Raw genomic sequence first — 72,089 nt, 5'->3', positions numbered from 1 at the left:
ATATGGAGGACTGAAATAAAACAGGAACTTTTCATACTTTTAGATCAGCAGCATAGCTTAAGGAAGAAAAAAAAAGCACTCAGAAAATAACACCCTCCATACAGTGAAGTATGGAGGAAGCTTTGATGCCCACAGAACAGCTTGGCGGGACCTCAGTGATGCTTTGGGGCTGCTTTGTTTTAATTGCTAATAGAAAGCTGCAGTGTGTGGATATCGGCTATACCTGAAGGAAGTGAGTGAAGCAGCCCATTAGCAGTCAATTACCTACATAGCTCATGTGACCCAATATCAAGCAAGATCCTGCGAGCTGAAACAGTGGCACAGGCCATTTCTAAATTTACATGAGGTAAAATAGTAATTGAGAAGGGGTTGTCTAAGTAGTGGACAACCCCCTTAAATCAAGTAGCAGGAAAGCCTAAGAGAAAACATCATGCCTTCTGCGAGGAACTGAAACTTAGGCATCATTAGACCTTCGAACAGGACAATGATCCCAAGCAGATCTCAAAGACACCAAGGATTATTTCAGAAAAAGTCCTGGAAGATTCTGGAGTGGCCATCACAGTTGACCGACATGAATCCCATTGAAAATCTTTCATGGGATTTGAATAACGTAGTTGCAGAAAAACCAAGAATATTCGTGAGCTGGGGGCCATTGCCTACTTTGAACAGACTAAGAATCCTCAAAAACGCTTCGACAAGTTGGTGTCTGCCAATGCATGTCTGTAGCAGGCCATTACAGCCAAAGAGGTTTTACCAATAGCAAAAGATGCTGATCATAAAGGGTGACTAATTCTGAAAGTCATTAATACACCTTAATTTGACAAAATGTTTGCGCAACTCAGAAGTTGCACAAAAATTTTGCAACTTCTGGCATATTAGCACCAGTCCTGGCCAGCTTTGTTAAAATGGGTGGAGCATGGACGGAGTATATCTAAGATAAATCTGTTTATTTTTTCCTCCTAAACTCATTCATTCTCAAAATTCAGTGAACACATGAGTTTCCCCATTAATGAGATCGAAGATGGCAGTTCTTTATAGAACTTCATAAGCGCCAACTGTCATTTCAGGAGTACTTCTGTATCTGCCCCTCGCTCCTCCCGCCACCAATTCCCTTCTCCATAGAATTTTAAAAGCATCAACTGTCATCTGTCTGTAATGGAAAAACCTGTCTTCACCGAACCTTTCTCTGCTACAAAATTGCTTATTTTCAGGTCTACTATGGATCAAACAAAAATCATGGTTAGTCTTTAGTATCAGATCACATCAAGTAGCTGCTGCAGCTACATAGTGTGACTTCATTATGGGAATTTTTTTTTTTTTTTTAAGAAATCAGCCATGTTTTCTAATCCTGGAAACCCATTTAGGGCAGAGACACACTGTTGTATTTCTCGTGCGATAATCGTATCGCACTGCACTGGACTGGTCGGCACCTCTCCTGACCCGAGCATGACAGCATGATGGATTACTATGCAGCTGTCAAGGTCAGGTCAGAAGAGCCGACAGCCAGTACAAGTTTTACAACACGATTCTCGCACGAGAAATAAGGCAGTGTGTCTCTGCCCTTAAGAAGGTAATCTATCGCCAGGATCAGCCTCCTAGGTCTTCTATATGGGCATGTAGGTCATGATATCTGATCTGCATCTAAGGTCTTATTCCAGAGGAATTCACATTTTTCTTAATTTGCAAGTTATCTGTGAAGCTCATTGGGTTGACATAAATCTCCCTGAGAATCTGCCTCCAGAGCTCATTGAAAATGAAAGGGGGTGTTACCTGTGTGTGACATTTAATGACTGACAATCTGCTCTCCTGATCTACATGTCTCACGCTGGTAATGTGACCTTTCATTTATAATAATCTCTGGAGGCAGGTCCTGAGGGAGATCTATGTCCGGCCCATAGATCTTAACAGCTAATTTACATAAGAAAAATGTGGATTTCTATTGAATTAGGAAGTTGAATAAAATGATACCTTGATATCTGCGATCCGATATCTATGTCCTACATTACATCTTTCCCCACACGTGATGGCTGATTTAATGAGCCATCAAGTGCCTTTAACAGCTGCCGTTGGAGTGGTGCTCCACCCATGGCTGTTCACCAGTTAAATCCTGCTAACGATCACTGACCGAGGGATTTAACATGCGCCAGTTGGAAGCACGTCACAAAAGCCATCGGCACCCGTCACGTGATCGCGGGGAACCAATGGATTGTCTGAAGAAGACCCTCATGCCAGTCATTTCGGCGGCTTATGGCCAACGTTTATAGAAAATCGTGATTACTGCTATGTATAGCAGCACAGGCGATCGAACAATCACAGCTTTAAGTCTCTTAAGGGGACTGACGTCAGTTATTGAAGTTAGTAAAAATTGTGAAAAAAAGTTTAAAATATTTAAAAAAATAAAAAATAAAAATCACACCCATTGGTCAGATTGAAAATAAAAACAATAAAAAAAACTAATTTGATATCGTTGCATTCTGGAATGTCCAATCTCAAAAAATATAAAATTAATCCAATCACTTGACAGCATAACAAGAAAAAAAAAAAAATCAAAACACTCCAGAATGGTGTTTTTACTTTTTTTTGTCCACCACAACATTGCAATAAAATGCAATAAGAAGCGATCAAAACATCATATGTACCCAAAAGTCAGCTCGGCACAATTTTTTTTTTATATATATATTATATTATATTAATTGATAGATATATATGAGCCATAACCCACCCCAATATAATAAAAAATGAAAAAGCTACGGGTCTCGACAAAGCGCATTTATTTTTTTATTTATAAATTTTCACCACTTACATAAAAAAAAAAAACCCTACACGTTTGGTATTAGAGTACTTGTACTGACCTTGGAATTGTATTGTCAGGTCAGTTTTACCCTATAGTGAACATGGTAATTAAAAAACCCAAAAAGGAATTGTTGAATTGCACTTTTTTTTGCAATTTCACCACACTTGGATTTTTTTTCCCTTTTTCCAGTATACTATATGGTGAAATCAATGGTGTCATTCAAAAGTACAACTTGTCCTGCAAAAAACAAGCCCTCATACAGCTATGGGGACGGAAAAAAAATGGCTCTTGGAATAAAGGGTGGAAAAAACAAAGGCAAGAAAAAAACAATTGCAAAAAAGGTCAAGAAGAAGTGAAGGAGATTTTATACCAGCAGGAAACATGCACATATATGGCTAACCGGCCATGGAGTCTTCCACAGTTGCGGACCTCTGAAGAGGATTGACCACTAGTTATTTTCTGACAACATTTCCGAGCATTGACAATAATAGGGTCTGTTTGATAATACTGTAATTAGATGTGGTGAGATTAACCGGCCGTCTATCACCAGCGATGCCATGTGATTAGTGGTATATTTTCTTACATGCACACAAGCTTCATATTATTTGTTAGACAAGCCTAATATATAGTGTTCGAGTTCCTAAATAATATATTCAACATTACCATGAGTTGAAAAGAAAATTATACCCCATGTCTAACATGAACATACATTTTTCCCCTTCACCGTCTCTGACTGAGCTATTGTAAGACAATGCTTTCAGCAAATATGGAAAGCTAAAGTATAGAAAGAGACCTATCGGAAAAGCCTTAATGGGGCCTCCTTCAATTGCTGGTTCTCCTGCCACCATACTGCTTATTGTTGTAAGTCTCCGGCTGTGAATCCAAGTTTCCCTTTAGGAAAAAGTTGAGAACAAAAACTTCTACATGTTCAGACTTTTTGAACAGTCCCAACTTTTTTTGGTCCTCCAGAGGGGCACTTTTTGTAACTGTTCCCCACTCTGGCCAAGACAGGAGTATCCTAAACAGCGGATTCCCTCCTAACTCACAATTTACTAGCAGGGTTTACAAAAATGGGTTTTGAAAACTAAAACGTGCACTTTAAGTACCGTATATATATTGCGACAAAGTAACTGGTAAAATACTGGATGGGAGATATGTATCACTGAGGTTGTTAGCTTCAGTGATATGAACCTAGGGAAATTGCTCTAGCACACCAAGTGCTGAGAGGGGTTAATCAGCCATTTTGAGCACTAGATTTTAAAGTGAACAGCTGAAGAGCAGGTGGGAGGCCGTTTAGCATGACTCCTCCCCAGAGTGGGGTTTAGAAGGCAAATAGTCAGCCTTCTGAGACATTCGGCGGTAGGTGTGCCTGGAGTTGTGAACACCAGAGCTGTGTGTGTGGAGGTGGCAGAACTCCAGGATTTGAAAGCCTTTGCTAAAAGGGCCAAGAAGTTGGACTCTAAGCCAGGAGGGCTAACCACTACTATTGTATGGACTTGCTACTTTTTGTTTTACCTTGTGCCGGGCAAAGGCTGTATTTATGTTTTCTGTAGACATGGTTTATGAGGACTGCAATAAACTAGCCAGACTTTAAATAGAAACCAGTTCCTGTGTCTACCTCGATGTGCAGCCAAGTGAGCCAATGTACCACAGTATATTACTTGACAGTTACGAATGGTGGCCTCCTTTGGCGGTTTCAAAGTAATTACTGTGTGCCATTGGCTGTTTATCCAACCCATGATATCCAGGAAACACCAGAATTAAAAATGATGATGGAAGAAGAGCCATAAAGCTTGGAAATACCATGTAGTCCTGCCTCTATGGGTAGATTCTCCAAGACATGAACATTATCAATCGACAGCAGTAAGACCTTTATAATGACCTTTACTTGCCATGATATCGGATGCTTCACCTGAAATGCCACCCGAGGCAAGGAATGGTCTACTCGAGTCTAAGGACACTGATATATGTGTTTATGCTTCATATACTTAGCATAACTTGAGAACCTGCCTCTGGCACTAAATAGTATCCATTCCTCAATTCTGTTCTTTTAGCTCATACGGATATGAAAAATGTCTCTATGAAAAAGGATAACACCAGAACCTATAGGTATATGCAAACTGGATGACTTTTTTTTACTAAAAAAATCTCTTTAAAATGTGCAATCAAAATCTCATTTATAAGAGATCAGTCCCCTCAACTTGAAAGTCCCAACAAGTCAAGACTAGAGCTTTATTGCACCTTTATATAGAATTGGCTTTAAAAAATTACCATACAAATATAGATTCTAGGATGTTAAGTCATCTAGGAACTCAAATATCACGTTTTAAATGATCCCATGAATCCAATACTAATGTAATTACCTATTGCAGTGGTGATGAACCTATAGTACACATGCCAGAGGGGGCACTCAGAGCCTTCTCTGGGCAAACGTGCGCCAAACCTGCAATCCAGTATCCAGGGGTATATTGATTGCGGTCACAGAGATTGCAATCTCAAAAGAAACCGTGTGGGAGGGGCACCCATCGACACCAATTTCACCTGGATGTGAGTCCTCAGATGCACCTTCAGGTGAATTGTATTATGCTACAGCAGAGATCCATCAGGTCCTTTATCTGCAATACACACCACGGGTCAATCAGAGACCAGTAACTGATGTCGCCTTGCCAATGATATGTGGTGCATGGCAGTGACATGTGCTGCCCATATCGGCACACCGAAGTCAGCTACCGGCTCCTGTACCGGCTACAGAAGAGGATGTTGTGCAGCGTGGGAGCAGAACACGGTGAGTAGTTTATTTTTAAAGTACGCTGGAGAAGAACAGCAGGTCCAGGATGGGGGACATGATACCAGAATGGGGACAAAAACCTCAGTATTCAGGTTCAATTGCAATGTGGACACTTGGCGATAAATAAGTGGGGTTTGGGTTGTAATTTGAGAACTGTCTCTAAAAGGTTCATTATCGCTGACCTATTGTATGGATGGGTCATCAATATCATATGACCAAAAAACTCCACTAAAGGGTTTTTGTTCTGACGATAAAAATAAAAACTATTTGATCATAAAATGAGTCTATAATCCTGGAAAGCAAGTGATTACCCACATCGAACAGGCTCCTAAAAACGTCAGGGAACAGATGCAGGTTTAGGCAAATTTTCACACGTTTGACATTCACGGTTCAAGTATGGATCTCGAGACTTGGACAGGCTACTGTCTCAACCCAACCCAACCTCAACAGCCTCATGTATTCTTGAGAAGTTGTCGAATTCAAGTCAGTTTAAGTATCACAGTCCATACTTGGACCATGAATGTTGGACATGTGAGATGCACACCTAAAGGTTCCTTTACATGGGCAGCCAATTTCCAGAAAGGCACTGACTCACAAATGGCAGGAATCATCCATCAAGCGTGCAAATCACTTGGTTATTGACGGATACCATTTTTTTTTTATGTGACCTATAAAATTCATCATTCTTAAGAGTCACACAGCCGTATAACTTGGTTGAGGATCGCAATGCAATACTCGGTCTGATGGTCGACAGCATGTGTTTCTATGCAGCTGACATGCCCAGTTCGAGAGAAATGACGACCAGACCGAGCATTGCATTTCGATCCTCGTTACAGCTGTCTGACTCTTCCCTTAGCAACACATCTACTAGTGTTAACTGTTAATGCCCTGCAGACACCGGGCAAACTGTATGGGGGAACTGTATCAATCCTTAACCTAATACAGTTTACTTCATCCCATGTAAATGGGTCTTTAAAAACACAATTTCCTTTTCATTGGTTTAGGGCACACATTGGAGAAATTTTTAATGCCTAGGAACTGAACGAAAACCCAACATTTCCAACTATATGTCACACATTATCCTAGGGCCATCACGTTAAAAATTATGAACCATTTGTCAGGCACCATAAAGGTCTTGACATTTATCGGCATTATAGGGCTATTCGGAGAAGTTGAACATGTGCCCCAGAACATTGTGGACAAATTTTCTTGTCCTTGGGCGTATCTGTTGAAGCATATCCAATGTGTATAGGATCTGTCTCAATAAAACCTCCGTTATCTTTTTATAAACTGTAGAATAGTAGCAGCCATTCACTTGTGGACTGGCCAAACTAGAAAGGAGCTATTACAATATAAGACGTCTGTCCAGCAACCAAGCAAAAAAAGCGTTATGGAGGTTTGGCAAGGAAGGGACCTCAATTTTTTCTTCTTTTTTCATCTTTACGGGAAAACCACATTTTCGCTTCAGCATCTTGATTTTCATAACATAATATTATAGACTATTATGGATGAATCACCAACAATAATATTCATTATCCAAGCCTATATTTAAGCGATTGTACTTTAGAAAAGAATAAAGCCATTTAATAGTTGCTCGGATCAGTAGTCACGCATTTAGGAAATTTCACGGAAGGACAAATAACAGAAATACAGAACATTGTGAAAATGGGCGAGTTTCGCTACCATTTTTGAGAAATGCTCAACCAAATTTTTCCATAGCAATAATAATGTGCAAATATTTTTGTACATGAATCACCAGAGAGTTTCCTAAGAATTGCTTAGAAAGAGGCGATTTCGGCCCTATGCACCCAGCTGTTTTACGGCTCCATACATGGGAGCTGCCATTGTAGCGTGTAGGACTTTTTCTGTGCCTCTCATAACCCTTTTCATCAAGATAAATTCCAGTGGGTTCCATACAAAAAGTAACCAGAACATTTTTTATCAGGCAACAATGGGCACCATATGTGATGTAGGCACAGTGCCCAAAGGAAAACCACATGGGAGGCAATAGGACTCCATACCAGAGTGCTGCCCATCCTCTAAGTTGTTGTGCAGGCTCCATGCACATAGCTCTACCATAATCTCCAAGACTTACACAAAGATAAAAGCAACATCTAAAAATCACACTCATTGAATTCCATCTGGTCAATAGCTGAATTTATCAAATTGATCACTGTAAAGCCCTTAGTAGACCATCCTTGCCAACTCTCCAAGAATCTCCTGGAGGCCCCATCCATGGAAAAGTTAGCAAATCTGGGATGCTTCACCATTAGTGATGAGCGAGTGTACTCGTTGCTCGGGTTTTCCCAAGCACGCTCGGGTGTCCTCCGAGTATTTATGACTGCTCGGAGATTTAGTTTTCATCGTGGCAGCTGAATGATTTACAGCTATTAGCCAGCTTGATTACATGTGGGGATTCCCTAGCAACCAGGCAACCCTCACTCATACTCAGCCTGGCTAGTAGCTGTAAATCATTCAGCTGCTGTGATGAAAACTAAATCTCAGAGCAGTTACAAATACTCGGAGGTCACCCGAGCAACGAGTACACTCGCTCATCACTATGCACCATCAGAGAAAAGCTCCATGGATGGGGTGGAAAACAAAGTGGAAGAGGCATAGAGGGAGCATGGTCTGTAAAAAAGGGAAGCGTGATTTCAGGGCAAAATTTTCCTCAGAACTAATACATGCCAGATAGGCCACAGTTAAAAGTTGGCAAACATGAAGGAATTTGGGCAAAACATTTTAACCCTTTTTTTAAAATAACCATATATTTCTTTATTCTTCAGTCAATGGAGCTAAGTGAGGACTTCCTTTTTGTGTTGTGAGCTGGTGTCCATTTTAGAGTAGATACGACATTCTGATTATTGCATTATTTGTTAGTATTTTTAAAAACGTTTCAGTCTCTATAGGGAAATTGAACCTGCAATCATCCGATTGCTTATACCGTATACCGCAATGACACAATATGTAGTCAAAATCACCGTCTCTTTGATACCCAGACAACCACCTGACATGATCCATGCCATATATCTGTCACAGAGCATTAAGGGATTAAATAGGTCAACAGATACTTGCGGGAGCAGAGGGTCACCGGTGGTGATATCCGCCAGTCTGTACATCCGTGGTATACTTACATGTATATTTGTGGAACTATAATGTGGCCAAGTGATGGTTCCAGAAATACCAGCCGGGAGGAGGAGGTTTGCGGAACTCCGGTCAACTCTACTGAAAGGGAGGTCACGATAATGTAAGACAAGTTTAAAGGAACAAGATATTTTTTTTTTTTAAATCATCTTACCGGTTTCCGTCTTAAGAGATAAAAGGGAGGATGTTTGGGAATATATTTTTCGTAATCTTGAATTCCAATTTTGTGACCCAGTAATGCACGACAGATTTGCCTGCACAAAGCGTTATGTCGGCAAAGCAGTCTCTACGATACTGTCCTCCGCGTTTTGCCATATGGTTGAATATTCGGCTGCTTCCATAGATCAAGCAAAAGGGGATAATCTCTAGAAAACTGCGACCAATGGAACCATTTCTCTTGCTCTGATTCCATATTCCTCCCAATTAAGTAGAAATATGTCACTCCACAACTCTGAACAGTGCCGTAAAGTTCGGAATTGGTAACAAGGCTGTAATAGAAGAGCATTTTAACATCCAGATTATGGCTGTATATGCCTAATTGTAAGTTTACCAACCAAACTAACTATCAGATCCTGAAAACAATCGAAGATGGGGCCAGAATACCAACGCTAAAATACAGCCTATTTATGGCGGGCTAAATTAGGGCACGAGTATATTCATTTCTCCATATCTAGAAGTCTTAACCAGGTTTGTCTATGGGACTGTAACAACCGTTTTTGGCTGTAGATCATGGAATCACTACGTTTGGGAACAAATTTCTCTTTGTTCTTTTTACACTATGTTACATTCCTCTTTTTATTAATATTGCTTGTACACCATGCACAACCCAGGTTAAAACAGAAAATTGTGTTAAAGGGAATCTGGCAACAGGTTTTTGCTATGGAATCGGAGAACTGCATAACAGCGCAAGAGAACCCTATTCCACTGATGTATCACTTACATGAGCTGCTTGGTGCAGTTTTGATAAAATCCCCATTTTATCTGTTGTAAATGTAGCAGTGGTCGGAATGCTGAACTTTGTATAACCTCGCCCACCCCAATGATTGGCAGCTTCCTGTGTACAGTGTAAGAAAGCTGCCAATCAGTGATGTGGGCGGGGTTGTGCTGATTAGCTTGACTGCCAGGCACGTGAGACCTAGTCCTTCAGGGATAATCTCTTGCTGATAAAATGCTGATTGTATAGAAATAACACAGCCTAGTAAATGACATCGCGGTAATCAGGCTCTCTCGCCCTATTTTACGCAGCTCTCAAATGAAATCGAAAAAAAACCTGCTAACAGATTCCCTTTTAGGAAGGAAAAAAAAAAAAAGCTTTTTTCCACGGCAACAAAATCCAAATCACTAAATATTTTCCAAACCTTACAGTTTGATTTAAGACCATTGTCATTTATAATAGTTTATATTTTAAAATACTTTTTGAAAGATTCCCTTTAATGGACTTATTTACTTGACCTTCAATATATCGTAAGCACTTTGGAGAGCTTAGATATCATCTTAATCCACTGCCAAATACCATAACGGAGCTTCAGTCATGATTTATCGACCCATGTGTACTATTGCACTTCTCAGTTTTACATTTTTCCTACAAGTTACGATCAGTTTCCTTCCAGAAATTACCAAGCTGAAGTTCAAAAATGTGCATATTAATATTCTTTTCTATATATCTTTAGGTAAGGTTTACCAAATCTATTGATAAAAAGGATGCACATTTTCGTGCGATTCCAAAAAGTGCTGCCTGCGTGGAATTTGACGATAAACCTGTCCTGACCTAAATTATCCTGGCTCCATTCTCATGGGAAAATGCCCTCTTTCATGCTTGGTAACCATAAGCGATTTTCAAGCCCGAGACAGGTGACCCTGGATATTACACAGATGTTTTATCTGAAGATTAAATTTTCTAAACCATTTAAAAATTATTAAGGTATTCAAGCATGACCGCCCAAAAGCACGCTCGTCTGGGAAAGACGACCGAGTAAGGAGATATGTTTTACACACAAGAATCACGTCTGGAAGTCAGGGGCATCCATTCTCCGTCCAGGAACATGCTGCATTGTGTTGTCAAGCAATCCACAAAGGGAAGCTAATCATTTGCGCTACAAAATTAAATGTACACCAGATGTGAAGTGTATTCACCGATGACCTTGTCACCAGTCCGGGATATTTATGAAATATTTCCTCCCTTTGATCACGCAGCCGTCTACACCAAAGCCACTCTTTTGCATGAAGGATATTTCCGCGCACCTACCACAAAGGAGATGCGGATCCTTATCTAGAAGCTCAAAGTATCATTCATCGAGTGACTTTATGCTTCATTTGATCTCAGGGGCTAGAGAGGTCTACAACACGGTGTATGACCAAGTATTGAAGTCAATTCATAGAATGAAAAGAGTTCACGGCTATAGAAAAAAAAAAAAAAAAATAAACTAATTACAGTACTCAACATTACGGAAAAATACAATAGTAGTAGGGGGTTCAGCATCTTAGAAAATACAAACATTTTTTGGTGAGACTTCAAAGCGAACCTGCCACCAGGTTTGACCGATATGAGAAGACCACCACCTTTCAGGCCTGATATACAGCATGCTATAATGCTGCATATCTGACCCCAACCTGACCTGCAAGACAAGAAAAAGACCTTTTATTATACTCACCTGCAAGGCGGTCCCGTCCAAGGGCTGTCGCTGGCCTTGGTCCGGCGCCTCCCTTCTTCTTGCTTCGTGTGGTGGACGTCATCCACACAGTCTCACCGGCATCGTGCTCCTGCACATGCATACTTCTCTGCCCTGACGAGGGCAGGCACTGGGAAAGGTCTAAGAGCCCCGACGCATGCGCACTCTTTCCGTGCCAGGACAGAAAAGTTCACCTGCGCAGGAGCGCGATGCCGGGGAGACTGTGTGGATGATGTAGGGGTGCGTCAACCACACGAAGCAAGAAGGAGGACGGCATCACAAGAAGAAGAAAGATACCAGAGCAAGAACAGCGACACCCCTTGGACCAGACCGCCCCGTAGGCGAGTATAATAAAAGAGTATTTGTCTTTCAGGTCGGGTTGGGGGCATACATACAGCATTATAGAATGCCGTATATCAGCCCTGAAAGGTGGTGGTCATATCTCATATCGGTCAAACCTGGTGACTCAAGTCAATACCTTTAATGCTGGCACACCAAAAATAAATGGTATAGTATATACTGTGTATTGAAGAGAATGAATGATAAATGGCATTATACCACAGCTACAGTACCTGTATATGGTCAGTGAACTATTATCCTATGTGGAGACTAGAGTATTTTCACCCTAAAAAAAAACGCAAGAAATTTGCACATGACCATCAGTAAAGTTCAATCAAAGCCAAATACCAGGAAGTATAAAAAACAGCAACAACAAAAAAGCAGCTTTAAAAGCATGACACACTGTGCATGGTGCAACTGCAGACTTGAGCCCCAATCATGGACAACCCCTTTAAGTAATTTTAGAGGCTTGTTAATGTTTATTAAAATAAGATCCTCTACTAGCATCCCAGCATTAAACACATGACATTTAATGTAATTTTAGAGATTTATTGAAGTGCAGTAATTACTCCGGTATCCACATAGGACATAATTGTCACATACAGGTACTGCAGATGTATTCGTACTATAATCCCATTTATCATGTAATGCTGGCACACCTTATAAAGTATATAAGGTGTGCCAGCATTAAAAAAAAAGTCTAAAAAGAGAGGTTTCTATTTATTAATATTTGACCCGAAAGTCTGCCTGTTCAAGAGAAAATATTTGTGATGGTTGTGATTCCAGAAGATGCCCCATAGTTATGCTTCCTTGTCTCATCTCGGTCCAAAAGCCGGGGGAAAAAAAAAAAAAAGCATATTTCTGGTCATAAGATCTCTAATGGGACTTTGAAAGGGAGTGGAAATAACTTAATCTTCTCCCTGGACTTGACTTATTCTTGGCACACGTAGACACACCAAATCCCTAAGCTATGGCTTGTTTGTCTGCGTCTGAAACACTTCTAGATTTCCCGCTCAAGCCAAAGCCATCAACTCACCCTTCACAGACCTTTCCGTTGAAGACATATTAAATCCATATGAGGATTGCTGTAGCAGCCATAGCTGGTACCTCCTTACCCATTAAATTCGTAATTCCAAAAGGAAATGGGAAAGGGGGTAAGGGTGGGGGGGATTGGAAACGTCGCCCTTATGTGACCTTACAGGCTAGAAAGTCGTCAGCTTAAGCGCCAACACCGATCCTGCCTCACCTAGATCCATGTAACAAGCAATGTTCAGCCAAATAAAAGTCGGAAAGTTGAAGATTTGACAAATATTCACAACAAAATTACAGGTATTGACTTAGAAAAATTGTCTGGAAGTAGGGAATGACAATCACTGCTCTGACGTTTCTCTCTAGTACCGGACTTCTGTAGCCAATCACTTGCCTATACAATGATATCTGCATGTCTGTCTCATTACCACTGGGGTCAATGTTTGACTACAATGGTCAGATAACCAATTTACAATAACCATCATTTGGGGAACAGTGGGAAACACAGGAACATTGGAGAACTCAAGGATTCAAGGAGCAGAACGGTGGCTCAGTGGTTAGTGTTGCTTTGCAGGTATGGAGTCCTGGGTTCAGATCCCACCAAGGAAAACATCTGCAAGGAGTTTGTATGTTCTCACCGTGTTTGCGCGAGTTTCCTCCGGTTCCTCCGGTTTCTTGCTACACAAACTGATTGGGGCTTACAACCTAAATTCCCTATAGAGACAGTGATGTTCATGTCTATAAAATGCTACAGAATATGAATGCGCCATATAAAAGCAATGCATAATAAATATAACAATTCCTTAAAAAAAACCACTATAATAATGTATATAAAACCCCATCTGACCCTTAAATGCATTTTTTCATTTGGGGGGGTAGAAATAGAATGGCTCTAGAAATGTGAAAACAGTTCTAACTCTTGATCTACAAATACATAAAGTTTACAAATTTTGGAACAGTGTCAAAAGAGGCACAAATTTTTCCATTGACGCCTCATAATCTAATGCAAGTAGTGACTTCAGGTTAACTAACGTTTCACTAATATTTATGGACTTTTGTAGGGCAAAAATTCTTAATGTGGAAAACCTGATTAGTTTTAACAATCAACACGATCCTTGTTATGACCATTTTCGGATACATTCTTATGTGCTGTAGACGTTGAAAAGATGACAAATGCGTAATAATTTGCATTTGCCCAAATTGTCACTTGTTTCACAACACTTTTCGGTGAGAACAGATTCAGATTGATAGTGGGGGAGGAGGGGGTCAAAGAGCTAGGAAATAAATGGAATTAAGCCTGTAGTGTGGGAAATCTAAGAGCAGTCTGGGTTCTCTAAAGACAATCTTAGCAACTTAAAAAGGGAACATTAAGTTTTTCCCATGTACAGGGTGGGCCATTTATATGGATACACCTGGGAGAGCCATTTATAAAGTTGCATTCAAAAATGGCCACTATGGTCACCACCCATCTTGAAAAGTTTTCCCCCTCCCATATACTAATGTGCCACAAACAGGAAGCTGATATCACCAACCATTCCAATTTTATTTAGGTGTATCAATATACATGGCCCACCCAAGTCTATTCATATAAATGGCCCATAGAGCCAGAATGATGTAGGCAGAACGATACAGACTCCAGCAATGTGTTATTTGCTAGTCTAAATGCTTATTTTGATACAATCACTTATCTACTGAAAATCTACCAAAGCTTGGAATGCTGAACCCTATGTAACCCCCCACCCACAACACTGATTGGCAGCTTTCTGTGTACACTGTACATTGATTGACAGAAAGCGTCCAATCAGTGGTGGAGGCGGGGTTACAGAGTGGTTGACTAGGAAGCACAAGATACCTAGTCATGTAGTGATAATTTCCTGCTAATCCACGGATTTTATTGAAACAGCAGGACACAGCCCAGTAAGTAACAAATTCCGGAAATCAAGGAATTAGTCGCTACTAGTGTTGAGCGATACCTTCCGATATGCAAAGGTATTGGTATCGGATTGGATCGGCCAATACCCAAAAAATATCGGATATCGCCGATACCGATACCAATGCATATCAATGGGACACAAAATATCGGAATGGTTCCCAGGGTCTGAAGGAGAGGAAACTCTCCTTCAGGCCCTGGGATCCATATTCATGTATAAAATAAAGGATAAAAATAAAAAATATTGATATACTCACCCCTCGGACAGCCCCTGGCTCTCACCGGTCCAAGCGTCTGCCTCCATTCCTAAGAATGCTGAGTAAAGGACCTTCGATGACATCGCGGCTTGTGATTGGTCGCGTGACCGCTCACGCGACCAATCACAAGCCGCGACGTCATCGCAGGTCCTAAACTCACTGCATTCTTAGGAACGGAGGCTGCCGGTTACACCGCTAAGGTCCAGGCTCCGCCGGAGGGGTGAGTATATCCATATTTTTTATTTGTATTCTTTATTTTTTACATGAATATGGATCCCAGGGCCTGAAGGAGAGTCTCCTCTACTTCAGACCCTGGGAACCATACACTGGGAACTTCCGATTTCACAAAAATATCGGAACTCGGTATTGGAATTCCAATACCGCAAATATCGGCCGATACCCGATACTTGCGGTATCGGAATGCTCAACACTAGTCGCTACATTTTGCTTCTCTCAGATTATATAGCAAAAACCTGCTGACAGATTCCCTTTAAATTTTGGTAAGGTCAGACTCCCACTAGTAGAAAACTTGACCTGACAAATTATACACAATGCCATATTAAGAATCTAGTTGATAGCGTTCATGTTTTCGCATGATCCATGGAATACAGTTCTAAGCAGTATTGAGTCTTTCATATTAATACAACAAGTAACTGGATCCAAGAAGATTATACGTTGTACACTGGATTCGTCCACAAGATGACTGCACCCATTACATGTAATTCGAACTCATAATAAAAGGAGGTTTTCCCACTGTAGCCAATCCTATATGCCAGAAGGCTTGCCCAGTAATACGCCGATCATAGGTTAGGCCGTTGTCAGTACTCCCCAGTGGTTAGCTCTATTCTGTTGGGCTATCCTGCATGTATTCAATTCCCCTGTAGCACCCCTACAGGGAAAATAAAGCATTACACCGTTCTTTGATACTGTTCATTTGGGGTCCTCCAGAATCTGAACATTTACAGCAGCTCTGGGTCACATGCAAGGGTCCTGGACACAGTACATTCCAACATTTACTAAGAATTTCCTAAAAAAGCCACCTTCAATGAAAAAAAATAAATGTATTTTCCAAACCAGGAAATCACTATTTTTGTGGAAGTTCCTGGACCAACCTCCAAGTCCTGGGTGACTTATGTAGCAGGCATTATTTGAATTTATGGTCTAAAAGACATGCAATTAAATAGATCATAAAAAGAACAGATTTTAATAAATAAACCATGACATACGATTTCATGTAACCTAATATATAAGAATCGGTTAAAAAAAAAAAAAAAAAATCACTTATAGGATATTTTATTTTATTTTTGCTGTTTAAAATCTGTGCAATGTCATAGAACGCACATTATGCAGAAATAGGAAAATCGCATAAGAGGTGTCCAATATGCTACAACCATACATTCCATCTACATCATTTTAATGGATATACAAAGCCTTTGTTTCATTAGATACTTTAGGCAAAAAAAAAAAAAAACGAAAACGAAAAATAAAAAAAAAAATAAAAAGCAATATTATTGGCATCCCACCAAAACATAAATATATAAATTACACTTTTATACAGGGTTTCATTTTTTTTTCTTTTTTTCGGTTTTACGCAGACAGACATTCATGTGCATTACATTATGAATTGTACACATATTTGCAAAGGAACAAACACACAACTTAATACATGAATTTCCAGTTTTGGAGGTGAATGCATCTTCAGATGGATTAAAAATTATCACAAGGTGCGGACTGAAAAAAAAAAAATTTTTTTTTTTGCGAAGAAATCTTAAATAGGTTGCAAATTAATGGGAATGTATTTCAAAATTTATATAAAGTTCATTTTCCCCAATAGCAATAAGTTTTATTAGGTTATAAAATGTTACTAAAATCTATATAGAGCAGATTGGCGCTCAAGGATGTGGCAACCAGTTTTCAATTCAGGCCACAATAGTTTGCCCTTAGCCTAGGAGCATGGGTAGAAATTACCTTTATAAGTAGTGTAGGGTCAACTTTAGGGTTTCTCACAGAGAAACAATTTTTAGGTATAGAATTATTGTTCTCCGCTAATCAGTCATAAAAATGTACCTGAAAATCATTTTGTATGCCAGTCTTCACGGAAAGTGTGCTGGAAGAAGATTGGCATACAAAAAGGCCAAAACTAGTTCTAGAAACATAAGTTTTCTATCTGATTTTGGGACGAATCAGTGTTGGCGTTTCAGAAGCAGGGGCGTAACGATCGAGTTCAAAGGGCGTGTCCGCAATCAGGCCCGTGCCAGAGGGGGCTCATCTATGCCAGCGTCCATTTCCGCTGGATGTGTGTCCAAGCACCTACACTCAGCTGAAATGTACTGTGGCGCAGAGACCCGCTGGCTCCCTACACTGCAATACACGTCGCCAGCCGATCAGAGACCCAAATTCTGGGGTCAACTTCCGCTATGGAATTTGACACCGCAAGTTGTGGAAGAGGAGGAAAGTGAGAAAAGTTCAATTTTTTTTCTAAAATGAGTTGGAAAAAGAGCAGAAGGACAGGGGACTTTATTATAGGCAGGGTCCAGAATGGAGAACATAAGGAGTTCAGCATGAGGTACAAAGAACAGGCCCAGAGTGGGGGGGCACTACAGAAGGGACATCAGTATATGGAGGGCAAATACATATGTCTATATAGGCAACAGAACACTCAAGGGTCCCTGCATTTAACCAACATTCTGGTGAGGGCCCAGGTCCAAATTTTAACCCAGTAGCCCAATGGACTCTAGTTACACAACCGCTTAGAAAGATTCCTTCAAAAATACTGTTCTTTGCAAAATATGAAAATAGATTAAAAGCCTATAAATTGGCTTCAAAATACAGTATATCCTAGAAGTGCCAGTTAGAGAGAAGCAGATGTACACCGAGACCCCACAGATTTTAAGAGTGATGTATTTATTATAGCCTCCTACAACTCAGAGGTCAGATATGGAGTACAGGTTTATGACTGATTAGTATATTAGGCACAAGGATGTAGAAATAATGACTATTTTCAAGGCTTTGGGGGAAACAAAAAATGATTGGCTCTCCTAAACATGAGCCGATTTAATTAGGGGGAGGGGATAAACTCCATTTAATACAACAGAACCAAGCAACCAATACTAAATGAGTTAATACTTTATAGGAACATTTTTTCATAACTTTCGAAATACTCACACCTCAGCTACAATAGGACTTTATGGTTGCAGTTTAAAAAATGCCCTACACCTTTTTAATGGTTGGTCGAATGCAAAGTAATGGGTACGGGTAATGCCAAGACACAAATGGGAAAATGACTCCTATATAGTAGTGGCATACTTAACTCATTGAAGAATGGGATTAAAAGAATAAAAAAAATAAATGTATTTGACAGATTCATGCTATCCAAACAATGGACCTCAGGGTGGCATCAGGAAACAATGGACCTCAGGGTGGTATCAACATACTTTGAAAAGTTGGCTGGAGACTGTCGGAAAGAACTTGTCCAAGGCCTGTTCCAGGAGGCTTCTCCTCCCCTGCTCCTTAGAGAGACAGGTCTTTTCCTATGCGTTTGTGTATGTAGGGAGATCCAAAGTCACGTGGAAAGGCTCTTCAAGAGGTCAATATTGTCGTGTAGGATTGCCGCTTCCAATAGTTGGCACTAGAGCTTTAGTTCTCTTCCTCTCTGAAGAAGTAATTTGCATGTAGAGGGAGAGACCTGTCAGTCCAGGGAGTAGAGCAGGAAGAAACCACCGAGGGGGTGACTGCCTCTAGAACTAGACATCTGAAACGCATACACCCAGATTCATCATCAAGACTGGCATTGTTCACACTGGCCTTGTCGAGAGAGCATGCTGGAGTCAGACACACTTTATTCATTAAGAAGCGCATCTGAAAAGCGTCAGGCGCCTCACTACAAGTCTTACTCCAGTTATGGACCGAAAGAAGACTTCTGGCCTAAGGCAAGTTACAGCTCATGGATGGATTAGAAAGAGGTGTCATGCATCCACAGTGCCCCAGCTCCGAAGCTGGCTTGAAGGCTCCAAGAGGTGACAAAAACTTAGCAACTTATCAAAGTGTTTTACATTAGAACTGTGGTGAAAACACTTTGATTTTGGCCACGTCCCCACCTTCAGTATTTGGTCAGTATTTTACCTCAGTATTTGTAAGCCAAAACCAGGAGTGGAACAATCAGAGGAAAAGTATAATAGAAACACATCACCACTTCTGTATTTATCCCCCACTCCTGGTTTTGGCTACAAATACTGAGGTAAAAAGCTGATCAAATACCAAAAGGTGGGGGACGTTTTGGACCTGGCTTAAACGTCCCCCACCTTTTGGTATTTGATCAGTTTTTTACCTCAGTATCTGTAAGCCAAAACCAGGAGTGGGGGATAAATACAGAAGTGGTGACGTGTTTCTATTATACTTTTCCTCTGATTGTTCCTCTCCTGGTTTTGGCTTACAAATACTGAAGTAAAATACTGACCAAATACCAAAAGGTGGGGGATGTTTAGGACCTGGCTTCTTTTTTTTTTTTTTTTTTTTTTTTTTTTAAGTGTTTTCTCTAAAACACCACAATATTTAAAGGGAATCTGTCAGCAGGTTTTTGCTATGTAATCTGAGGGCAGCATGAGGTAGGGGATGAGACATGGATTTCAGCGATATGTCACTTAATGGCCTGTGTACTGCTTCAATACAGTTAGGGCTTTATGAGCAGGAGATCATTGCCCGGACTGGTGCCCTCGTGCCTCCTGGTCCAGCTACGCCACCAGGATCGATCCAACTGCAGCACCCAGAAAACTAAGCAATATATCTTTGGAATCAAGATCTCTGCCTCTACAATATGCTGCTCTCAGATGAGGTAACAAAGACCCGGTGACAGATTCCCTTTAAGAGTAAATAACACAGCAGTTTGGGGTTCTCTGAAACGGTCAGGCTAAAAAAAAAAAAAAAAATAATAAAAAAATGTAAGGCTCAAAGCACAATGCGTCCGAATTCTACACTTAAACGTAGTCACCAGAAAAAGCCTTTGGGATGTATGTTAAAACTTACCCACAAAAATCCTAATTAAAAAAAAAAAAACGCAAAAAAAAAATTTGTAAAAATTAAAAAAAATAATTTCAATGATACATGAACATTAAATATATAAAAAGTTGAGTTTAAGACCAAAATGGATAATAACTTGGCAGCCTTCCTTAGAATTTTTCGCTCAGCCACTCGACAGATTGACATATTGGGGAATGGACACTCACTAGATATACATTTACTTTAACAGCAGCAGTAGATTATAGGATATCGTAAACCAAGTGCTAGAAACACTTCTATGCAACAGATATAGCTAATTATTTGTATGATATGGTGCTACAAAAATATGACCACACAATGCATTTTTTGGTTCAAGAAAACATAGTAGGCTTTTCGTACTCATATAAAAATGTTAATTTTAGATAAAAATACAAACTTCAACTTTACAAAAAAAGAACACATTTCTGTTGAATACACATAAGCATACATAGATTTTTTTTTTTTTTTACCAAAAATAAAGAATTTAGGATTTGTTCAAATACACGTAGCAAATATTTTTTTTTCTCTTGCTACCGTGACACTGTACAATGCAGTTACAAGAATAAAATGTCCATTTCACACTTTGGCAAAAAAAAATGTGAAAATGTTGTGTATGATAAAATAAAATTGCAAAAAAATTAAAAAAAAAATATATAGAAAAAAAAAAAAAATATTAGCATTAATAGGCAACCGGCACAAATCTAAAGTTGCACAGATATCCCATGATTTATTAATATACAATATTTTATTTAAAAATTAAATTATGCAGACACAATTGAAAGGAAATTTGATGAGGTGTGGACTGGATATATATATATTTTTTTCCTAATGTAATGGAGTATAGTTCATTAGCTTAATTCCAAGGGTTGGAAATAATAAGACATCATGGCTGGGTATCTGGATCCTTTTCAATTAAATACATTAAAATGCCAACAAAAATGGGCAAAATCATTGGAGGGGTAAAAAATAAAATAAAAATGATAAAAATCATACTTAGGCAGATACTTTCAGTGTTCGTAAGCAAGATTTTAGGTCAAGATAGGGATACAGTTCTATAAATACATGCATTCATAATGTGGTTGGCCATTAGAAGTGCGTTTGCTCCTGCAATAGATCAGATTGGTCTTATGTGGGCCTGTGGTCTACCATGGTTAACACCTGACCCTCCTCCTCACTTACTGGATGGTTCAGGGATCTCCTGTTTTTCTCTCCTTTCTACAGTGGTGGACACCATTTAGACATAATTACTGGACATTTTACTAAAAGGTTGTCTTAGGAAACATAAGGTTTAACCAAATTAGTCCCCATGGGCACCTTGTCTTCTTTACCTCTTAAAAAAACCACAGTAGTTCAAAATGGCTGAATAAGATTTGACCACCGACAAGTTAAAAATAAAAAAATAAAAATAGTCAAAAATATATATAAAACAAAAAAAGGTTCAAACAAACTAACAAAAAAAAAATCAAATGCTAAGAATTTGATTCTTATAATCGAGAGGTAGCCATTTTGTGGGTTAAACATCGATACTCTTTATTCAGAACGTAAAAAGTGGTTTTTCGGGAACGTTGGGCACAAAAGAGTCTTCGTTTTGCCCCAAGTTCATGGCGTATTGGTAGGCTGTAGTAGTTCAGGCCACAAAATGAAAAAAGCCTCCATTGTAGATACTTTTTAAACCAGAGACGAGATATGGGGGAAGGAACAATGAGACACTGATCCCATTAAGTTGGCAAGGTGAATGTATATTTTAAAGATTTTTTTTTATATATATATATGTATATAACTTTTTTTTTTTTTCTTTAATCCCCCTGGCAAGCAAGAGCAAGTACGCAAACACACAAAATTCAAACACTTTGAAGATCAACTGCTGCAAAAATGACACAAATAGATATTAGAATCATTAACTGACCCATATAAGAGCAGGCGAGTTCCTAGTGGTAGGACTGTGCTCCATAATTAAATTACCCCCGTGGTACAATAATTACTCTATAGAGTAAAAAAAATAAAACAAAACAAAAAAAAGTCCTCTTAAGGCTTCCCAGGTTTTTTTTGTGAAGACTTTAACATCATGGAGCAAGGATTTATTGTATTGAAAGCTTCTGCGTAGACACTTGCTCGTTTGATACATTCCTGGCCTTTGATTTGCTAGTGGTCTGTGACGGACCATCCATCTTCATCAATACAAGCAGGCACATCACTTTGCTATAAAGTCTCTATTCACTTTCTATGTTCACTATGTATTTTGTTTTTTTGTTTGTTTTTTAAAGCACATCCTTTTATCCATTCCGCCATCTTGTTTTGTTGCCGCAGTTTGACAGGGGAAGCGTCTCTTCTCTGTAAGAGTGCTACAATACTTGCTTTGATGTCACATTGAAACAAATGTACATTGTTCCTTTGTACTCACAGAGTGTCCTTTGAACCTTATTTTTTATCCTTTTGTTTTTTTTTTTGTTTGTTTTAATCCTGTCTTTCCACACAAGAGAACAAAAACAAAAAAAAAAATAAAAAAGGGGAAAAAAAATAAAATAAAACAAAGTCTATAAAAGCACCATACGTAGAAGATTCAGGAATGTAACAAAGTGTGTACATCCAAGTCCCAGATGAAAGTTTCTAGCTTATTTCACCTTACATCTGTGGAAAGAAAAAAAAAAGAAAAACAAAAAATTAGTCTACCATCAGTAAAAAAACGACAACAGTTTTGGAAAATGAAAATTAAAATTTTGTCCACAAAATATACTTGTATTTTCACCTTTACAATTGGCTATTCTTTGAATAAAATATATTTGAAAAAATTAAAAAAAGAGCACTTACAAAATTTTGCATATTTACTATTGTTACCCCACAGTTTGAGAACCCAAAAGTTGGTTAAAAGATTGTTCAGACAGTTGACGTTTAAAAAGAGGCATTCCCTACTAGTCATCACCTATCCACCGGATAGACCAGAGCCGCTAATGCTGCCCGGTAATAGAACATTTCAAAGCCTCGCTCTTGGGATCGGTGTGGGTACTAGCAGTTGGACACCCATTGATAACTTTGCTATCACTTTCTGGTATAAAATGTGGTTAAAAGTACAACTTGGGCAAAACTAGATATCCTTTTAGGATGGAAGTACTGGTGTTCCGACTCCAGAAAAGGTCCAGTCTGCTTTGGATTTCCTCAATTATAAGAAGGAATCTCCGAAACCTTCCTGAAAACAAGACTCGTGATGTGCTATTTAGCAGACTGCAGACCACGGTTGTCTCCGTATGAGACATGAAGGAAGAGCGGTGTATCACCAAGCCAAAAAGACAGACCCTTTTAAGCCCGTCAATAGTCACATGTTGACAAAGTCGAAAGAACTTCCATTCTGCTTCAAAACAAATCCAGAAGTGGAGCAGACTGGTGTTGAAAAAAACAAGACAACTATCCATTTAGAGAATCCATTAACGGGGTAAAAAATAAATAAAAAGGTGTTATTCGATATCAATTCAACAAGTTTACAAAATTAGCTTTGTGGACAAAGCCATGTATATAGGCACAGATACAACTGTGGCTGCAATTTCAGAGTTCGGTAACTGTTTTCCATGGACTAGTCCAACAGGCTGCTCTCAAACGTCTACTAAACTAAAATAAATGCTTGCCTATCCTTACAAATCCTTCTAGAGTTCAAGGCCAGATTCTCACATTGCTAATCAGAAGGCTTAATGCAAAGCCATGTTTGATTTAGACTTTGTAATTGTTCCAGGCTTCATTTAGAGCAAGAAGCATTGCAATACCCCCCTCCAACCATCTGATTGGAGGCACTTTACGGTTAAGCAAATATTTAATCATTTGTAAAGAAAAATCCATTCAAAAATCAGTTCCGCTAAGGCTCATGGAAACACAATAGATGAAAAGCCAACTGGTTGCTCAACTACACACAACCAAAACGTCTTTGTTTATTGTACAAACGTACGTATGAAAATACCATTCACATAGAGAATTTCCCCATCTCATGAAAAGCTAAAATTATATACACTAGCATATCTCAATTGCTTTGCAGCTGAAAAAAATATATATATCAAAACTTCAGTAGAAAAAATTACCTCTAAATGAAGTCCATATTTATGGAAAATTTCCCAAGAAAACAAAAATGACATAGCAAGACCAAGAGGAAAGTTGAACCTACGCTTTTGGCATTGGTGGGATTTTCAAACAACCTTCCACCAGGTTTTGCAACATGTAAAGTATGGAAATCACTAGAATGCTGTAAAAAACTGCCCAATCCACACTGCAGATCCCAAAAAAGACTTATTACACCCACTGATGGTGCGGTCCGAAGAGCGTCTTTGAAGGAAGAGCGGAGGCGCTAGAGATAGAACCAATCACGGTCTTCGTTCCCCGATTCATGTGGTTAATATGTCTTTCATCATCCACAGTGTCCCCCAATCATGCTCCTGGCCAAGAAACCTTCTCTGTTCCCTGCCAAGGCTGGAGCAAAAGTACTGTAATGTGCATGCAAGGCCGAAGAGACCCGATGACCTGGAAGAAAAGCTGGCGTATGTCCACTACATTTCTTCGGTCTGTCCTTTGGGGGAGGGTGGGAGAAGCACTGGGTGGAAGTCATGACGAGTCAGCCACATGAAGCAGAGATTGAGAATGATGGGAAGATGAGAGAAGGAACCAGATCAAGACCGGAGACATCCATGGGACCAGACCGCGTTGTGTGTCTTCTTTGGGATGGATTGAGAACGTTGTTTTTTTTTGGTTTTTGTTTTTTTACAGCATACTCATATCTTGTAAAAAGAGACCTTAATGGTGATGGCCGTACATTATCTTGGGAAAACATGGTGACTGGTAACCTTTAGAAATTACTTGAATTCAACTCACAAAAAGGGCTACCACCATCCTCCCGAATGGTGAGCAAATACACCTAAAATGCAGTGTCGTGGGGCAATAGAATCTCTCCAGTCACATACCTCTTCACTTTCCCTCAGGTGAAAGGGGGGGGGGAATGTAGCTTAAACTGAGCCGGTCACGGTAAAATCCCACACCCTAATTAAAAAAAAGAGACAAGTTTTTTGGTTTGTTTTTTAAAGAGGGCTTTAAATCCGAATGTACAAAAATAATTCAAAATGTGAAGATTCCCTTCCACGAATAAGGCTTTCTACACCCTGACGACATTCTTTACGGATGCTTCTTTGCTATAAAATAGCCCCTCTTACACAGAAACTTATTGATTTCAATTAAATTTCAGCTGAGGGAAGGTTAAGTACTCTTTGACCATAACCGCCTATCCCTCTAACCCCCCAAAAATGTAGTGAACTAAGGACAGGCACTAAAGGTTTGAGTAATATAGCAGCTGGAGCATATGCTTTACTTTAGTGTTGGTAAATGGCATCGGGCACTACAATATTAAGTGGAATAGGTCAGCAGATTTTTGCTATTTAATCTGAGAAGCATTATGTAGAGGCAGAGACCTTGATTCCAGTGCTGTATCCCTAAAGGTAACGTCACACTCAGCGACGCTGCAGCGATATAGACAACGAGCCGATCGCTGCAGCGTCGCTGTTTAGGTCGCTGGGGAGCTGTCACACAGACCGCTCTCTCCAGCGACCAACGATCAGGGGAACGACTTCGGCATCGTTGAAACTGTCTTCAACGATGCCGAAGTCCCCCATGTTTACCCGGGTAACCAGGGTAAACATAGGGTTACTAAGTGCAGGGCCGCGCTTAGTAACCAGATATTTACCCTGGTTACCATTGTAAAAGTAAAAAAAAAACAAAAAAAAACAGTACATACTCACCTTCTGATGGCGCACTGCTGCCGAGAGCTTCCCTGCACTGAATGGGTCAGTGCGGCCGGAAAGCAGAGCACAGCGGTGACGTCACCGCTGTGCTCTGCTTTGACACAGTCAGTGCAGGAAGCTCTCGGCAGCAGCGCGTAACCCTGTGGACGCCGGGGGACGTGACAGACATCAGAAGGTGAGTATGTAGTGTTTTTTTTTTTTAACTTTTACAATGGTAACCAGGGTAAATATTGGGTTACTAAGCGCGGCCCTGCGCTTAGTAACCCGATGTTTACCCTGGTTACAAGTGAACACATCGTTGGATCGGCGTCACACACACCGATCCAACGATGGACAGCGGGTGATCAGCGCCGAAATAAAGTTCTGGACTTCCAGCTCCGACCAGCGATATCACAGCGGGATCCAGATCGCTGCTGCGTGTCAAACACAACGAGATCGCTATCCAGGACGCTGCAACGTCACGGATCGTCGTCGTTCTCGCTGCAAAGTCGCTGAGTGTGACGGTACCTTTACTAGAATGTGTGCTGTAGCTTAAAAAAAACTGTTGTTATCAGCAGGAGATCAGCACTACAGGACTAGGTCTCACATGCAGCCCAGTCCAGCTAATATGTGCAACCACGCCCCCACCACTGATTGGCTTGCTGACAATGTAAACAGGAACCTGCCAATCAGGGATGAGGGTGGGGTTATACAATGCTCAGCATTCTAAATACTGGTACATCTAAAACAAGAATTTTAGGAAAACTACATCAAGCAGCCCAGTAAGTGACAATGCTGAAAACACTAGATTTGGGAGAGGAATCTTAGATATTTCTGTTCTGCTGATGAGTAGATTGAAGATCGAAACCCAGGAATTCGTATAACTGCGGATTTTAATCTATGCATTTTGAAGTACATAAGCTTCTTCTTCAGGACAGAAACACATAGGTTGGAAATGGGTTCTCGGCATCTCTACATCATGCTGCTTTAAGATAGCAAAAACCTGCTGACAGATTCACTTTTAAATTGCCAATTACTTTAGATAATTAAGGCTCTTCAACAACAGTTGAGATTGAAACAACCCCCCCCCAAAAAAAAAAATATATATATATATAAATAATAATAATAATAATAATAATAATAATAATAATAATAATAATGTAAAGGTGATTTCATAACTTATATTTTGTGGACTGATCAGGATGAATAAAGAATTTTTTTTCCAATTACCATTTGTAATATTGGATACATATCTTCCACAACATTAACATTTAGACAATTCTTTCATGCATGGTGACACCAAAAATCATTAATAATAACACATTTTGCAGGAAGAAAAATACAGATGAGTAAAAGCTTAAGAATATAAAAAAAAAAAAAAAAAAAGTGTGAGAAAGGAAGCCAGCCAAGGAATGCAAGATGTTTACTGAGATATGTAGCTTAAAGAAAAAAAATAAAAATATCCAGCAGGTAGAATTATCAAAGCCAATCATATATAATCTCTTTGCAGCCTTAAGGTAATAGTGTCAAGATTGGAACAAGTGATTGTGTTGATGTGATTAAGAGGATGGGAAGGTTTTATTTTTTATTTTTTTTTACATTGCTGGTGCTGTTATTTTCAGCTTTGGGTTCCTACCTGCCGAGGAAAATTATTTCCAGCTGGGTATTAAGTAGGCTTTAGTTTTTTTTCGCTTCCGTTTTTTACCTGTTTCCTTAGGCCTTCCTGTTAACACAAGGGCAGGGATGGTGAAAAGGCCTAAGGAAACGTATTTTGTTCAGTAATGATGAGACAAACATTTTAAAAGTGCATTCCTGAAAGAGAAATTTGTTAGCTACTGTACCATGTGCACCGTACAAACAATTGAGGAATGTAAAATTTTTGTTGTCTTCAGTTCATGCTTTCATTTTGGTTTTTGCTTCTTTTGCTTATGTGTGTAAGTTATAGGTGTGGTTGGGTAGAGTTTTTAGTCATAGAATTATAGGATATTTGAGTTGGAAGGGACCCCCAAAGTCATCGTGTCCAACCCCCTGCTCAGTGTAGGATTCACTAAACCATCTTAGACAGATGTCTGTCCACCTTCTGTTTGAAGACTTCCATGGAAGGAGAACCCACCACCTCTCGTGGCAACCTGTTCTACTCATTGATCACCCTCACTGGCAAAACATTTTCTAAGGCTGCTTTCACACATCACTTTTTTGCCGTCAGGCACAATCCGGCGAATTTTGAAAATAAACGGATCCGGCAAAAATTGCCTTTTTTTTTCTCATAGACTTGTATTAGCGACAGATGGCCTCATGTTTCATCCATTTTTCGCCTGACACAAAAAACGGACATGGTAACGTTTTTGTGTCCGTCAAAAAAAGGACAGCGATGGATCCGTCACCATCCGTCCTTTGCTAGAATATATGGGGCCAGATCCGTCAAATGATGGAATCCGGCGACGGATTCTGTTTTTTTTAAACTAAGCATTAGTGTTGAGCGATACCGTCCGATACTTGAAAGTATCGGTATCGGAAAGTATCGGCCGATACCGGCAAAGTATCGGATCTAATCCGATACCGATACCCGATACCAATACAAGTCAATGGGACTCAAGTATCGGACGGTATCCCTGATGGTTCCCAGGGTCTGAAGGAGAGGAAACTCTCCTTCAGGCCCTGGGATCCATATTAATGTGTAAAAGAAAGAATTAAAATAAAAAATATTGCTATACTCACCTCTCCGACGCAGCCTGGACCTCACCGAGGGAACCGGCAGCGTTCTTTGCTTAAAATGCGCGCGTTTACTTCCTTCCGTGACGTCACGGCTTGTGATTGGTCGCGTGCCGCCCATGTGACCGCGACGCGACCAATCACAGCAAGCCGTGACGTAATTTTCAGGTCCTGAATGCAGAATTAGGCATTCAGGACCTGAAATTACGTCACGGCTTGCTGTGATTGGTCGCGTCGCGGTCACATGGGTGGCACGCAACCAATCACAAGCCGTGATGTAATTTTAAAATGCGCGCGTTTCCTGCCTCCCGTGACGTCACGGCTTGTGATTGGTCGCGTCGCCCATGTGACCGCGACGCGACCAATCACAAGCCGGAAAGTAATTTTAAACTCCTGAATGCCTAGAATTAGGCATTGAGGACCTGAAAATTACGTCACGGCTTGCTGTGATTGGTCGCGTCGCGGCCACATGGGCGGCACGCGACCAATCACAAGCCGTGACGTCACGGAAGGAAGTAAACGCGCGCATTTTAAGCAAAGAACGCTGCCGGTTCCCTCGGTGAGGTCCAGGCTGCGTCGGAGAGGTGAGTATAGCAATATTTTTTATTTTAATTCTTTCTTTTACACATTAATGTTGTTTCGATACCGATACCACAAAAGTATCGGATCTCGGTATCGGAATTCCGATACCCGCAAGTATCGGCCGATACCCGATACTTGCGGTATCGGAATGCTCAACACTACTAAGCATGCATTTTCCATTCTGGGGTCTCTCTCTCTCTCTCGACCAGCTATTCAACTCTGGACCGGATAGGCAAGTCGAATCAGGCAAAAAAACGGATCTGTCACATCAGTTTTTTACAATTTGCAACGGATCAGTTATTCAAAATTCGCTGGATTGTGCCTGACGGCAAAAACCTCATGTGTGAAAGCAGCCTGATATCTAATCTGTATCTTCTCCCTTTCAGTTTCATTACATTGCTTCTCATGTTTCCATGTGCAAATGAGAATAAGGATGATCCTTCTACACTGGGACATCCCTTCAGATATTTGTAGACAGCTATTAAGTCTCCTCTTAACCTTCTTTTTTGCAAGCTAAACAAAGCTAAACTTGTCAATCCTATACTTGGTCATTTTTTCAATAAGGATAGTATGAGAGCCTTTATCAAATGCTTTGCCGAAGTAGAGCTATACTAGATCTACTGCATTTCCCTGATCCACCCAGTCAGTGATTCCATCATAGAAGGAAATTAGATTAGTCTAGCAGGAATTGTTTGCTACAAACCCATGCTGGCTCTGGTTAATTACTATATTCTTATCCAAGTGCTTACATTCATGCTGTTTATTAATTTATCCAATTTATTTATTCTCCTGGTATAGAAGTAAGGCTCATTGGCCTCTAATTTCTTGGCTCCATCTCCTTTCCTTTTTGGAAGATAGGGACAACAATTGCCCTTCTCCCATTTTCTGGGACTTCTGTTCTCCAGGATTTTTCAAAGATTCTGGCTGGTTGTTCTGCAATTTCCTCTGCTAACTTTTTCAGTACCCTATGATGCAATTCATCTGGACCTGGAGATATAAATTCATTGAAATTAACCAAGTGTTCCCTCACCATCCCTCGGTTTATAGATTGCATGGATTTTTTATTCCTTTGATAGCACCATGAAGATCAGTTGATGTTACAATAGCTTTCATAGAGAACACAGTGCAAAATAGGAATTTAAAAGTTCAAATTTCTCATCATTTTTGACTAATTCACCCTTTCCATTCTGTAAAAATCCTATAGCATCTTTGATTTTTTTTTTCTTGCTTTTGATATGCCCCCAAATTCCTTTTTTTTTTTTTATTGATTTTGGTCTCCATTACTAGCCTCACTTTATTACTGTCTTTAGTTCTTCTAAAACCCTGCATTCCCTACAAACAGCATTATATTCTTCTTTAAATATGTCCCCTCCTATTTAATATACATTTATTTTTTTCCTTTTTAACAAGTGTTTAAGTTTGGTGTTCATCCATCCTAGTCTATTTAAAAACTCTTCCAATTCTTAAAAATTGAATCTAAAACTAGATCAGACATTCATATACTTTTGAGGAGTTTGGAGATATTTTAGAACAGCATGCCCATGCTTCACTTTCCTCCTACCTCACTTTGACAACCTACAATCTGACTTCTGTCCCCACTGCTCCACTGAAATGGTCCTATCCAACATTACTAATGACTTAATTTCCGCCAAAGTCAAACAAACAATGCTCAATATTCCACCTTCTAGACTTATCTTTTGCTCTCGACAGTCAACCACTCCGTCCTACTACAGATCCTCTCTTCTCTTGGCATAAAAAACCTTGCCCTTTCCTGGATATATTCATACCTCACTAACCGAACATTGAGCGCCTCCCATTTCCATTTAACCTCTTCATCCAACCCCCTCTTTGTTAGTATCCCCAATGCTATGTCTTGGGACTTCTACCCTCTCCATCTATATCAGTTGTCCCAGGTCAAAAAGGTAAAGTCCCATGGCTTCCAATACCTCTTATAAGCGGACAACACTCAGATCCACATCTGTGACCCAGATGTCACATCTTTGCTGTCCAGAATCCCACAGTGTATCAGCCATATCCTCTTTTTTTCGCCTCTTTCCTAAAACTCAACTCATCTTTTGCCATCTCACCCAACACCATACCCGATCTATCAACAAATTTGAATTAGACAGTTGCCACAATTTTTATTTTTCAAGTGGGTGATGTGCAAGTTTTCCCCAATTTAATTTAAAATGAAAGTGTGAATAGATTGCATGTTAATGGATAGAAATCCAAGATCATATTTAGTTCTCTCCATTTTTTTCTTTTTAGAGGACCACCCTTTGCCTTTAAAAACAGAATAAATTTTACATTGATATGAAACTATCGCAAGATTGAGCACCTCAAAGACGTAAGGTAGTTCTTCATCAGAGGTGCTTTTCCCCAGGCAAGGATTTCAAAGAAGACTCTGGTTTTAAAAATGTCTTGTCCAAGCTCTTTTGAAGAAGCACCGAGAAATGGGCAACATTGAGGACTGTGGACGCAGTGGTCAGCCAAGGAAACTTAGGACAGCGGAAGAAGCCACAGAATGCTTACTTTGAAATAGGAATACTCCAACAGTGCCATTAACTGAGAACTGGTAACAACCCATGGGACCCAGCTACACGCATCTATTTTTCCTGATAGTTCTGGCCTGAATTAGTCTTCACGTAACAATTGTGGACAAAGAGCTAGATCTTTGACATTCAAATTATGCCAAGCAACTGAACTATGCATGAAAACATGGGAACCCTGGAGCAGAAAACTGGCAGCAGGTGCTTAAAAATGGATGAGTCAAAATGAGAAATATATGCATGTAACAAAAGGCAGTTTGTTGCTTGCAGACACTAATATTGTAATGCTCTTCAGCGACAATGAGTTTCTTGCAAGTTTGAGGTTGCATTTCAGCAAATGGAGTTGAGAATTTCCAAGATTAATGGAGTCCCTCAAAGCTGATAAATACAGCTAGATATTTTCCCATCATGTAATACCATTTGATTGACGACACGTTCGAAGTTGTTGTGTTGCTGAATTAATTTGGAGTCAACGTCATTCAGAACCATCTTCAAGCGTCAACAACAAGGCATCCTGAAGGTGATATGTCCTCCCCCAAAGAACCCCGATCTAAACAGATTCTCTCCACATCCACTTGAGATCTGTGGTTAGTTCTCCAAGATGTTTGGAGAAACCTTCCAGCAAAATTCCTTAAAAACAAGGGCACAAGTGTACCTAAAATAATTGATGGTGGTAAAAGGGTGATCACACAAAATAGTAATTTGATTCTTTTGTTCAAATCACTAATAGTTTTTTGCATTTTGTTAATTGAAAAAGGTAAACATTTTGGGTTTGTAAAAACATTCTTACTTTGCATTAGCCAAAAAAAAAAAAATCCCAAACTAATGGTCCAACAAGCTGAGTGAATTCAGTGAAAATATTTGTAAACCTCTGTGTTCGACTTTGTTCTACTTATTAGGTAGGCTCTTCTAGGATTAAGGAGGGGGGGGGGGGGGAAGGACACACCTCTTACTAACATTAAGGTGTCTGCAAATTTGGCTTCCATGAAACAATAGTATGTTGTAGGTGGTGAAGTGACAGCTGTGTTAGGCTACGTTCACATTTGCGTTGTGCGCCGCAGCGTCGGCGACGCAACGCACACAAAAACGCAACAAAACGCACGCTAAAACGCTGCGTTTTGCGACGCATGCGTCCTTTTTTTGCCGAAAGTTGGACGCAAAAAAAATGCAACTTGCTGCGTTCTCTGCGCCCAACGCTTGCGGCCACAAAAACGCATGCATCGCAAAACGCAGCACAACGCATGTCCATGCGCCCCCATGTTAAATATAGGGGCGCATGACGCATGCGGCGATGCTGCGGCGCCCAACGCTAATGTGAACGTAGACTTAAAAGGGCACAAATATTAACATGACTGAGCAATTTTTCCACAGCTGCATACTAAAGGCGATGGCAATCGGTACTGCCAAGACGTAATGACCTTGAAAGTAGGTACTGGACAATATGGACTATTGTGCTCATAGAATGTCACAAATAAAAACATTATCTGAATGTACGCAGCAAAATATGACATTTTAGGTTAATATATTATAGCAGTTTTCTACAAAGTGTCATGGAGAAAAAAAGATGGGGTGGGTATAAAAAATAAAAAACCAAATATTTAGCAATTAAGAGTTCGAATATAGAATGATCACGTATCTGGAATGACTTATTAAAATTCTTTCTAAGGTTTGCTCTCAGACATTTTTTAACCCATAATCAATATATACTAGCCTGGGAGGTATAAAACGTCAACATTTTTGGTGAGTGAAATCATTGAGAGAAAACTGGTGTGAAAGCCTAAGGATACATTACAGCAAGCTCACTACATCAACTGAAAAACACAATATCCATGAGCTATGGAACCTTCTGCTAAGCCAGTTTGGTGCTTGAACTCGAAAATTAGTTGAATCCACCATCTAATGTGTATAGGAGGAAGGGAATTCTGACTCAATTTCAGATGTGGGGTGAAGGAAGGTTTGGACATGTTAAAATTCAACATGGCCAATACGTGGTTTATGGATTGGTCTACCATAGGCTTCGTAGGTTGATAAGATGATGACAATTCACAACAATAGTTATTTATTGGGCATTTTAATTAGACTTTCTGAAGGTTTAAAAGAAAAAAATAAAAATCGGAAGAAAATGTAAAAGGTTGCTTACCAGTTTCTTCTTCTCGATAATCTGAATTAGAATTTGCTGTACAAGTGCATTCCAGGTGCTCTTCTAATCTCACCAGAACTTCTTTTAACTTGGGTTTTTTCCTTACATATTCTACTTTTGCCACCTTAAAAATAAAAACAAATATATAAATGAGGACTACCTTTAAAACGATTGTCCATAACCCAGTCTGCATGGAGGTATCAAACATGCAAGGCAAGGTTTAAAACCCAGTATATCATTACAAATAGAGACTAGGTACAAGTAATTCACCAAGTCGAAAATTAGAAACTACCGTATTTTCCGGCGTATAAGACGACTTTTTAACCCCTGAAAATCTTCTTAAAAGTCGGGGGTCGTCTTATACGCCGGGTGTATATGGTGGGTGGGGGGGGGGTCGGGGGAGTGGTCCTGATGACGATGAGGGGGCATCTCACAGGAAAGTGCGTGGAGTATCCCCCATTACCTTATCGTAGCGCTGCAGTGTGGGGTCTCTGTGCTGGGGAGCGGCGGCTGCTGCTCCTCTTTGTGCCGCGTGGGTGCTGTGCTGTGGGGCGGCGGCTCCTCTTCTGCAGTGTGGGGCCTCTGTGCTGTGGGGCGGCGGCGTATTTTCATGCAGTCAGTCGGGGCTCCTCCGGCATCTCCTTAAAGCCCGGAGGCCCCGCTGGCAGCTCCATTGCTATGATGCGGTGGCCTCCGGGAAAATGGCCGCTGCTCAGATTCAGATCTCGTCTCCCTCAGATCTCGGGACGAGATCTGAACCTGAGCATGCGCCGCCCCTAGCGGGCTTTAAGAAGATGCCGGAGGAGCCCCGACTGACCGCATGAAAATACGCCACCGCCGCCCCACAGCACAGAGGCCCCACACTGCAGAAGAGGAGCCGCCGCCCCATAGCACCCACGCGGCACAAAGAGGAGCCGCTGCTCCCAGCAGAGACCCCACGCTTCAGCGCTACGATGAGGTAATGGGGGATAGTCCACTCACACTTTCCTGTGAGACGCCCCCTCGTCGTCATCGGGACCACTCCCACCCAAAAGGCACATTAGTCACCGGCCCTATAAGACGACATACGGCGTATAAGAAGACCCCCGACTTTTAAGAAGATTTTATATTTTAACTGGAAAAGTTGAGGGGTCGTCTTATACGCCCAGTCGTCTTATACGCCGGAAAATACGGTATGTAGTGAAGCTCATTCCACCACCAATAGTTGGCATGAACTTGTCATGGACAATCGACCATCAATATATTCAGCTTATTCCGTTATATGAACACTAATGACATTCAATTTCAAATAAAAAAAAGTTGACATATCAAAAGTATCCATATATTGAATAAAATGGCTCCCGGAAATAACAGCTTATGCCCAACATGCCCTGTAACCATGACAGATAGGACCTTCACATTCATCCATAGTGATTGGTGCTAAAGAATATTTTAGCAACATGTTATAAATCTACCTACCATCTAGGTCCAATATATACTATGGGCGTATGCCACCTATAAAACAAGCCATCGGTGTTAATGTTAACTCACTTGCCCTATTCTTAGACTCACTGATTAAAACTTTTTTTTTGTCCCCTAAAAGCCAAATGACATCATTTCGTGATAAGAAAATTGGCAAGGAGGATAAAACAAAAACAGAGAGCAATGATATACCCCCATTGTTGTTGTTCAAACGCTGGTTGTTGTAGGATAATATTGACCATGTGCCATGCCAAAATCAGCTTGTAATCTGTAGATAAAATATATTATCGAAAGAAACATTTTCCTACACAGCTCTGACCACACCAAGAGGCGAAAGTAACGATTAGTGAAATGGTGCTACAGGGAGAAGAGAGTCACTAATGCTCCATGAATATTAGGTGTATGTACTGGACATGATGGGACTGCAACAGGCAAATGCTTTGTACAACATAGAAACACAAAAACCAGTGTTAGCCTCTTGATATGGTCTATAAATGTTTTCTGATATTTTCAGGACTTGTAGACTTTAGACAGAGTCACCCACACAGTAATGCTCGGCCCAGTGGTCCCATATTCTTCACAAGAGCGCTCCTTTGGTAGGGACTTATTTTCCAGAGAGTTGGAGAAATCCTACAGGTTGGATCTTTCTTTCCGAGAAAAAAAAAAACTGCCATGGAAGAGTCAAGATGCCCCCCATACAAATCCACATACAAATTAGATTGTCGGACGATCCTGATGTTATTGGCAGGTTCAGACAACTAAACTAATTAAATTTGCAGACGATGCAAAGCTAGAAAGGATAGGTAAGGGAAGACAAAGGATTTAGAAGGATCTAGATAAGCTTGAACAATGTGCAGTGACTAATAGAGTGGTATTTACCAGGGAGAAATGCAAGATTCTACATCTGGGCAAGAAAAACGAAGATTACAACTATAGAATGGGAGGAATAGAACCAAGCAACAGCACGTGTGAAAAAAAACTTGGATATACTAATAGATCACAAACTGCACGAGTCAATAGCATGATGAAGCAGCAAAAAGGTAAACACGATTCTAGGATGTATTAAATAAGCATAGAGTCTAGATCACGTGAAGTAATTATCCCCCTCTACTCCTCCTTGGTCAGGCCTCATATGGAATACTGTGTTCAGATCTGGGCACCAAATTTAAAAAAAAAAGACATTGCAAAACTGGAGCAAGTTCAGAGAAGAGTTACCAGGATGGTGAGTGGACTGCAAACTATGTCCTACGAGGAACGGTTAAAGGATCTGGAAATGTTTAGCTTGCAAAAAAGTAGGCCAAGAGGAGACTTAATAGTGGCCTACAAATATCTGAAGGGATGTCTCACTGTAGAGGGATCATCATTATTCTCATTTGCAAATGGGAAAAAAAGAAGCAATGGAATGAGCTTCACAAAAAAGTTACAGCATAGCAAAAGTAAAATAAAGTGTAATTAAAATTAAGTCTGCGCCATCATTGATATCTAGTTCTCATAAACATAAGCAAACAAAACCAGGTACTATAGAAAAAATAAAAATAAATGTACAAAAAAAAAGTGTTTTCACAGTAGTCAGACTAGAAGTATCTGACACTAAGCATTCAGTCACTGCCCTTTTTGTCAACAGGACATGGAGCCTGCTTTCATTAGCCCTGCAAACAAAAGTCTTGTAGCCAGACAGTAACAGAAAAAAAGTCAAACTTAAGGCATTTCCAGGGCTGTCAGACTTCCATTGAAAAACTCAAAGCTGTATGTGACCATTATGAATGCCTTGCAAGAAGGTCAACTTTGGGTCGAAGTAATATGTTTTAGCTTCTTTTATAGTGAATGTGCCTCTGTTAATGCTTTTCAAGACGCTGGGTAAATTTGACTCATCCGGCATGAAAGAACGCCTAATCTGCAAAACTCTCGAAGATCAAATGATGATTAAGACCTAAGACTGAAGATACAGACAGCAAAATCTCTAATTATCGAGCCAAGCTGTGTCGGAATTAACAGGATATCTAGGAAAGTACCTTTTCTCCAATGTGGTCTTTTAGCAAAGAGGGGGAAAAAAAAAAAAAAAAAAAAAAAAAGTACAGCTGCAAAAATTCAACCTTATCATTTAGAAGTAGTTTAGTCTTACAAGCCGTTAATCTCTCTACGGACCACTATTCTCCAATGCAGTTCAAAACAAACCTATGACTCATCTTTTTTTACTTACCGGCCAAGATCAACCGATCACCATAAAAGGTGAAGTCTTGGAGGCTTCTAATAATTTAATGTTTGATTTAGAAGATGGGATTTTTTTTCCCCTAGCCTTACGAAATCAATTTATACCTTATCTTGTTTCATTCTTTTACCCTCAAAGCTAAAAAAAAAAAATTCTGGAAACACAAATATGTACACAGCCTTTTCAACCATACTTGCGTATTTGTTGAAAGGAGAAAAGACGAAGAAAACGACAATGTCCAGCTGATAAATACAGCTGCAAACCTACCGTGCCCTCTTATGTACTCTCTACCCTCATCCAAATACCAATAGATAAAGCCCTTTTGTAGAAAGTTAGTCTGTTGTTGGTAACTCTTGAAAAGTACCGGGGTGGGCATAACAATATCAACACAGGAGATCTGGAGAGCTTCTTTGTGTAGCCTCTTTTGACAGTGTCATTTTCTTTTAAGAAGTCTTCTTTATTTTTTTTCTTTTATCCAAGGACAGAGAATGCAGAAAGCTGGTCAAATCCTCTACCGCAGTCTCTATACATGCCCCTTGGACATCAGCTGTTACTTGGGTATAAATGAGCCATCCAGAATTTCAAGATAGAAGGTCAAGAAAGATACAAAAAGTTGGACAAGGTTTCATCGCAGCTTAGAAGAGAAGTTATCTATAACATTTATCGAATTCTCCTGGAAAACAGCTGTCAAGAGACTCAAGACCCCTTTCTGAAGGCTACAAACCGATAAGGCACTTGGTTTGTAAGAAACACGTTGAATTCTGCTTCTGTTGCAGATAGCCATGATGATTAAGTGGCAAGAGGTCTTTCAACTTCACTCACGACTCACTATTAAAAATGTGGCAGTACAGTCAGCTAAGTTATTAAGGTTTTGCTGGCAGCAACCATTGCTTAAAATTACACAGGCTAGCAGCCAATGAAGAGTAGAGATTAGTATGTGGAGTTAGATAATCAGAAGTTATTACAAGGGGAAACAAGCTGCTCATGGGATAATGATTATTATATGTACGGCATCAGTAACTGCACAGTTCTCACACGATTAAATCAGATTTATGGTCCAACCTCAAGCCGAAAATGTTGTGCCTCATTATAAAAAGGTGTAATCAATAGGCACCAACCGGTGACATTAAGTTGCAGCTTTATCTTTAGACACTTCATATTCGGCTATATCTCACGGACACTAAACATGCTGGACATCTCATTTCGTCCAGTTACCATGGGTGTCCGTACGCCGAACAGTTCATCGATGTACCTAGTCATATAGAGCGCACATGACATTGGGTCGCGGTCTCTAAACATGCTGATCGTTATCTGACCAGTTGCCGTGGGCGACCGCACAGCACCCCATACGCTGGGTTACCTTCTAGGAGCTCCTGCTCCATACGCTGACTCCTGTCAGTACTCTCTCAGGGAAGCGGCCGAACTGGGATCACCATCCCGGGCAATGCCTTGCTCACCAGGCCACCTGACAGTCCAGATCCTCAGACTGACTGTAGCTTCCCCAAACACAGTGTCATCACGGACTCTGCACATGCGTCCTCTCTGTGCGCTATTCAGGACGTCCATCCCCATCTGGGACCATCCAACACACAGGCCCCCAGGTCCAAGGCCTCCCCCATGTGCTCTTCAGGGATCTAGTCCTACTCCCAGGACCTCCCAACACAGAGGCCCTCCAGGACCTGGCACACAGACCACTCAGTTCCATCCATTTTTCCCCATGTGACCCACATGGTCACATTATATACTTGTAGCCACTCCCATAGGTGGGACTGGAGGTTGCTAGTTCAACCATTATAATCCAAGATATGCCTCCATGCATATCCTGAGGAGCACATGCAGCGCCCCCTAGCTGTAACAGGGGTCACTGCATCACAAATTATAGATGTGTCGCCCTCCATAAGACAAAAACGACCCTTTATTATACTCACTTAGGGGGCAGTCCAGTATGATCTTGATTTGGCTTTGGCTCATGCTCTTCTTGTTTCGTGTGGATGACTCCATCTACGTCATCCACAGTGTCCTCGGCATCGCTCTACAACGCAGGCATTCTTCTCTGCCCTGCTGAGGTCAGAGCAAAATATTGTAGTGCGCATACGCCAGCACTGTGGCCTTTCCCCATGCATGCGCATTACAGTACTTTGCCCTCAACAGGTCAGATAAGTGTACTTGCACAGGAGCGAGATACCAAGGACACTGCGGATGCCGTAGAACACAATATCCACAGGAAGCAAGAGAGGATCCACCAGAACAGAAACACTTATCGAACCCCGTAGGAGAGTATTGTAAAAGCCAATTTTCGTTTTATGAGAGCGCAATGGGGACTTACAATATATACAGCATTCTAGAATGCTGTCACATAGGGCTTACAGGTGCTGGCTCTAATTTATATGGGAAAAACGTTGAAGTTATACTGTACCAAAGAGATCACATTACTTTAATGTTGATGGGGACCAAAGTAAGCAGATCACATCCAATATCAACTGACATCCAATGTGTATGTGGGCCTCCCAACAAGAGCATCAGAGAAGAGAAGGATCAGGCAGTAGAAATTCAACGGCTGATCCTTTTGTTCTCATTCACAATAAGCCACTGCCAAAAGCAATCTGGCAGTGACTAAGAAAACACAGGAGCACTCAGGCCTAGCATTCTGGCATTCTGGTGTTTGTGGTTCTTAAGAGACAGCTGTCACTTTTGGCTGAATGATCGTCCGGCTATCTAATGTATATGAAAGCCTTTACGTTTGGTTCAGTACTGTTAATCCCTACGTACACAGTGCAAACATTCTGAAGCAATTTTCAGCTGGGGAACTCACACAAGTAACATAACAAGGAATTAAAACTAACTGTAGAGACTGGCCACACTGTTCTGGAGGTGCTCGAGGAAAGAACTGTGGTCATCCTGATTTAGTGAAAGTTAAAATCCTCAGCACCGAAGAAGACAAAAGGTAGAGCTTGTACCTTTTGTCTTTTTTGGTGCTGAGGTTTTTTTTACTTTTCACCAAATAATTAAAACTACTCAGACATAGGTGAACTGTGGGCTATTAAATGACCACCAAACAAGTAGCCACATAGTGTTCATTTAGAAGCTAGATCTGAAAGTATCCGTTTTAAGTATAGTTTCCTCGACACATCCTATAGTGAAAATCAATATAAAAGTCACAGGATCAATTTATCGTGCGACCCACAGACTCATGTTACGCTAGAATACAAAAAAATAAAAAATAGTATACTGATATATACCAAGACAACATGGGCTGAAAAAGCTCTCCATCAAGTAAGTGAAGGCCTGTTAGATATGCCATTAGTTAAACTGAGTCTCATCACGAGATGACCAGGCACAGACACTAGGTGCACCCTAGACGTGACCGGGCAGTAGAGTGCACCTTCTGACTTGTTCTCTATTTGTACCATCCTCTGTCAATAAAAAAATAAGTGGCAGGTGATACTTGTTTTCCATCTAAGTGGGAAGGTGCCCTGAATTGCTAGGTCATGTCATGGGTTGTAGAGTCCTTGTAATTGGTTTGAACAGTTATTCTGTGCAGATATACTTTAAAAAAAAAAAAAAGGTGGACTTACTTCTATCAAAACACAATGTAACGGGATTGGCAAGAAATACTATACTTACAAAGTTTAACACCAACTAACAACTGGTTGAATTGAACATTCTCAAATTTCTTCTTCAGTGCAGCTACCATCATGCTCAATAAAGAAAAATCCATTGTGGACCGCAGCATGTTGGGTCATCCACCCCTAGTTTCTCGCTCAAACATATTCCAGACTTTACTACTCAGTGAAGTCATTACATGAACATATTTGACTAGAATTATACCCTAGATCACAATACCCCTTCTTGTTCCTCTAGGGCCATCGATTCAGATTCCAGATGTGGTTGATCTCTTTTAGGCTTTCAGTCTTTTGAAACTACTTAACCCTTAGATTATGAAATACCTTAGGACATACACTACCTAATAACCTGAAAGAACCTTTTTTTTTTGCACAATTGCACTGAATTAATACTTAAAATATTTACTCCAAGAGTAATTAGGTCAATTCCTTAGAGGGCAAATAATTAGTGCTTTACGCTACATAATATGTAAGTTATGGTTGTTAACTTTAAAGAACCAAGAAAATTCTTCTTAGGTATGGTTTTTAGACCAAGGCCAAAATTTAGTTGTCTACAGAATGCAGTAAACATTATCAAAGTTTAATAGTAAAATAAGATTATGGCCAACCTCAACACCAATACAAAATTCTGACCTAGTCAATTCTTTTTTACAACAATTTTGCCACTCACAACTATAATCTATATAATCTATCTATTTATATAGATAAATAGTACAGGACAAAAGTTTGGACACACCTTCTCATTTAAAGATTTTTCTGTATTTTCATGACTATGAAAATTGTACATTCACAATGAAGGCATCAAAACTATGAATTATCACATGTGGAATTATATACTTAACAAAAAAGTGTGAAACAAATGAAATCATGTCTGTATTCTAGGTTCTTCAGAGTAGCCACCTTTTGCTTTGATGACCGCTTTGCACACTCTTGGCATTCTCTTGATGAGCGTCAAGAGGTAGTCACCGGGAATGGTCTTCCCACAATCTAGAAGGAGTTCCCAGAGATGCTTAGCACTTGTTGGCCCTTTTGCCTTCACTCTGTGGTCCAGCTCACCCCAAACCATCTCGATTGGGTTCAGGTCTGGTGACTATGGAGGCCAGGTCATCTGGCGTAGCACCCCATCACTCTCCTTCTTGGTCAAATAGCCCTTACACAGCCTGGAGGTGTGTTTGGGGTCATTGTCCTGTTGAAAAATAAATTATGGTCCAACTAAACGCAAACCGGATGGAATAGCATGCCGCTGCAAGATGCTGTGGTAGCCAAGCTGTTTCAGTATGCCTTCAATTTTGAATAAATCCCCAACAGTGTCACCAGCAAAGCACCCCCACACAATCAGACCTCCTCCTCCATGCTTCACGGTGGGAAGCAGGCATGTAGAGTCCGTCCGTTCACCTTTTCTGCGTCGCACAAAGACACAGTGGTTGGAACCAAAGATCTCAAATTTGGACTCAACAGACCAAATCATAGATTTCCACTGGTCTAATGTCCATTCCTTGTGTTCTTCAGCCCAAACAAGTCTCTTCTGCTTGCTGCCTGTCCTTAGCAGTTGTTTCCTACCAGCTATTTTACCATGAAGGCCTGCTGCACAAAGTCTCCTCTTAACAATTGTTGTAGAGATGTGTCTGCTGCTAGAACTCTGTGTGGCATTGAACTGGTCTCTAATCTGAGCTGCTGTTGACCTGCAATTTCTGAGGCTGGTGACTCGGATAAGCTTATCCTCAGAAGCAGAGGTGACTCTTGGTTTTCCTTTCCTCTGGCGGTCCTCATGTGAGCCAGTTTCTTTGTAGCGCTTGATGGTTTTTGCCACTGCACTTGGGGACACTTTCAAAGTTTTCCCAATTTTTCGGACTGACTGACCTTCATTTCTTAAAGCAATCATGACCACTTGTTTTTCCTTACTTAGAATTTGTATTATGGCAAGAAAAAAGCAGCTCAGTCTATTTAGTAGGACAATCAGCTGTGTATCCACCAGACTTCTGCACAACACAACTGATGGTCCCAACACCATTTATAAGGCAAGAAATCCCACTTATTAAACCTGACAGGGCACACCTGTGAAGTGAAAACCATTCCTGGTGACTACCTCTTGAAGCTCTTCAAGAGAATACCAAGAGTGTGCAAAGCAGTCATCAAAGCAAAAGGTGGCTACTTTGAAGAACCTAGAATATAAGACATAACAAAAAAGTGTGAAACAACTGAAATTAAGTATATAATTCCACATGTGTCAATTCATAGTTTTGATGCCTTCATTGTGAATGTACAATTTTCATAGTCATGAAAAAACAGAAAAATCTTTAAATGAGAAGGTGTCCAAACTTTTGGTCTGTACTGTATATTTATTTATTTTACTTTTTTGAGGGTTTGCATCAAGGACATAATAGGACAAAATAACTGAAAACTTCAGGTGTGCATTCACCTCCTAGAGTCAGTACTTTTTAGAGCATCCTTTTGCGGCAATTACAACTACAAGTCGCTTTGGATAAGTCTACATCTTGCCACTAGGATTTATGCGCATTCCTCAAGGCAAAACTGCTCCAGCTCCTTAAAGTCAGATGGTTTCCTCTGGGTTTTGACTAGGCCACTACAAAACATTTACAAGTTTCCCCTTAAACCACTCAACTGTTGCTTAAGAAGTATGCTTTGGTCATTGTCTTGGAAGGTGTACCTCCATCCCAGTCTCAAATCACTGACAGACTGCAACAGGTTTTGCTCAAGAATATTCCTTTATTTTGCACCATCCATCTACCCCCAGTCTGACCATGTTCCCTGTCCCTGCTGCCAAAAAACATCCCCACAGCATGATGCTGCCACCACGTTTCAATGTAGGGATGGTGTTCTAGGGGTGATGAGCTGTGTTGGTTTGGCACCAGACAGTGTTTACCTTGGGGGCCAAAAAGTTCAATTTTGGCCTCATCTGACCACAGCACCTTCCTCTATACAATTGAGGAGTCTCCCACATGTTTTTTGGCAAACTCAAAACGAACCTTACGGTGTTTGTGTGAAAGTAAAGACTTTGTTCTGCCCACTCTTCCATAAAGGCCACCTCTATGGAGTGTACAGCTAATTGTGTTCTTATTGACAGATGTTCCCAAGCAGAGACTGGAGTTCTACAGCTCCTTCTCTGCACTGCCTCTCTGATTAATGCCCCTGTTGCCCATGCTTAGTTTTGGTGTCCGGCCCTCTCTTAGCAGGTTTGTTGTGGTACCATGTTCATTCCATTTGATGATAATGCATTTGATGATTCTCTGGGGGGGGGAAATCATGAGAGATTAGGGATCTATCCATCCAACCCCTGACTTGTACTCGTCAACAACGTTGTCTCTGTTGAGATCTCCTTGCTGTTTGGTCAGTGGGGTCTCTTGCTTAATGTTGTTGCAGCCTCAGTGGACTTTCAGAAAAGGTGTGTATATGCTGACAGACATGTGACACTTAGATTGTACATAGATGGACGTCCTTTCACTAAGCATGGGACTTCTGAAGGTAATTGCTTGCACCAGAAATGTTTTAGGGGCTTCAAAGCAAAATGGGTGAATACATATGTACATGCCAATTTTTAGCTATTCGATCCCATAAATTTAATGTATGGCTATATTTCTATCACTTCACTAACTTAAAATATTTAGTGATGATGCAGAAGTAATTCAGAGACACCACATTTTCATGAATGAAGCACATTTTACAAGTCCCGAGAACCTCTGCCACAGATGTATGCCAATCTCAAATTGGAGTACATTTCTGGAAAAAGTTACAAAAATTTTCTTAATTTGGATAGCTTGGCAAAGCCCCATCCTTCACCCATCTGGGTGGAGTTTGCCAAGACTGACATGAAAATGCCAAAAATCGTAAAATTTTTGCACAACTTTAGAGTTGCGTGGAAAAAAAAAAAAAGTTGTAATGATTACAAAAGGGTCAGGTTGTCAAGACAGTGCTGCCCTTAAAACAGCATACAAAGCTGTAATGAATCAGCAAATTAAAACGACTTTGAAAAAAAAAAAAGTTGAGATCCAACAACAAATAACAGTATTAAAATCCACCAGAGGAAGTATTCAGAACAGTGCTAGGACATTGTATATCTAAATTAATATAATTTGCCGATCCAATAAATATGGGTTATCTTCAAAAGAGACTCAAATATGGAATTCAAGTTGGGTTCTAGAACCCACATCTACAACCCAAGCAATCATCAGAGGTCCAAGTTCCAAGAACAAGGCAACTATTTGAGAAACCAAAAATGTGTCTCTGAAGTTAATCATAACCCATGGTTTACTACTGATGAATGCACAATATGATGTGGTATCCTGACTCTATTAGACCCAACTGATGTGGAAATGATGCAGTACCATAAATATAATTCAGAACATCTCAAACATTAATCATCTCCAGCAAACATCCAGAAGGAAATCTGCATCAAAAGAGCAAGTCTGGCATCATCTCTTTCATTAGATGCGGGGAGTCACAGACAGGGCATTTATACAATGAATCATTGCTATGTGAGGTGGTGGGTTGGGAAAGTACATGAAGAACGGGAGAAATATTCAGGAGACAGACTCTGGAAAGGTCAATGAGCTAAATTTGGGTGGCATGTAGACTATTTGTGGGAGTGTATTAGGAAGCAAAAAAAAACAAACACTTTTAATCAATATAACACTAGGTGCTATTGCAGAGAAGGACTTGGATGGCACAGGGCTTGCATAATAGTCCTATACAGTAGGCCCATAATTTAGACCATTTGCCTATGGTTTGTCACTAATATGACAAGAATGTTAGTATAAAGTCAATATTTTTGCCCTGAAAGTTCATTTATAGATCAGTTATACAAAGGAACGAATTTCCGTTCCAAAAGTGTTGGCTTTTAACTAGATTACATTCCATGCCTTACATTTAAAAAAAAGGGACCTCAAAAGTACCGTAGATTTGTAGCAGGTAACAAATCTGGTTTTCAGAAAATAGACAGTTTCGAATATAATTATTTATGTACACTCAATTCTAGGACAAAGTCAAGGCAACTAGAATGAAGAGAGCCATGTAATGACACCATTCTTGGTTTAGAAGTCTACTAGTGCCATTCTACAGTAGCACGCCTACAACGAAGGCTCTGATCAAGTTGACATCCTCTCTCAAAACGGTACTTTCTGCAATAGTCCTTCAAATTCTTTTCCTAAACTTTCCAAGGACAGAAAGTTATTTTAAGTTACTGAGCCACTCTATAATTACAATTTGAAGGGAAAAAAATGGTAAGGTTGCCAACTTGATGTAAAAGATGCAGCCAAATGCCCTTGTGGGAACAGTCAACGTTATCATTTATTGATCTCTGGATGTGCCTGTGTACTCAGCCAACATTTAATTTCTATGATCTCAGTACCTTGTCATTATAAAAAGGCCTCTATTTTAATAGAAAAAGGAAGTCTTGATAAAACTAGACATTGTGCAAACAGTCGAGAAAGTTAAAAAACATTCCAGGAAAATGGAGAGACCCAATAGCCTGTAACACTTTCCACCACATCCTGCGTGACTCTCCGGTACAATTTACTAAATGACGCCACACAAAAGCCCTTCAAGTCCCAAGTCCAGAATTAGAAAACGCTGCTTGTCAACTGCATAAAGCCCCAAGAAAAAGGCGGTTGTTGCGGTGTACACTGTGCTTCTTTGTCTATGTTGGGAGGTGAAGGGGTGAGCTTCCAGTTTCAAGTATTAAACACCCGTTCTCCTAACATGCTCTTTGACCTTCTGTCCTTTAACTTCAGTCGGATAAATTAGCTGGAGTTTGTTCCAACGTTACATATCCGCTATACCACACAGACATAAAATGGATGTTGTTATCTGGATGGTTATTCATCAGGACTTTGTAAAATCCTTGGTAAAATTACATTCTCAGTTGAAAAAAAAAAAAAAAAAAAAAAAAAAAAAGAGAGCAAAACATAAAATTTAGGATTTATCTTAAATTATAAAAGATAAGAAAATACAAAGCTAAAGTAGTAATATCTAGAATAGCACAACCGACCAGTATGCATTTTCCAATGCTCTGGCTGACTAATCTGTCAAAAGTACGGTATATATAGCTACTAATGACACCCACATTTTCCAGTTCTTTATATAGCTCCAGTATAATCCACATCTCGCATTAGTCCACTCCCTATAGGCCTCAATTCATTCATACTATAAAGCCACTTTCGTAGGAAACCTGTTAACTCAAGCATGTTCAAGTCACGTTGTGGGGTGGGAAACAAAAAAAAAACAAAAACAAAGAAAAAACATAGAACACTGCATACAAACTCGATGCGAATGTTCAACCATGGCTGGGTTCAAGACCATGGCCAATGTAAGCACTTCAGTAGGGAATTTTTTTTTTTTTTTTTAAATGAATAATGTGCTACTGTGACTCAATTAACCAATATCCTAATTCAGATTACAAAGTGAATCATCCCTTAAAAATCAATAAAGAAGGGGTATGGTGTTAAGGTACTTATTCACCTAATATCAAGAAAGGTCCAATATGCCAAAAGCGAGGTAATCAGGAAATATAGGTCATCGATATATCAGCACGCAACTCTTGGGATCGGCCTTGGGCAGTTACGAGTTTGAACTTATCACATCTGGTCTATCATGCAATCCACTAAAATCAAAGACATCTATGAAGAATAGCAAAGGAACTCAAAATTAGATTGATCCACAAGCTGATACTTCATCCTTCAAATCTTGACTCTAGAATGAGCTCCAAAAGTCCAAACAGAAGACAACCCCATTTGAGGCAATGTCATCATTTATGGTTTACTCCTGCTCATAACACATTTAATGCCAACATCAAGCAGAAAATAAAAAGGTTCAATAATAAAATAATGGTGTTTAGGCTACCAAAATCACTCAAACCAATTGTGGAGAACTGACATAGATCCAAACATGGATTGATGTCCCAAGACAAAATGGACCCAGGCCAGGTCAAGATCTGGATGACAATCTGCCTACCTTGACACTCCGGTGGTGTATTCTTGATGGTTGGCATTTAACACTGCTGGTATTACAGCAGCCTGTGCAACGTTTCACCTCCACACAAGGTGGCCATATCAGAAAGTTTGCAGATGTTGGGTCAATTTGGCTACGAGGTATCTCGTATATAACAGTCCTTGTTTTGCAAACTGCAGGGACAGCTTCCTCTGTAAAAAAAAAAAATAATAAAAAATTGGTGAGATCATCATCATCATCTTTTGCATGTTGGGTTCATTTTATAACTCCCCTCCGCGCCCAAGGAAAAAAAATTAAATTGCAGTAATATAGAGCCACATATTTCATATTATTTGCATCCATCATACAATTTAAGTATCAAGCAAAGTTATGACTAAGCAAAACACCTGCTGCAATCTCAGTCATACAATCTGTCACCTATGTCTTGCTAAATATATACTCTCAGCAAGTGCGAAAGTGAAGTCTATGTGCACTGAGATAATCATTCATACTGAATCATCCAAGGCCATCTCTGCAGACAACCTCCACAATGAATCGTTGCTCGTAGAAATGAAAACAGACAATTAGGTTCCGCAATAAATACTTTTGAAGGGTAGAGCAACCATATGGCTTCAATATTAACATGTAGGTGGTGATATTGTCGATCAAGACTATATCTAGCCAACATTTACTAAAGGAGGCCCGCAGAACAAATCCATAATAAAACAAAATATAAAAGTGCTCCATAAAATTACAACCAAAAAAATTATTATATGAAGGATTCATGGTAATTGGAAGCAAACGTTAATGATGGGAGTTGTCAGAGTCTTAAAAATTACCATGTTGTTGGATGTCCATGCTCCTAAGAGGAGTTGGGTCTGTAGACTTCCAAGTGTCGAACACGATGATGTCCTGTCAGTTTTTCCATACTAAGGCATTTTCCTAAGAAAATACCCACCAGTTACCAGCACTGGATAAGACAATGTTTAAAGGTCAATTATTAATGGTGGAAAATTTGTTTTACGATTGGGATATCCATGGAGCGGCAGGAGATTCCAAGAAGATTGCATTTTCTATACAAAACTACTGGATCCATAAGTTAAAAGGTCACAATATTGGTACCATCCATTGGCAAATAGAAGGGCTATTCGTTTGCAAATAGGGGTTAGTGATTTGTGTTCTGTAGACTTGATAATATAGGGTCATGCCATATTCAATACTGACATTGAATAAGATCTTAAACCAGGACCAACGGAATAGTATTTAAAGGTGACTTAATAGTTTTATATTAATGTTATTTACAGATGCACTTTAATCCTGACACCGTAACAAAATCATCCCTTGCGGAACGCTCAAAACTTCATTTCATACACAAATTTACAAAGAGTCTCCATTACATATTTACCGTATGTGGTCTCTTTTCTAAGTATAGAACAGTTAGTAGATAGAAAATGTCTAAGTGATCCCATCTCCAAGACAAGATCATTAACAATAATTGGTGATAAATATATCACAGTAGCCATAATTGAAATGTATACCTGACTGGTGAACCGTTATGAAAAATAATGAGGTAGGAGTGATTAAAACAAAAATCATCTCACCAACACTTCGCTTCCTTCGAATAGGCACAGACCTCTTCTCTTGAACATGTTTATTGTGATGGAAGTTGTGTGTCTGCGGTTTTATGTTTCCTCCTGTTCCTCCCGATAGATCAGAAGTTCCTAAAAAGGCAAAAAAAAAAACCAAAAAAGCCACACATTACAAAGATGACAATGTATAATATATGCAGCTTAAGTAACTCCCATGTAAATACAGTAAAAGCAACAACAACAACAACAACAACATCAAAAATAAGAAAGCAGCAAATAACCTGGGCAGCACAGCCACATGGAAGAGAGCCCTAGTAGGGTTCCCACTTTCTAAAAACTCCCAGTTTGCATAGAAAAGATAAAAATACACATTTGTATTGTTTCTTCCTGCTGAAAAATTGGCATAGAAAAAAAGTCAGTGGCTCGTTTTTTCAAAAACAAAGTGTAAGACCACGTTTACCTAGTGCCCCGTCGTATGTCCATAAATTGTATTATGAATGCAGTTCCTGGCAATCTGACCTCCTACAAACATGCTTTATTCAATGCTACTACAATATGATGTTCACACTGGCAGTAACTGTTTAACAACAGTTTCCTGAATAGTGACAGTGCAATTCAATAAATAGTGACAGTTCAATTGTCACTCTAGAAATGTCAAGGATCCTACCGCATAGGCCACAGTTGCATCCTCAATCGACATTTTTATTTTATTCCAGGAATCACTCTTCAACAAGCAACAGGTTAGAATATTACAAAACCTTTACCCACAGTAGAAATTGTTCTATAACCCCCTGATCTTTAGAGCGGTTGTCCAGGATTAGGCAAACATGGCTGCTTTGACAACCTACAATCTGACTTCTGTCCCCACTGCTCCACTGAAATGGTCCTATCCAACATTACTAATGACTTAATTTCCGCCAAAGTCAAACAATGCTCAATATTCCACCTTCTAGACTTATCTTTTGCTCTCGACAGTCAACCACTCCTTCCTACTACAGATCCTCTCTTCTCTTGGCATAAAAAACCTTGCCCTTTCCTGGATATATTCATACCTCACTAACCAAACATTGAGCGCCTCCCATTTCCATTTAACCTCTTCATCCAACCCCCTCTTTGTTCGTATCCCCAATGCTATGTCTTGGGACTTCTACCCTCTCCATCTATATCAGTTGTCCCAGGTCAAAAAGGTAAAGTCCCATGGCTTCCAATACCTCTTATAAGCGGACAACACTCAGATCCACATCTGTGACCCAGATGTCACATCTTTGCTGTCCAGAATCCCACAGTGTATCAGCCATATCCTCTTTTTTTCGCCTCTTTCCTAAAACTCAACTCATCTTTTGCCATCTCACCCAACACCCTACCCGATCTATCAACAAATTTGAATTAGACAGTTGCCACAATTTTTATTTTTCAAGTGGGTGATGTGCAAGTTTTCCCCAATTTAATTTAAAATGAAAGTGTGAATAGATTGCATGTTAATGGATAGAAATCCAAGATCATATTATTTAGTTCTCTCCATTTTTTTCTTTTTAGAGGACCACCCTTTGCCTTTAAAAACAGAATAAATTTTACATTGATATGAAACTATCGCAAGATTGAGCACCTCAAAGACGTAAGGTAGTTCTTCATCAGAGGTGCTTTTCCCCAGGCAAGGATTTCAAAGAAGACTTGACTAAGTTGCTGGGTAATAATTTAGAACAGGGAACACCAGAAGAAAGCTCAGCACCTCCCATCCTCAGATTCGACAGCCGAGTAGTCGATCACAATACTGACAGCTCAGCAAGACTCTGCACTCAATTGGACAATCGAGTTGTTACTCACTGCATCCAAGATACAGCAAGCGGAAGAATCATGACACCAACGTGTTAGCGATTCAGATCCTGTGCAGATTTGTTGCAGTAACAATCAGTGGAATAATCATGCCAACCTTATACATAAAAATGTTTGAGATGCGGACTTGGTTGACCCATAATTAAGTTGACTATACATCAAAGCATTATTGAAGCCAAAGAAGAATCCACTGGTTAAGCAACAAAACTCGAATGGTGTTTGTACCCCTACTTTGTCTATTCATCACATGGACAGGCAATGTGGAGATCGGGGGAAGGGATCAACAGCAGCAGCATTAACACATCCTAGAGAACCAACAAAGGTGTCATGTCCTACACACAGTATCCAAAATTGTGTGCAGACACAATGAATGGGGTTGAGGGAAACCCAAGAGACTGCCCCTTCCGTGTCACACAGGGTGTTGCCATATGTTGCGCTTTCTTCTATTTTTGATCACTTGATGTTCCCAATATCATCATGTAGTCTTAGCATTGTAGTATGACACAATGAAAAAATAAAGTGAACAGTTTTAATTTCAGTATTTTTTTTTAACTGGTGTATGATCCTCATTACACTGTCTAGTTAAATTCGAGATCCATCACCATTTTACATTCTTTGCTGCAGATAATTCTGCAGGCAATGTTGGTCTCAGTCATTACCCTCGACATAAAAAGCTTTGATCCAGCATTCATGGCTTCCATATTCTACATATCTTATTCTGCTTTAGACGCTCTAGGAGGTGGAAAGGGATGGGGTGGGTATGATGTTGCCAACGGTTAATCTAGAATGCTTTTTTGGCAAGTGCCCAAATAGTTTCACTTAAATTTTTTATGCCCTGATGTACTGACAATGTTTAGAGAATGGATAAAATATACGACAATTAGTTCTGTAATGTATCTGAAAATGCAACTTGATCGTTACCAACAAAATGGCAAAATGGAGGCGCGCCAAGTAAACAAGACAAAAAAAAAAAATTAGGTGCTCCTACGTGGAATGACTAGGTATTGGCATTCGTTTTAACATTTGCCAAAAAATGCAATTACTTTTTCAGAAGCCCAGAATGGAGCCGCCTTGCATTGATCTATGGGCATAGGTAGACAAAACAAGATTAAGCTCACAATAACTCACATAGATCAAGAAAAAAAGATAAATTAAAATTATATTCATGTAAATCTAATCTAGCAATGGCTAAGTCAGTTTTTATTTTGGGGGTGGGGACTTCCAGTTCAGCTACTACTTAAAAAAAAAAAAAAAACACGCAGTAGTCAGGATCTGAGGGCTCACAATCTGTTATTATCTGTTTTGCCCAGAGGAACCAATCACAGTGCAGCTTTCATTTCTAAAATGGCTCAGTTGACATGAAAGCTGCACTGCGATTGGTTGGTATTGACGACAAGATCAGACACATTTTAATGGGCCTCATTTATCAACAAAGCAGTTAAGAAATGAAAGCTATCCTGTCATTGGCTGCTGTGGAAAATCTAGACAGTGGGCCACATTCATAAAGCTCCTTTAAAAGTCACTACATTTTTGCAGCTTTGCAATTTTTACACCAGTCTTAGCCAAAAATGAGGGAAGCATGAATAGAACGGGGAGATACTAAACCCGCCTGTCTAATTCAACAAAATTGACACCACTTTAGGGGTGTAAAATTCACCAAGCCAAGGCCTAACTGCAGTAACATTTCTGGCAACATCGTCAGTCTAAATTAATCAGGCCCACTGCTTTTTTTGGGGGTAACTTTGATAATTGAGGCCTACTGAATGTGCCTGATCAGAAAAGCTGGTCTTGTTGCCCATAACAACCAATCACAGTGCAGCTTTTATTTCAACAAAGCCATATAAGAAATGAAAGCTGCACTGTGATTGGATGCTATAAACGACAACAAACAACACTGGCCTTAATGTCCATAGCAACCACAGTGCTGCCTTCATGTTAATACAGCCATATGTATCCTCACCCTCAGTTTGCCAGGGAGAGGCACATTTTAGTCAGACCTTTTCCTCTGTAAATAAAATATTAACTAGGGTCCATAAGTGTCCCTAGAGGTCAGTTCCTGTAATAAATGGTTAAAAACACAAGATGTGCCAAAACGACGCTATGTAGATATCAGAACTACCTTCATTGGCCAAGGCACTTGCATACGTCAGGCTAAAGGTTATTTTAGGTAGTTCTCAACTCTCGTGTAATTACATTCTGCATATAGCACGTCCCAACTGAATCTCTTCCTGCCCCGCTGTCATTTTATTTTAGCAGTGGATAAAAATGTCACTTGCTTCCTCGGCTCGGGTTCAAATCGCGGCATGATAAAGGATTTAATGCCACATTGCAAGTTATGACATAAGCTGGAAGGTCAGGCCTTGTGAAAACTAATCCAGGTCATATGCCGCCATTTGTCTCAATACAAAAATGCTTTTTAATCGCATATTATATTGATCATACGTTGCATTGTCCCATAAGTAACCGGGCGATGCATTTTATGCCTGCGATCAGTCGTACGTCAGATTTGTAATTCATTCCACTTTTGTCCACTAGGAGGCGACACAAAGACCTGCTGGATATATTGCTATAGTAAGGGGTCTGCAAATGATTAGCGGGAGGGACCACAACAATATGGCAGGGGTATCATACTTTTATCACATTGGTCTTAATATTGCCAGGTTACAAAGTTATGTTTAATTATTTTTTAATTTTTTTTTTGTAACCGAACCTTGCCAGTTGCAGGCGATGTTAAAAATTTAATATATTTCCACTGCATACACCATCAGAGCAGGAGTATGTGCAGACAAGATTCGTCTACATGAATAAATCAAGGAATGACGTTGGAGATGGTAAATGTGCCAAAGAAGATTAGAGGTTTCTTGCGGCTTCACATTTTTATAATTATACATAACCCAAAGGCACTGTAATAGTCATACGCCAAGTTCGCACTGGGGAGGCTGAAGTTAAAATAATGATTTAGCAGTTAAAGGGGTTGTCCATATTATTTTATCATTGCTGGGGGGGCAGGATTATGTGGCACTTCCTAACATAAGCATTACACATCTTCAAATTTTTAATTAAGCCGTCCACACAGACTGCACTTCTCTCCTATTCTCCGAAGGTCTACTGATGGAGGAGCATGTGACCAGCCCAGCCCATCAGCCAACTACCAATTAAAGAACAGCTTTCCCCATGCAGTGTTTTTCATTGGAGGAACCTGATCACAGGTTTGGTCACGTGCTCCTCCATGAGTAGACACTGAGAACTTAAAATCAGTACAGTCTGGGAGGAAGACAGCACTAAACAAAAGAGAACATGGAATACTTAAATGTTAGTACGTGCCATAAAAGTAATGAACCCGTCATATCTGTGTGTAAAAAAAAAAAAAAAAAAAAAAAAAAAAAAAGGTGGTCCGCCCATAACTACTCAAGAAGTAAGCATACCACTTGATATACTGTACATGGTCTCTCAAAAACTTTCTTAGCCCAACTAGTAGCCACACACATTGTGTGGAGACTTGGGGTTAGTTTTAAAAGAAAACAGGTCTATGAACAACCAAAAAAAGCAGACCCCTTTAGCACCTGTAATACCCCCATACTAGCAACATAAGACGGCCATCAACAACCAACGACATGTCTAGGAATCATTAATACGCCCTAAAAAGGCTTAATACATAATTACTCACCAAACACCAGTATACACCTATCTTCGTTTGAGTCGATTTTCTATGACCTGCATGTCCATATAGACGGCTTAGGAGGGTTGATCCGACTGACGGATGTCCTTTAACCCCTTCCCGACATCGGACGTACTATACCGTCCGATGTCGGGTCCCCTACTTTGATGTGCGCTCCGGCGGTGAGCGCACATCAAAGTCGCGACATGTCAGCTGTTTTTTACAGCTGACATGTGCGCGCAATAGTGGCGGGTGAAATCGCGATCACCCGCCGCTATTAACTAGTTAAATGCTGCTGTCAAACGCAGACAGCGGCATTTAACTACCGCATCCGGCCGGGCGGCCGGAAATGAGCGCATCGCCGACCCCCGTCACATGATCCGGGGTCGGCGATGCTTGTATATTGTAGCCATAGAGGTCCTTGAGACCTCTATGGTTACTGATCGCCGGTGGCTGTGAGCGCCCCCCTGTGGTCGGCGCTCACAGCACACCTGCAATTCTGCTATATAGCAGCAATCTGATGATCGCTGTTATGTAGCAGAGCCGATCGGGCTGTGCCTGCTTCTAGCCTCCCATGAAGGCTATAGAAGCATGGCAAAAGTTAAAAAAAAAAGTAAAAAAAATGTGAAAAAAATAAAAAAAATATAAAAGTTTAAATCACCCCCCTTTCGCCCCAATCAAAATAAATCAATAAAAAAAATATCAAATCTACACATATTTGGTATCGCCGCGTTCAGAATCGCCCGATCTATCAATAAAAAAAAGCATTAACCTGATCGCAAAACGGCGTAACGAGAAAAAAAATCGAAACGCCAGAATTACGTTTTTTTGGTCGCCGCGACATTGCATTAAAATGCAATAACGGGCGATCAAAAGAACGTATCTGCACCGAAATACTATTATTAAAAACGTGAGCTCGGCACGCAAAAAATAAGCCCTCACCCGACCCCAGATCACGAAAAATGGAGACGCTACGTGTATCGGAAAATGGCACAATTTTATTTATTTATTTTTTTGCAAAGTTTGGAATTTTTTTTCACCACTTAGGTGAAAAACAGCCTAGACATGTTTGGTGTCTATGAACTCGAACTGACCTGGAGAATCATAATGGTAGGTCAGTTTTATCATTTAGTGAACCTAGCAAAAAAAACAAACAAAAAACTAGTGTGGGATTGCACTTTTTTTGCAATTTCACCGCACTTGGAATTTTTTTCCCGTTTTCTAGTACACGCCATGGTAAAACCAATGGTGTCATTCAAAAGTACAACTCGTCCCGCAAAAAATAAGCCCTCACATGGCCAAATTGACGGAAAAATAAAAAAGTTATGGCTCTGGGAAGGAGGGGAGTGAAAAACGAAAACGGAAAAACGAAAAATCCCACGGTCATGAAGGGGTTAAAGGTGTATACTTATTTTTAACTTGATGAATGGTTCCTCAAGAAATCCACATTTTTCAAATATGTAAATGAGCTTAAAAGATCTCTAGGAAAGACCCTACTCTGGAACAGATGTTTTCAGCTCATTTACACTTTTTTTTTTTTTTGTGTGACCTTCTCAGGAGCCATTCATTAAATTACAGATATCAATGCCTCATTTGATTCAACTTTCTATACCCTGTATGTCTTTATAGATGGTGTAAGAGGGGCATTTCTCCCGTTTTTCCCATACATCTATTCCATTGCTAGTTTACATTAAGGAATACAGACAGTGAAGATGAATTCCAGAATATCTTCAAGACCTTTAGTATACTTTTCTCTGTTCTAGAAGAGCGAATACAAAAAGGAAGGAAAGTGGAATAGAAGAAGCTTTAAGGGTGAGTTCACAGAGTTTTTCCACATGGATTTTGGTGCAAAATAAGGCTAGGTTCACATTGCGTTAGTGGGTGATCGCTAACGGACAGCGTTGCACGGCGAAAATGTCGCAATTAACGCCGTGCAACGGGTCCGTTAGCGCACCCATTGACAGCAATGTAAATTTCGCCTGTACCGCATCACTAGCGCGTGCCTTTTTCGGCTCGCGCTAGCGATGTGCCGTTCTTTTGCAGCGCGCCTCGGACGCTGCTTGCAGCGTCCGCGGCGCGCCCGAGGTCCGTTTCCCGCTCTCGCAGATCGGGGATCTGCGAGAGCGGGGACGTTAGCGCGACCCCTAAACGCGGCCCCTACAAAAACATTGCGTTAGCGCAATCCACAAGCGCTAGCGCTAAACGGATTGCCCTAACGCAATGTGAACCTAGCCTAAGTGTGAAACCAAGGTAAAGAAGACCAAGAAAACATGTCCCATTGACGTAAATATGGCCTCTCCACACACATACACATCCCGACATATAGTGCTATTGAACAGGCCTAATCTCCATCCATATGAGCAGTCCAAAGTGCAAATCTGCCTCAGCATCTTAGGTTTCTGCTACAGATTGAGGCTCGGACTGGCCTACAGGAGAACAGGGGAATCCTCCGGTGGGCCCATGCCCAATAGTGCACCACCACCCTCTTATATAAGTGATACTTGGCACAATGTACTGGAATCACTAAGTACAGACAAAGGCAGCATTGTATTCATTTAACAATCTACCCAGACCATCGTTATATAAATTTGTGATTGAGGATAATGTCACATTTACATGTAGCTGAGGTGTGGGGTCCTGGAGTTGGTTACTGGTAGACCCTTGGCACCCCAGTCCGACACTGCACAGTACATAGGTTACGTATTTGGAGTAGATTGTTCTGCAATCTTGTATGTGGATTTTGTGCTGATTTCATCCTTTCAATTTAAAGGGTGAAATCCACACAATTCACACTTGAAATCTTAAGATCAGCACCACTGATCAATTACAGCTCATAAATTTTTACCAAAGTCAAGAAGGGAGTTGGTGAAAAATTAATTGACTTAGTTGGGTAAGCCACACCAAAATCTACAATTTGTGAACCTAGCCCAGTGTCAGACTGGGGGGCAAAGGGTCTACCAGTAACCAACTCCAGGGTCCCACATTTCACCTACATGTTAATGTGACATTATCCTCAATCAGAAATGTATATAACAATGAACGGGGTAGATTGATAAATGAATAAGATGCCGCCTTTGTCTGTACATAACGATTAAAGAATATAGTGCCAAGTAGTGCTCATACAAGAGGGTGGTGGCCCACCGGAGGATTCTCCTGTTCTCCGGAGGGCTCGTCCTAACCTGAGCAGGGGTCCACCAGAGCATTCTGCCGTTCTCCTGTGGGCCAGTCCTAGTCTGAAGGAATTCACAAGCAAAAAGTTATGCATCAATCAACCCCGTGTGAACATAATCAAGTCTTCTCTAAGTGAGCCAGAGGAAAAACAACAACCAAAAAAACAAAACTGCACTCGAAACATCCATCCCATCGAATTCGACAGCACATGGGGCCCAGGGAACATCGGTGGATCTTTCCACTGCTCAGTCCATGCATCTATCTCCTCTGCTGATGTCACCTAGCTCTGCACATTTTTTTTTTACCATATGGACAGAGAAATGTTACCATGTTTAATTGGAAGTTCAGCATTATTTTCCTCCTTTCAAGATAAAAGCTCCTTTTATCTTAAAACATGCACAATCAGCTGTCTGGGACCGCAGTGCTTCATTACCTGCTCAAAGCTCAGTGGCAAAAGGGAGGTTGTGAAGCAGAAAACCTGGCCTATATAAATAGACCTGCAATTATGCCCTCGGTAAAGGATGTGTGAATGAAGCAAGGAGCTTTCTGTGTCCTACAACCCTGCTAGACAATTGTTTGGATCCAAGGGAAATTAGCCTTGCAGTCTTGTTCCAACAGGCTTTCTGATCCTCCACCACTGATTTGTTTAATACCCTACAAATAATTGCTTTTTATTATTTATGACTACGGCCAAAGTTGGGGAGGTCCCAACACGACATCAAAAGCAACACAGACTAAAATTGCTAAAGGCATGCACTCAAAAGAAGCTACCACCCCGACGTTATCAAAGAGTCTTCCCTATTCATTAGAGACACCATCATAACACGGCTATTGTCAACTATCTTTTCACCACCAGGCATAATCCCTCTCTGGTTCATAGCTCAGAAAAAGGAGAGAAAACACAACATTGCTGTCAACAGGTAGAAAGCTACCAATAAAAATCCTGGATAATAAGACTAATTATTGTATTTCTTCCCTAAGGCTTTATAAAAATATTGGGTAACTGTGCTACAAAAGCAGTGGGAGTTTTGTTTTTTGTTTTTAAATGTAATTCCTAATTAGAAAACCAATTTTGCTACACATCAGACAAGTACAAGTTGCTAAAAAGCGGAATTGTGGTTGAGAAGATCTACCATGATCGCGATGAAATCCCCCCCAAGTTAAAGTTGTCCCTTTCTAAAGGTGGGTACAAGGACCCAAAAGAATCACACTATTGGTAAATTTTGAAGGTTGGAAGTCATTTCTGGCCAAGTTGGAATGCGGCCATGAAGCCATATAGGCTACCCATTCGAAAAGTTGCCGTTGTTATATCCTCCACATACATCAGCGTGTAAGATCCAAGGTGACTTCAAGAAAACTTAAGGTCCAGAGTATCTCTCTTGTAATGATAAAAAATATTTCTTGTAAACCATTCTGAAACAATTATCTTGAATGAGCCGAAACACAAGATTCCCTTCCACACTAGATATCAGCATTTTCCCAAACTCCAGCCCTCACGGCCCCCCAACAAGTCATGTTCTCAGGATTCCCTTAGTAGTGCACAGTTGGTGGAAGTATCATCAAAGCATCAGAAATTCTCTCACATGTGCAATGCTATGGAAATCGTGAAAACATGACCTGTGGGGGGCAGTGAGGACTGGAGTTTAGGAAACACCTACTATATACGATTAGATTCCACAATCAAAGTTTGTTTTTTGTTTTTTTAACGCCCCCGCGCTGACCCACACGAAGATCTACAAAATGTCCTAAATTGATCCTCAATATTTTTTTAAAGCTATGCAGACTGTTTTGATAGTGCACATATAACATATCAATAGTGCCACATTAAAAAAATAAAAATTCTGGTGCAAGTTATTCATAATAGATGAAGACATGATTTCCAGAACGAGTCAGTGGTTAGTCTCATTCTATAAATACATTTTGGTGCGTTTTTCTTTTAATCCTAAATCAGAAATGGAAACATAAAAGCAAGAAGGTTTTTCCGTACTACGATAGGACATGGGCTAAAGAAAAAAAATAAATAAATAACGAATCAGATCTATTTACTTAAAATGCATAATTTGCAACAACGTAAAGAAGAAGTCATAAAAAGCCAAATCTGTTGAAAAGTGGCCACCCATTCATAACTATGACACTTTTTTTTTTGGCAATTGTGACCCATTGATACACGTGGGCTTCCCCTTGTGTCGTACTAAACAAGAAAATATTTTTTGTAACGTCCATTGATACATTAGCATCGTTACAAGTTGACATTTCCTTTCGATAGCAACAGATGGGCAGTAAATACACCAGCGCTGAAACCATTACCATCACAGCCTCTTCCACCAACGTCTTTTCTTCGGGGACAAGGCAATGAACGTGAACACAGGTCACCTTTTATACTACCATCTCCCAATGCCTGGGCCTCTTTTCTCCAAAAGAGTCAAGTCACACCCACCCATTAGAAGCCCTGTTAGATTATCAATAGCTCAGCTGCCCCTTTTATTGGCCTGGAATCTGACCTTTATTCTGCGCGTTTAACCATTTGTGAGCCACAAAAGAAGAAAAAAAATAAAATAAAAAAATAAAAAGATTAAAGGAATGTAGGGTAATCACATTTGTAAACCAGAGGTGAACAGGAGAAGGTAAAAAGGAAATTGAATTTACCTACGGAATCAATCTCCAGGAGGCGCTGTAGGTCGCTGATGGTGTGGATTTCACTGTGAGCCAGTTTCTCGATCAGCTCCTGAGGGATCTCGGCTTCCTTAATGCAGCCAGGGAAGAAACACGTTTTAAAAAAAAAAATACAGTTCATAGACACTTCCCAATGACAATCCACTCCCACTATTTAATCTACAGCAAACATGCCAGATCCTCCCTTAGTACTAAGCGTGGAATGTTTGCAAGATGGAGAACCTCCAGCAGAGAGGGACACAAAAAAAAAAAAGAGAACCTAAGAAGGGATGGAGGGGGTTGCCCCGATTCTAAATCCATGGAGAAGAACCAATTATTCTCAATGTCCCCCAAAAAATGTTTCCTTACACAGTCATAATGAAAATCACAATTATGTCTTACTCCTTATCAAGGACCCGAGTTAACTTTTAAGAATGCGAGGTGGGTGCAAAGGTGACACATAAATGTCATTTCCCGGGTCGTTTTTTTTTTTTTACTAGCAGGGGGAGCTGAGGACTTGAAATCAAGTCAGTTGTATAACAGAAGCCAACTAGACTTGCAAAAAAAAAAAAAAGAAGGTGTCTGTGTTTTCTCTAAGGGAGCATGTCAGCAGTCTGGAAAGCAAGACATAAAGGCAAGAAATGGAAAATCAGCTCATTGTGTCCTACTCTGTAGCTAAAGGGCAAGCAGAGAACGACAAGAGTATCCAGTCCGCGGCCTAGTCAGATACCATCAGCGATATCGGTCAAGTCACGTGCATTAATATTTAGCATTTTTTTAACCCTTTAAAAAAGACAAGCTGTAATGGATTCCTATATATGGATATACAATCTTCTACATGTATCCCACCCGCCCCCCTCTAACCGCAGTTACTGAAGTGGTTGCACGGTTTAGTTAGTTCAACCTGTAGTAGCATTATATGAAAGAAACAAGTAGAGGCTTTGAAGATCACCACATGCAGCGGGCACAGAAAACAAAACTCCTTGAGAAAAGCCCACAGGCAGGTAATAGCTTCCATCTATCCATGAAGGCAACAAGGGTTTTGTTTTTTTTTTTAATTGAATGGTGGGGGCTCACAGGAAAGCAAGCAAAACATGTACTTCAGTCTGCAGGTGATCTAAAAAAAAAAAAACCAAACCTCTTTCTTCCAGGATAGAAGACAAAAAAAAAAATACATAGATCACATCCATCAAACAAAGCACCAGGATTGGACTTTTCACTTGAAGAATGCCAGGGATATAATATGCTGTATAGAAAAAAGAAGAAAAAAAAAAAAAAAAAACCCAGAGCCTTAAAAGTTTACCAGCTATGCCCCAGTTCTCACACGTTATGGGGGCATGGTTCATTGTGCAAAGGACTACGAATCCGTCTGTGCTGGAGGACACCCATCAAGCCATAGAAGCAGCTACGCCCATCTACAAACTGTTTAATAAACACATAAATGTAACATCACTATAATAAAAATCTAAATAAAAATAGAAAATGTAGCAACAAAAAAAAAAAAAAGCATCATCCTTGAACTTGATCTTGGGTAGTAGAATTTTTTAAAATTATTATTCCTAGAGATTCCAATGCAAGGCAAAGGCAAATATTAGCAATATTCCCCCTCGAAACACTACAAACTGCAATGTGATGACATTCCAGTTCATTTTTTCCACTAGGATCCTACAAATCCCCATTAATTATAGCTTAGGAACTTTTGGACTAGGAGGCAGTATACCCAGGACAGATGCGCTCAGCAGGAATCTATTACATTGGAGCACATGTGTAGGGCCTTCGACATAGTATCGTAGGAGAAGGAAGGGAGTAAAATAGCATTTCGAAGTCCAATGTGCTTGAACATGCCCTAATCTTGTCTAGGCATGGACTCAGAATGTGGTTCACTGCACTAGTCAATGGCGTTTATACTATCTAGGACTTCGTTAGTAAAGCCACCATGGGAGGCCAATGCAGAAAAGGCTTCATCAGAACCTCTTGGGAAGCTGTAGGAACATCTGCATCTACTGCAGAATCTCCTGGGAAGCAGAACTGTCAATCATCATACATATCTGATCAAATTATGGCAATATAGAATTGGCAGGGGAAAATAAAAATGGAATTTAGAATATTTCCAGGCCATGGTCTAGAAAGGATGGAGAAGCCTAATCATGAGACAATGGGCACCTTTGATGCCCACTGCAGTTCAGGAGGATAATGGGGGTGTTGGCAGACCTATGACAGATTGGTTGTTGGTTAGACTTTACTAGACTTTAATGTGCATGGTTACTTTAAAGTCTGCAACTTGCCCAAGTGCAGGTGACTGGCAGCATGGTCATAGCATGAAGCTCCTCAAGATCTGAGGTTCTTGTGAGTCAATGGATTAGCAGCACTATAGGTCTTTCCAGCCCTGCCCTTAGTGCAAGTGTGAAGAAGGCTGCTGGTGTATGGGAGGCAATGTAGGAAATGCACACAGTGCTATACAAACAAGGTTCTCTGCACAAGGAACATATAGAGAATATGAAGACCTACCTCGCAGAATGAAGAAGACAAGTAGCAGACGCCTAGAAGCAAAATCCAAGCCCAGCTCGTCATTGCGTTCTGCTGCACTTATTACTGAATGACAATGCAATGTCTTGATGTAGGAGCTGCAGAACTGCTCCTGTGTCTGGGGGAGTCAGTACCATCCCTTAGAGGGGGATCAACACCCCACCAATGTGTTGGATCTGCTGGATGTTTTGAGGGGTTGGGTGGGTTCTCCAGGACCAACCTGCTTCTCTTTTTCCTTATTTTTTTTTTTTTTTGCAGATGGGTTGATCTTTACCAGGCAATGAGGCTCAGGTTCTGCATGTTGAGCACTGATCAGACCAACATAAAAGCCGAAGGAGGCAGCTCTAGATCTCCACTGAAACGCCCATCACCTGTCTGCATGGAGCTCCGATGGACCCCCTCCCTTCCCAATCATTAAATGCACAAAGGCAGCGATCACGGTGTCTGTCTCAGAGGAAGAGGCACCAGGAACCAAGTTTCCAACACTGGATCTTCTGCACAGGGGTCAGTAAGGCAGCAGCTCCCTGGAGTCCCACCTGGATGGAAAATGGTTTAAATCCCAGGGCGAGGAAGCAGCAGGGCGATCCAGTAACTCCAGAGGGATGTCAGCTGCTCACAGCTCTGCTGCTGGGAGAGTGAAATAATCTGGAGCAAGAGATTATAGCATTGCCAACCTCCTTGTACCGCCCCCTCTCCCTGTACTAAGCAACACAACCACAAACAGCCAAGTAGTGGGCAGGTTCTCGGAGCCAACACTGCCTGCCTGCTAGTCACCAGCTCTGGGGATCAGGGGGGCAGCTATGCATTGCCTGTCACCAGCTCTGGGGATCAGGGGGGCAGCTATGTATTGCCTGTCACCAGCCAGGGAGATTAGGGGGGCAGCTATGTATTGCCTGTCACCAGCCAGGGAGATTAGGGGGGCACTATGTATTGCCTGTCACCAGCCAGGGAGATTAGGGGGGCACTATGTATTGCCTGTCACCAGCCAGGGAGATTAGGGGGGCACTATGTATTGCCTGTCACCAGCCAGGGAGATTAGGGGGGCACTATGTATTGCCTGTCACCAGCCAGGGAGATTAGGGGGGCACTATGTATTGCCTGTCACCAGCCAGGGAGATTAGGGGGGCAGCTATGTATTGCCTGTCACCAGCCAGGGAGATTAGGGGGGCACTATGTATTGCCTGTCACCAGCCAGGGAGATTAGGGGGGCACTATGTATTGCCTGTCACCAGCCAGGGAGATTAGGGGGGCACTATGTATTGCCTGTCACCAGCCATGGAGATTAGGGGGGCACTATGTATTGCCTGTCACCAGCCAGGGAGATTAGGGGGGCAGCTATGTATTGCCTGTCACCAGCTCTGGAGATTAGGGGGGCACTATGTATTGCCTGTCACCAGCCATGGAGATTAGGGGGGCACTATGTATTGCCTGTCACCAGCTCTGGAGATCAGGGGGGCAGCTATGTATTGCCTGTCACCAGCCAGGGAGATTAGGGGGGCACTATGTATTGCCTGTCACCAGCTCTGGAGATCAGGGGGGCAGCTATGTATTGCCTGTCACCAGCTATCAGATTAGGGGGGCACTATGTATTGCCTGTCACCAGCTCTGGAGATCAGGGGGGCAGCTATGTATTACCTGTCACCAGCTCTGGAGATCAGGGGGGCAGCTATGTATTACCTGTCACCAGCTCTGGAGATTAGGGGGGCAGCTATGTATTGCCTGTCACCAGCTCTATAGATTAGGGGGGCAGCTATGCATTGCCTGTCACCAGCTATGGAGATTAGGGGGCAGCTATGCATTGCCTGTCACCAGCCATGGAGAATAGGGGGGCACTATGTATTACCTGTCACCAGCTCTGGAGATTAGGGGGGCAGCTATGTATTGACTGTCACCAGCTGTCAGACTAGGGGGGCACTATGTATTACCTGTCACCAGCTCTGGAGATCAGGGGGGCAGCTATGTATTGCCTGTCACCAGCTACCAGATTAGGGGGGCACTATGTATTACCTGTCACCAGCTCTGGAGATTAGGGGGGCACTATGTATTGCCTGTCACCAGCTATCAGATTAGGGGGCAGCTATGCATTGCCTGTCACCAACCATGGAGAATAGGGGGGCACTATGTATTACCTGTCACCAGCTCTGGAGATTAGGGGGGCAGCTATGTATTGCCTGTCACCAGCTATGGAGATTAGGGGGGCAGCTATGTATTGCCTGTCACCAGCTATGGAGATTAGGGGGGCACTATGTATTACCTGTCACCAGCTATAGAGATTAGGGGGGCACTATGTATTACCTGTCACCAGCTATGGAGATCAGGGGGGCACTATGTATTGCCTGTCACCAGCTATGGAGATCAGGGGGGCACTATGTCTTACCTGTCACCAGCTATGGAGATCAGGGGGGCACTATGTATTACCTGTCACCAGCTATGGAGACTAGGGGGCAGCTATGTATTACCTGTCACAAGCTATGGAGATTAGGGGGGCACTATGTATTGCCTGTCACTAGCTATGGAGATTAGGGGGGCAGCTATGTATTGCCTGTCACTAGCTATGGAGATTAGGGGGGCAACTATGTATTGCCTGTCACTAGCTATGGAGATTAGGGGGGCAACTATGTATTGCTTGTCACTAGCTATGGAGATTAGGGGGGCACTATGTATTACCTGTCACCAGCTATGGAGACTAGGGGGCAGCTATGTATTACCTGTCACAAGCTATGGAGACTAGGGGGGCACTATGTATTACCTGTCACCAGCTCTGGAGATTAGGGAGGCAGCTATGCATTGCCTGTCACCAGCTCTGGAGATTAGGGGGGCAGCTATGTATTGCCTGTCACTAGCTATGGAGATTAGGGGGGCACTATGTATTGCCTGTCACTAGCTATGGAGATTAGGGGGGCAGCTATGTATTGCCTGTCACTAGCTATGGAGATTAGGGGGGCAGCTATGTATTGCTTGTCACTAGCTATGGAGATTAGGGGGCAGCTATGTATTGCCTGTCACTAGCTATGGAGATATGGAGGTAGCTATGTATTGCCTGTCACCAGCTATGGAGATTAGGGGGGCGGCTATGTATTGCCTTTCACTAGCTATGGAGATTATGGTGCAGCTATGTATTGCCTGTCACTAGCTATGGAGATATGGGGGTAGCTATGTATTGCCTGTCACCAGCTATGGAGATTAGGGGGGCGGCTATGTATTGCCTTTCACTAGCTATGGAGATTAGAGGGCAGCTATGTATTACCTGTCTGAGATTAGGGGGGCAGCTATGTATTGCCCGTCACCAGCTATGGATATTAGGGGACAGGTATGTATTGTCACTAGCAATTCGGCTAACAAATAATGATAAACATAGGGAAAGCATAGTACCCTGTTTGGCCCACTAGATGGGGCCCATTTTGCCTTATTATAATAAGTAGTAGTGTAGACATTTAACTATAGGAGGGATTTAATGGGGATCAGGCAGGAACAGTTCCCTAGTTAGAGAAGAGGGGTTAGGGAGCCCGTACAACTCGGGTGGGCTTTGAGCCCGAGCCATCCAGCAGCCCTGTAACGTTAAAGGGAAGAACCCAGCCATCCAGGGCTCAGTAGACAGAAGTGCGGCTAATCCAGAACAGGGTCCAGCAGTGGTGAAGCAGAAGCAGCAGCGGTTCCATAGCATTATGACGACGCAGGTCGCTCAATATGTGGCAGATCATTGCATGAGCTGACGCCCTCAGATCCGATGCGAAGCGGACGAGGGACATCCCAAGAGCAGAAAATCTGGACAGGGAGGACTCTGTGCTACCGGAAGTGGTGGTACGACCTGGTCACGTACAGAAGGACCAAGGGAAGAGTGCAGGGAAAGTGGAAAGTGTGAGTCGTAAAAAAACCCTTGTAAATGCTGTGTCTGTTAAGGATGAGCTGTGCACAGAAGAAAGTAAAGTTTTATGTTTCAAGTTGCAACTGGACTGTGTCTCTGTTTGTACGCAACAACCGGAGGGGATCTTAGGCAACGGAGAAAAGGCCCAGACAGTGCAAACAATAAAGAGGCAAGTACATTGACCATGGGTCGCTATCTGCATGTGACGGGAGACAAGTGCGCACAAGACCTGCTAATCTCAGCCACGACTACGGCCCTGGCCCTACCTCATACTTGGCATAGTCAGCAGGATCTTGCAGCTTTGTGGAGCGGGGATGATATGAAACAAGAATAGATTTGTGTTTTGAAAGTGACCAGTATATCGGACTTGACTAAAACCACGGATGTGACTGTCACTGTTATGGCAAAGATGGCGGCTTTAAAGATGGCGGAAAATGGCGCGCAAATGGAGGATGACAGCTCTAATCCCACCCTTTGTTGGCGCCCTGACAGGGATATGGCATGAAAATCTGTCCAGCATTGTCCCTTGCCCACCCATGGAGGGTGCGCCGAAGAAGAAGAGGACCTCAACTTCTGAAACAGATTGCTAGAAAATGGGTGGAGCTGCCAGAAACGACCCCACCCTGTAACAGGTGGGGCCCAGAAGAAAACCCTGTGTGCTGTTACTCGGTGCTATTAGGAGACATGGCACCGGCAGCATCCTGCATACGTCACTGCAAGGGAGTAGGCCGTGTGGAGTTAAGAAGAGTAGAGGACCCAACCTGGACGGTAGAGGAGAGTGGCGATGCGTTTTTGACTGACAGTTTTCCAGAGCTTCCACAGGAGCGGGACCAGCAACTGCCAGAGCTGGAATATTGCCGGGAGATGGAACCTCTTTTCCGGGAGCAGAAACAACATCATCAGGAGCTGGATGCTGGCCGACCGAAAACATCGACCACCCCGGAGGAACCCATGCCAGATGTAAAGGCCAAGCCGGGACTACAACCTCGTGAGCCCGACTGCGCAGCCGCTGCTGAGGAATCCAACGATCGTGGGATGGGCGCGGACGAGCTGCTGAAATCAGAGGTGGTGAGTCCACCTCTAGCCTTTGTCCCAGCGGGATGGTCCTCACCTCGTTCCCTCACCTTGCAAGGCCGGCCTGTTTCCCAGTCTCGTATCCCAGGGAGTGGGCCTCCGTGTAGAGAACCGGGGGCCCCTTAATTTGTCACACAGCCACCGTGCTCAGGAGGCCAGACCTGCGACCAGTGCTGTGGCATCGTTAGGCACCTTTCATTTTCATCAGACAGTGGAGGGCCCATTCCCATCACCCGGCCAGTCTGCCTGGATTACAGGTGTTATCAAAAACAAGAAGCAGATGGAGAAGGAAATTTAGGCTGAGCTGCGCCGGCCAGGAGGGGGCGCAATGGCTGGTCTCCGCACTCAGGGCCAGCTCGTTTACACCGATGCAGACAGAGGTTTTGGCTTTATCCATGAGTTGGGAACCAACGATAATATTTACGTTAATGCCACCTCTGTAAAGTTTAGGAGACCCCTGGATGAAGGGGACTTGGTCTCCTTTTATAAAGAGGACTGTCCCAGGGGCTATTTTGTGGTGGCAGTGACTTTATGGTCAACGGAGGAAATGGAACTGAATGCGAGTCCGGACCTAGTACGGTCGGTGCCCTGTGCCTTACCTACTTCCCAGCCCCACACTTCTACTGCCACGTCCTGGCAACCCACAGCTTCTGCCGCTGCAGAGTCCTCGGCCCGAACATGGGCATGAAGTCCCAGGAGGGACAAAGGAGTATGGGACGAGAACTGTTGAACTGTATAGAAATAACAGGACATTGTGCTCATTGCACTCCATAGTGTTGGAATAGAATAATGGGACTGTTCTGGGTCCCTGCGAGCGAGGGAGCCCTAAAGCACCCCCAAAAGCCGTGTGTAAAGTGGCCGGAGGGCCAGAAGTGAGAGTTGAGGTTTTTTTGTTGTTCTGTTGCGCTCGTTGTGCCATTTCTGCTGGAAAGCAGGAATATGCCTGGCAACTTTACCACGGACTATGTGCAACTGCAGCAACAGACTGTTCCTAGGACAGGCAGTGTACATAGCATTTAAGGGCAGTGTTACCCTCAAAAGGAAAGGGGATATATTTTTCCTCCCTAAGGACTGTTGGCCCACTGGAAGGGGTACCTAGTTGTTTATATGTTAATTACTGTCAGGACTCTGAACATTTTTTATCTTTTTGTGCATTACTGCCCTTTTCCAAGATGGCGTCTTTGGTCTCATGTGCACTGTGTCTTCCTGCTATAAAACTCCACCCCAGCCTTCAGTCTGTGCTAGAGTATTCTGCCTTGCATCCAGCTCCTGACCTCTGATTACTCCCTGGCTATACACCTGCTCCTGTGAACCTGTGTGGTGATCCTGCTACTCTGCTCTGAGTTCCTGCTGCATACACAAGTTTCCAGTAATCCTCCTTCATCTGCTGCTCGTGTTTACTTCTATCTGCATTTGCTGGACATGTAAGCTGTTGCTGCTTTGCAATAACCTGAGACTATTAACCAGGCCTCCCTGGTTGAGCTAAGATATGATTTGAACTGCCTTATAAGCATAGCTATCTGTGTTTGGACTAAGACAAGGATTTATTCGTGTCAAGTTTCCTCAAGAATAATTGTGCTTCATAGACTTTCTGCTTGATTGCATTTCCCTCTGAAGTTTCCTATAGACTGCTAAACTGCGTTTATTATTTGCACCAAGTGTTGTGGACTTGAGTTTCTCTCTGCACCTGTTTGAATCACCGTGTGATAATATAGACTTTACCACTTAGGCTACTTTCACACTAGCGTCGGGAACAACCCGTCGCTGCGCGTCGGGCCGACGTTCCCGACGCTAGTGTGTTCTCCGCCGCACAACGGGGGCAGCGGATGCATATTTCCCACGCATCCGCTGCCCCATTGTGATGTGCGGGGAAGTGCGGGGAGGTGGGGGCGGAGTTCCGACTGCGCATGCGCGGTCGGAAAAAGCGGACCGTCGGGAGCAAAAAACGTTACATGTAACGTTTTTTTCTCCCGACGGACCGCTACCATACGCCCAAACGCCGCCAAACGCATTCACCGTTTGGAAATGCGTCGCAAATGCGTCGCTAATGTTACTCTATGACGAAACAACGTATCCAGCAAAAACTTTTGCTGGATGCGGCGTTTCGCAAAAACGACGCATTTGCGACGTATTGCAGTTAACGCTAGTGTGAAACTAGCCTTATAAAACTGTGTCCTGTAGTTGTCTTGTTCCACGCAAAGAGTCTCCTGAGTAGTGTTGAGCGATACCGTCCGATACTTGAAAGTATCGGTATCGGAAAGTATCGGCCGATACCGTCACAGTATCGGATCCAATCCGATACCGATACCCGATACCAATACAAGTCAATGGGACTCATGTATCGGACGGTATCCCTGATGGTTCCCAGGGTCTGAAGGAGAGGAAACTCTCCTTCAGGCCCTGGGAACCATATAAATGTGTAAAAGAAAGAATTAAAATAAAAAATATCGCTATACTCACCTGTCCGACGCAGCCGGGACTTCAGCGAGGGAACCGGCAGCGTTGTTTGTTTAAAAATCGCGCTATTACTTGGTTACGTGAATTCCCGGCTTGTGATTGGTCAGGTCGGCCATGTTGCCGGGACGCGGACCAATCACAGCAAGCCGTGACGAAATTACGTCACGGCTTGCTGTGATTGGTCCGCGTCCCGGCAATATGGCCGCCCTGACCAATCACAAGCCGGGACGTCACGGGAGGCTGGACACGCGCTCATTTTAAAATGGGCGCGTGTCCAGCCTCCCGTGACGTCACGGCTTGTGATTGGTTGCGCCGCGATCAACCAATCACAAGCCGGGAGGCTGGACGCGCTCATTTTAAAATGGGCGCGTGTCCAGCCTCCCGTGACGTCACGGCTTGTGATTGGTTGCGCCGCGATCAACCAATCACAAGCCGGGAGGCTGGACGCGCTCATTTTGAAATGGGCGCGTGTCCAGCCTCCCGGCTTGTGATTGGTTGACCGCGACGCAACCAATCACAAGCCGTGACGTCACGGGAGGCTGGACACGCGCCCTTTTTAAAATGAGCGCGTTTCCAGCCTCCCGTGACGTCACGGCTTGTGATTGGTTAATGGCGGCCATGCTGCCGGGACGCGGACCAATCACAGCAAGCCGTGACGTATTTTCGTCACGGCTTGCTGTGATTGGTCCGCGGCCCGGCAACATGGCCGCCCTGACCAATCACAAGCCGGGACTTCGCGTAACCATGTAAAAGCGGGAATTTTAAACAAACAACGCTGCCGGTTCCTGCGCTGAGGTCCCGGCTGCGTCGGACAGGTGAGTATAGCGATATTTTTTATTTTAATTCTCTATTTTACACATTTTAACATTAATGTTGTTCCGATACCCGATACCCGATACCACAAGAGTATCGGAATCCCGGTATCGGAATTCCGATACAGCAAGTATCGGCCGATACCCGATACTTGCAGCATCGGAATGCTCAACACTACTCCTGAGTTATCCCCTATAATTATTACAATTACAGGTGGACAAGACCGGAATATGGGACTGTCAGGGTGTTGCCTGGAGGACTGTGCATCAGCCATCCTTTAAGAGAGAAAGGACTCTCCTGCGACATTGTACAGACTCAGCTCACATTGAGCCAATGTAATCGTTATACCTCTTTTTACCATGTTCTCTCTGCGCGGAGTATACCTTGTAAAAATAAAGTAATGATGCAGAAATGGTCAAGGATGACCATTGTTAAAGGGAGAGGGAATGTAAGCGGTATACCGGGACTGTGTGATACTCTTCTCCCTTCCTCCATGTAAATGTTA

General features: G+C 41.6%; 1 protein-coding gene across 4 annotated transcripts; it reads right to left on the bottom strand.

Moving 5' to 3' along the window:
• Positions 1-20,452: 20,452 nt before the first annotated feature.
• Positions 20,453-64,070, bottom strand: PDGFA (platelet derived growth factor subunit A). Of its 4 annotated transcripts, none has more exons than XR_013218075.1 (7): positions 63,358-63,998; positions 60,844-60,940; positions 49,548-49,667; positions 47,971-48,158; positions 33,712-33,835; positions 24,919-24,994; positions 21,784-22,612 (listed from the first exon to the last, which is right to left on the bottom strand). XR_013218075.1 is itself a non-coding variant. In XM_077274891.1 (7 exons), the coding sequence occupies exons 1-6, from the start codon at positions 63,418-63,420 to the stop codon at positions 27,378-27,380; spliced, it is 666 nt and encodes a 221-aa protein (XP_077131006.1). In that variant the 5' UTR covers positions 63,421-64,009; the 3' UTR covers positions 21,784-22,612; positions 27,365-27,377. The 4 variants fall into 4 exon arrangements, 3 of the variants coding, with proteins under 3 accessions (XP_077131007.1, XP_077131006.1, XP_077131005.1); XM_077274891.1 differs by lacking the exon at positions 24,919-24,994 and adding an exon at positions 27,365-27,451 and having other exon boundaries at positions 63,358-64,009; XM_077274890.1 differs by lacking the exon at positions 24,919-24,994 and adding an exon at positions 27,365-27,484 and having other exon boundaries at positions 22,491-22,612.
• Positions 64,071-72,089: the final 8,019 nt, after the last annotated feature.

The sequence above is a fragment of the Ranitomeya variabilis genome, chromosome 7, assembly GCF_051348905.1.
Source record: "Ranitomeya variabilis isolate aRanVar5 chromosome 7, aRanVar5.hap1, whole genome shotgun sequence".
Lineage (NCBI taxonomy): Eukaryota > Metazoa > Chordata > Amphibia > Anura > Dendrobatidae > Ranitomeya > Ranitomeya variabilis.
Note: the sequence above shows the minus strand (reverse complement) of the source record. Positions and strands in the feature narration are given on the sequence as shown.

Excerpts from the sequence above, each read along its gene's own strand:
- PDGFA (XM_077274890.1), bottom strand. The coding sequence starts at position 63,420 with ATGACGAGCTGGGCTTGGATTTTGCTTCTAGGCGTCTGCTACTTGTCT. Across the intron at positions 60,941-63,357 it reads TGTCTTCTTCATTCTGCGAG|GAAGCCGAGATCCCTCAGGA; the intron begins GTAGGTCTTCAT and ends GGCTGCATTAAG. Across the intron at positions 49,668-60,843 it reads CCTGGAGATTGATTCCGTAG|GAACTTCTGATCTATCGGGA; the intron begins GTAAATTCAATT and ends TTGCCTTTTTAG.